We start from the raw sequence: 72,089 nt of genomic DNA on the forward strand, positions 1-72,089 counted from the left end.
ATCAGTATCATATATGTATAGCTGAGCAAACTTTGGTTGTTTTCCAATTGGTGGCAGAAGACTACCAATTTGATGACATGATTGGCCTTGAACTCTTAAATTTGGTGGTCCATGTCCATTGTTATATTTATTGTCAATTTTTGCTCCAGGAGATGTGAATGCAAACATCATGTTGTATGTTCTAATGTGTTGTTGATAACTTCGACTTTGTTTAGAATCAGATTGAAACAGAAGTTGTTGAAGCTCATTAGGGGGGTCTTTTAACATTGGCAATTGAACTTTTCCATTACCACAACACAGTTGAAAGTTGGGATTAATATTTCGATGAGTTTTGTCAATATGTTCTTGATACCACATATGACCTTTGCAATGCTGACAAATATAGATTGGATCCCCTATATCTGCATACAACTTGCAAATGAATACCTTAGTTAGTTTATATTATCATAGATAATTGCAAAAATATATTACAATAATTGTTTTTAGAAGCCTTATCTTTCTTTGTGATTCATAGTTCATATCATACTCTTCATGACTGTTTGCAAAATAAGTATCAATAGAATACAATTGTACTCATACTAAAATAATTATAGTATTTGACAAAGTATATCAATATTCATTTCCTTATTATAACTTACTTTTACCTTGTACATGGGAATTACATGAATCTGACTTATCTCGGTCTAACTCTAGTTCATCAATATCTTCCAACTACACTGATTGAGTTGGCATATTGGAATCATTGGTTGTTGTGACCATATTAATAGTGGCTTCAAACCTTCGAAGAAGATTTTGTTGCTTTCTTCTACTTCCAACAATATCTCTTTGCTCATTGACGAAAGTAGGTTATGGACCTTTGATTGGTAATTCCTTATGAGACCTTTCTTCATTCAAAAAACAACTTGTTACATCAGCTAATGGTGTTCTAAGTATTAGAATTTTCACCCGAGTGTTGTATTATTATATTTCATGAATGTCATCTTTATTGAGATAATATATTGAATTATAAATATCAATGTATTATTATAGTTGTAATCAATAACTCTATTTTGGGGCGCTTATTCATTGTCAATATTCTGATAGTAACATTATTATGTTGCATAGTAATGTCAATTGATGGTAGTAGTCATTAATAATGATCTTTAATAAAGCAAATGTTTATTATAAGGCATAAACGAAAAGTGTAGTAGTCATTATATATATCTTTTTCATCTAAAGTCATTACTAAATATTACTTCAAAACATATAGCACTAATTTCATAATTTAAGAATATTGTTACTTGTAAAAAATGAAAAGATCTAAATTATAATAATAACAATCACGTTATATTAGCATTCTTTGAAATTGTCTTCTTCAATTTTGCACACCCAAAACTATTAATGGTGTTTCAGAACATTCATGCTTAGAATTTCTCAAAACAAGACCAGGAATGAGTTACCATAGAACTTACAATATGGTTCACAAAGATAAAAAGGTTTTCAAAAATATTTTAACAGATTTTTGCTGGCCACCTTAATACATTTATAATTTCTCCTTTTGATACTCTTGATTGGTTTTGTAGTCACTATAGCTGATAACTGAGCTAAAGGAATGTCCTCTAGAAAATCGAACTCCATGATACTTGATGGAATGTCTTGAACATCATCAATGCTAGCACAAACATCCTTAGTAGGCGTCATACATAAAACTATATCAGGTTCATCATCAACTATGGAAGAAAGGCACATCTGCAATGATGAACATCAATCATGATCATGTAACAGATTCAAGGCATCAGTTATATTAGTATGCAAACTCAACTAAAATTACACTTACCAATGAACTATCAATATCAGCTGTTAAGTCACATGTAACATTACCAATACATTCAACAAGTTCAATTGCCTAGCAACATATATATATATATATATATATATATATATATATATAATTAATTAATTAATTAATTTCAAATATTGTATAACATTTTATTTCACAACCAGTACGACCAAATTTGAAATACTTACTAAAGAAGTCCCGCTAGAAGTTGGTAAATCACAAACACTGACATTACTACATTTACCAATAACCATTGCCTACATAATTGATTTACTATTAAAATTTAGAAACACAAACCATCACTGTTCTCATTAATAAACAAAATTAAATTAAAGTATACTCACTGAGGAATTGCAAATATCAGGAACTATGTCAGATGGACCACTAACCATACATTCACCAACTTGGCTTGCCTACAAAGTGTTATAAACAAAATCAATTAGTAATAAAACTATGATTCATATTTCAGGTTATGACTACAAACAATTCCATTACTACCTCCTCCTGTCCAAGTAGTGCTTTAACGTGATCAATAATTTCCACGTCAGTAGAAACTCTCATAACTGAAGCAGGTCGGTTCTTTCCTTCTAGCTTAACCTTAAAAGCCCAAGTACATCCTAAAATAACATCTAGATCCTCTGGAAAACACTTAGGATCGTCTTCACCATGCTAATATAAACCAAGTACAACGAAATAAAATATTACTAAGTTGTTTACAATAATGTTTTTCTGTAAAATAAGTTAAGTTCTCAAAGTTCATCATTTCTTCTACCTTGATCATTTTCTTTCTCAAATCAACAACAAATACACCAATTAAATTCATGCAATCTTGGTCCCAAAGCATGAAATTGGCTACCTTTTTCCCATCAGTAACTTGAATTTCAAGCTTGTATCTATAAAAGTCATTTAAATTAGAATTAACACTATGACATAAGGCCTAACATATAAATTTAACATTTACTAACCTGATTCTTGGATAATCGTTAAAAGCATCACAACTGAGACACTTAAAAGAACCAACTTCATGAGTTCTTTTCGTACATACGTTACACACCAAATAATTTCATCCATCATTTCCTAAGTTAAATTTAAGTGTACGTGCAACAGTAACACAATAAATCTCCTATATGAATAAAAAAGGTAAATAATATGATGAACAATTAGAAAATGGACTTAAAAGAAATTTACAAAGATGAGAACTACCTCTAATACAATGATAATCTTTGAAATACTTTTAACAACAGTTTTATACATAAACCTATCAACATGACTAATCTACGAAGAGCCACTATACTGACTTCCCTCCTCAAAACTTTCACTGCCAGAGGTTCTACTCATTACACATTAGTTAGTGTTTATGAAAACAACTTTTAATGATTAATGAATAATAAATGGCTAACATATAAACATACTCTGCAAATTGCTTCTTAAAATCAATCAGCTCAGGTATGTCATCTCCCGTTATCAGTTTTGAACCATTCCAAGAATTAGACCGTGACACTGGCCATGGACCTATACAAAATTAATTACATTAGATTAAATAATAATGATAATCTAAAATTATTAATGACGTTATTCAAACCTGATGCAGCCTTTATCTTGGCCTGAGTAAGAATAATAGCAAGATTAGATGTTTCACTACGTGTCCTCCAATAAGTCAATAATTTCTCGCAATATGAATCCCACAATGTGCAATAGATTATAACACCACTGCATTAATGAGATAACAACACTACATTACAAAATAATAATAAACTTATTAAAACACTACTATAAATATAAAAGAGCATACATAATGAAACCAACCTCAAATCCTTGAGGTCAAAGACAACATTTTTCGAATGTACTTTCTCCTCTACATTGTCCACCACACCAATGACATCTAACATGCAAAAAAAAAGTTTATTTCAAAATATAGGACACATACATGACGATACAACAATAAACTTACCAACCAACAAATCAACACAATACTTTCCATCAATGATATCCTTTATACTTTTGAACTTCCAAAGCTTTCTAGGTATGCTTGCAATGGGTTGTGGTCGTATAGACGTTGCTCCTATAAACAACAACTTAAATGGATGCTCACAAACTCTATATTGAGCTCTGTTCTTCGACAGTTTAAAGTTATGCATTATGTAACTTTCACCCTCTTTTAGCTTGTCTTCCCAAACACCCATATCTTCCTTCTTAATCATTGCAACAATAAGATCACATTGAAGAACAAATTAACATATATATAGTTAAATATAGTTGTCATCTTATAAAATAAAATATAGAACATGCTAAAATATGCTACTTTACATTACTTTTTGATCCATTAGAACCATTTCCATATTTCGTTTGGAATCCCATGAGTCAACATACCACAAATCTACGATTCTGATAGCAAGTTTGAACGTTTCTCTTCTTCCATCAATATCCTTGATCATATCAAATTTTTTTGCCATCTAATACATTACAATAAAATAGGTGTTAAGTGTAATATCCCGTCAGGATATTACGGATTTTAAATAAAAAGTAAAGAAATATTACGTTAGCTTCATTTATTAAAACATCATTTCCCAAAATCGTGGGAAATTTAAAACTTTATTAAATCTATGAATAGTATAGAATTCCATAATTTATAAAACTCAAAATAATATAAAACATCCATATTGTTTACAATTTATTTTAAAGCCATAAATAATAAAAACTCCCAAGCTATCCCCGCTCCGTCGCCAAGCCTCACCGAATCCACCTGCAACATCATCTGCTCCCGTGTACCGCGTACACAATCATTGTCAAACACAAGCAGATAGGGTGAGCTAACAGAATAAACCATATATTTATATATTTCACACACACACACACACACACACACATATATATATATATATATATAAGACACTCATATACATATATAACACATCATTCACATTAGGGAAAGTTCCTTTCGTTAATGCCATACCACATGGCCACCACCATGTGAATCGTGTTCTACATCTTCTAGTGATTACCCCAAGGTGACTTGCTGAATACCTATCAGCCACAACCGATAGAGCACGTGCGATAAACCATTGCTACGGATCATACACCGTAACGTCAGGTGGAGTTCCCAAATACGAACATAGTTCGCAACGTCCCAAGACTACCAAACTCGTCAGCTATTTGCTGAGGAGGGCAATCCATCTGGACCCATCCGTACTAGCCACAACCAACACATTCACACCGGCAACACTCGCTAACCCAGCTCAACTCAAGGGTTCCTCGTGTTTATCCGTCATCCCGAGCTCAACTCGAGGGATGCCATTCCGAGATCAACTCGAGGAATGCCACGTGTTTAACCCCTATCCCGAGCTCAACTCAAGGGATACGTTCCGAGCTCAACTCAAGGAACACCAACAAACTCACCTTTAAAGCATCACTAAAAGCCTTGTAGATCACGCCTGCAGAATCAGCAACCCAAAGTTGCAGTAGCAAAATCACCTGGCGGGGGGACACATACCGCTAGGCATTGCCCACTTCCAAATCGCCTAGCGGGGAACACATACCGCCGGGCACAAACGTGCCTCTGATGCCCATGCCTACAGTGATCGCTTGGTAAGACACTCATCACCGTCAGACGCCACGTGCTTTCCAGAGCCTCTACCAGATCTTTTCCGATTGGTGGGATCACATTTTCCGCTAGGCGCCATACGTTTCAAGCTTCTCTGGTTTTCCTTTATCACTTGGCAGCGCACCCCAAGCCGGTAGGCAACACACCCCAAGTCACTAGGCGTCACACCAGTAACGTCACTGCTACTGGTTTTTGGCACTTTGAAGCAAGTTCCAAAGAACCCCAAACACTATACATACAATCCATAACATGAAATATGCTTATCCAGTCATAATCATATGACTGGATCATAGTCCAACACAATGTTGAACAACCAAATAATATACAAAAGCAGGAAGAATATATAACTATTGCCCCAAAATATCACATGGACAATAAAACAATAAATCATAATAATAAAGTTAATAATAAACACAACAACAATAATAATAAAAATAAAAATAAAACAAAACAACATTAATAATAATAATAATAATGAAAACAATAATAAAATAAAATAAAATGAAACAATAATACTAATAACTTAAAACAATAATAGCAAAGTAATAATAATAATAATAACAATATAAAGCAATAATAATAAAATAGTAATAATAATAATAAAATCATAAATAAAATAAAAAATATAATAATAACAATAATAATAAAATAATAGTAAAATAAAATAAAATAAAAATAATAATAGGAATAATAATAATAATAATAAATAATAATAATAAAAAAATAAAATATTAATAATAATAATTGTAAATTAAATAATAATAATAATAGTAATAATAATAAAAATAATAATCGTAATAACTAATAATAATAATAATATATAAATAATAATAATAATAAAAATAATCATTATAATAATAATAGTAATAATAATAATAATAATAATAATAATAATAAAATAAAATAATAATAACAAAATATTAATAATAATACTAAATAAAATAATAATAATAACAATAATAATAATAATAGTAATAAAAATAAAATAAAAAATAATAATAATAATATATAAATAATAATAATAATAGTAAAAAAATAATAATTATAATAATAATAATATATAAATAATAATAATAATAGTAAAAATAGTAATAATAATAATAAAATAAAATAATATTAATAATAATAGTAAATAAAATAATAATAATAATAGTAATAATAATAAAAATAATAATAAAAAAATAAGAATAATAACGAATAATAATATATAAATAATAATAATAATTATTATTATTATAATAATAATAATAACTAGTAATAACAATATATAAATAATAATAATAATAATAATAATAAAAATAATTATAATAATAATAGTAATAATTATAATAATAAAATTAATAAGAATAATACAATAATAATAATAATAACTAATAATAATAATATATAAATAATAATAATAATGATAATTATAATAATTGTGCCACATTTAGGAGAAAAACTCTAAATATCTCGGCAAATCATAAAAAAAAAAAAAGAATTATAATAATCATAATAGTGATGGAGTCACATAGAGTATTCAATACAATGGAAACCACAAGCATACATATACCCTCTCTAAAATCACATAAAATTTTGATTCAGGAGAAGACTTTCATGCATCAATATATAATGCAATTGCATACAATATCATTCTAAAAGGAAATGGCAGCTCCCCTAACCTGGTTTCCTTAACTTATTTGGAATTGTTGTGAGTTCCCCCTTAATCACCAATGATCTTCTCTCAAAAGCAAAATTGACAAAAAGAAAACCTAATTTAATTATTTACCAAGGTTTGAACCCATGACTACTCAATCATCATTCAAGTGCATAACCAATTCAACCAATCATGTTTCATGACAATTAATATAATTCTATGATTATATTATCACTCAACATGGTCTAGCATATTATAAAAAAAACAATAATAATTAAATAATTAACACAAATGGCATACCTAAGATTTGAACTCAAACTCTCTCACATAATTAAGTACTTTCAACCACTTGAGTTAGTACTTTTCCACATCATATCAATCAATATTTAATGTCATAAAGGCTCTCACTACCCGCATTTATTAATTAATTATTTACTTAATTAATATTCACGGATCTTACATTAAGTTTTAACCAACGACTTCAAAATAAATAAACGAAAAATAAAACAACAAACACAAAATCAAGTTACGGAAACCAACTAACAAAGGACAAATCATCTTCAACAAAATAAAGCGCAAAAAAATAAATAAATAAAAACTTTCATCAACAAATAATGTGCATATACCTGAAAAAGACTGTCAATAAATACTAAACAAAAGGATCACAATAATGAACAAAAAAAAATACTACAAAAAACAAAAAAACTTCTTTTCAACAACATCTGAACGTCTTCTAAAAACGTTGAACAAAAAATATCTGAAAAAAAAAGGAAACTTCTATAAAAATCTTTTAAAACATACTACAACACGGGTAAAACAGGTTAAACTAAAAAAGAAGGTATAAAAACAAAACCTTTCATGATCGACGACATACAAAAAGGTTCAACATAACAATAACAAACAATGAGGAAGAAGAAAAATCATGGATAAAGAAGAAAGATGCATGAAGAACAATAAATAGGAAATAAAAAATATTTAACTTTTAATCAAAAATAAAAAAAAAGTATCAACAACAACGATCAACGGAGAAAAAGTAGTTAAGAAGTTAATAAAATGAACTTATGGAGAATAAGCAGGAACGAAGAAGAAGGATGAACAAAAAAGAAAAGTTACCTGGAGAAGAAGGACTCAACTAACTTGGCTTTGAGAAGAAGGATTTTTGAATTTGACAGCAAATGTCTATCAAACCATTTAACAACCTGCACTGCGAAAACAGTACAACAGCAAAATGATAAAAATACCATTCCTCTAACACACGTGTCAATGAAGGAAAATGTCTAGTTCAGTAACTTCATTATACTAACATTTTCTTATATATAAACTAAGATCAAGTTTAAATTTAGAAAGTACTATAAACTAAGATCAACAACTTATAAACTTATAAACTACTTGGAAATAGTTTAAAAAGTACTATAAACTAAGATCAACAACTTATATGAGTCGTTCTAACATCAAGTTTAAATTTATTTAATATTCATTAGATCAACTCATTTAAATGAAATGAATTTTTCAAACATAAAAACATTTAAAACTAATAAAAATCAATTAGAAACAATAAAAATTTCAATTATTTCAAAAGGTATAAAATTATAATTACATTTAGTAATTAGTTTATCGAACACTTTTAAAGTAAAAAGCTAGTTTATCAGCTTGGAGCTATTAATTATAACTTAAAAGTTTATTTGCTTTTGCCAAACAAAATCTTATAAAATCAAACATGATCGTAATTTAATCAATCGATCAATTTCTAACTTTACTACAAAAAGAAAGGGTATGGCTTATTAAATGTGCTTAACTAGTGGATGAATCTTATAGTCTTGGTGTATAGTATACATATACTTATGTTGACTATTGTAAGTAGTTTAAGACTCATTTTGAACGAAATTGTGTTTTGTGAGAGAAATTTTCTCTAGATTACAGAGTAGAACTTTGAATTTTTATCTGTGAATTTTTAAATGAATCTTTCTCCATTATCAATTATTCATAATTGTGGTGCCTTCATCTTCTTATTTTCTTTTGCGTTCTTTTACCTTTTTATTGTTTTAATAGAAATTATCATACAAAATCCCCCTAAACATTAGTTATATGTTCATCATTTGGTCATCAAAGCTTAAATACAACATTTTTGTGTTAGACCTAACATTATCAAAAACATCTTTTGTTTTAGTGGTGCAATTAGTACTATGAACGAGGAAATGGGTAAATAATTTTTATCCATCTCAATTGTGATGAAAAAATATATATTTCTTTTGAAACTTAGATTTATTTTTAGTTAAGTTATATATTAGATATTCAAATTAGTTTAATTCCTATAATTAATTTTGATTCATATTTTGCTATTTGATTTTTTTAATCGTTTAACTTGTGTCGTGTTCTACTCTCATTTGGTTTAGCATGTTCCTTGATTTGGTGTTTTTTTATTTGTCTTTTAATTTTTATTTTTTTTTTTTGTTTTAGAGTGTCACCTTTTAACTTGTTGACGAGGTCTTTTTTGTTATTCTTTTTAAATCGTGCTAATTATTTTAGTTCTGTGTCAGTTTGTTGTTTTTCTAACCTTTTTGTAGGCATATAACTATACTTGAAAATAATAATTTTCCAAAACTTGTTTTAAAAATACAAAGATTAGAAAGAAAAATTTATGATCATAGAAGACTTGAACATAAGGAGAAAAAAACATAAAATTGATGGACTAAAACTAGTTCCTTTAAATATTCTAAATTAGTGTCATTATTCTAACTTGTGTAATTAAGGATATCAAAAAATTTCATACCCTAGTTATTGGTGCAAAGACCAACAATGGATAAGAAATTGATATTATAAATAGATATATATATAGATAATGAGTATAAATATTTTTTTATATCTGTCTGTTAACAGGATATGTACGTGTATCATAATATCCATATTCGTGGATATATGTACCCGATATACTCTAATTTAAATTAAAAATAAATAAAAAACATGATTAAAACATTACTCAATGATTTTGAATGAGTTATATTTTATCAATTGATTTCAAAAAATCTCTATTTTCTTATAAACTATCATTCAATACTATTTAAATGAGTTATTTGTATTTTATTTGAAATCTATGAATATTATACATTGTATTTTTATTTGGATTTATGATTAAAATATTTAGTTAAATATTAAATTTCTCTTTTATAAATATTTTAATATATCCGTGATATTAAAAACTCAATATATATATATATATATATATATATATATATATATAAAACTTTTTAAACTAATTTATGCTAAAACTCAATACATTCAGTTTAGTGTAACAACTAAAAGAACACCTTAAAACTAAAAATATAATAAACCAAATCTGAGAGATAGTTAAACAGTACCACGTCACAATTTATTTAACTTTAGAATAGACTAACACTACATGAATTAAATAAATAAATTAATAAAGATTCTTAAAAATATAATAACATTAATAACATGTTGCTGAAAGCAAAAGCAAAAGCCAAAGAAAATAAATGAATAAGTAAAATAAAAAATAGAGAGAGAAGTTACCACCTACTAAAACCACTTTTATCACCACGTGCATGAGCATGTTCATTGGTAGTCCACGTGTAAAGCCACCGACCATCGATATATTTTCGTATCAAACGCTTCAAATTCAAAACTGGATAAGGTTGCGATAACTGTAATTCAAACTTGAATTCAAATTTGAGCACCAAAAACGAACGTGTACGTACTACATAAATACTTCTATGGTGATTACCAACGGTTACTTTGCTCACTCCAAAATTGTACCACTGAAGCATATTCACTGAGTTAACAAATACCAAAGAAGCAGGAAGCTCATCATTTTGACTTTCAGAAACAAACCCAAGTTGTTAAATCATTTCTTTTCCTCGCGATTTGGTTTAAATTTGCAAAAATTGGAGTTCGTTTCGGAATTTTTGTTCAAAACTGAGAGTAATGGAGATGGATTTTCATGGCATGAAGAGGAAGAGACTGCAGGCTCTGTGCAAGAAACATGGCATTCCTGCAAATTTGAAGAACAGCGAAATGGCAGACAGACTCTTCTTGCTTTTCAAGGTTCATATCATTCTACCCTTTTCTTAATTTTTTTAATTACAAATAGAATTTCTTCAAATAATTTAATTGGAGAATAATCCCAAATATACTTAGTTTTGTTAGGAAGAAAGCACACACATAGGAACTGAAGAAGGTTACAGGAAAATATTTTGTACTATTGATCCAAAATCGTATTAGAAAAAATTCCACGTACTCTCTGTACTATACAAACTTAAGAGGTGTCTTTTATGTTATACAAATATATTAATACCCCTTTCTACCAACTTTAATTTTTTGAATTACAAACACTAATAAACTGAGGGAAATTACGACTAAGTTTTATCCATTTTCTATTTTGTTTAGGAACATGGTGTTAGGGACTGGTTTTTAATTGTTTATTTGCTTATTGGGTTGGTTATTGAATTCTTGGTTTGTGGAATTTGGTTTTGTTTCGGACACAGGAAAAAGAAATAGAAGATCCTGTAGGTTCTGGTAATGCTAGAACTGAGAAAGACACCACCCTTCATTGTGTTAGTAGCAAAAATGTGGAAATGATTGATTTGGTGACTCCTAGCCCTGGTTCAAAGGAAAGGAGTGTTTTTTCTGCCAAGAATTTGAAAGGTTCAGAGATTGAAAGGTTGGAATTTGAAACAAATTTGTCTCTGGAAATAACAAGGGAAGAGTTTGGAATTTGTGGGGCTGGAGAAGACATGCAAAGTAGACTCGAGGAAGAGCATCATAACAGTCAGGGAGGTTTACATTTAGCACCTGTAGCAGTTGCTTTGGTGGAATTCAACGACCAGTTGTCGGAGGGAGAAGTTGAGAAGTTGGGTGAGAACAATAATCTTATTGGAGATATTTGTGAATATGAAAAGGGAAAAGCTGAAGCTGCCGAACAAGGTGTTCATAATAGCCTTAAAGGATCAAACATGAAAGATGTGAATGCTTTACATTCTTCTAAAGAGGAATCTGCTCCCCCTATGGTGGAAGAAGATGAAGCTACAGAACAAGGAGACTGCATTAGCCCTCAAAGATCAAGCATGAAAGATATGAAGGAATCTGGTTACCTTGTGGTGGAAAAGGATGAAGCTGTAGAACAAGGCGATCACAGTAGCCCTCAAGGATCAAGCATGAAAGATGTGAAGATTTATCATGTTTCTCAAGAGGAATCTGGTTACCCTGTGGTGGAAAAGGATGAAGCTGTAGAACAAGGCGATCACAGTAGCCCTCAAGGATCAAGCATGAAGGATGTGAAGATTTCACATGTTTCTCAAGAGGAATTTGGTTACCCTGTGGTGGAAAAGGATGAAGCTGTTGAACAAGGCGACCAGAGTAGCCCACCAGGATCAAACATGAAAGATGTGAATGCTTTATATGCTTCTATAGAAGAATCTGGCTTCCCTATGGTGGAAGAAGATGAAGCTATACATCAAGAAGGCGACTGCATTAGCTCTCAAGGATCAAGCATGAAAGATGGGAAGGTTTTACACCAAGAGGAATCTGGTTACCCTGTGATGGAAAAGGATGAAGATGTAGAACAAGGAGACCACAATAGCCCTCCAGGCTCGAACCCGAAAGATGTAAATGTTTTACATGCTTCTGAAGAGGAATATGGTTTCCCTATGGTGGAAGAAGATGATGCTTTAAAACAAGGTGACCAGAATAGCTCTCAAGGACCTAGCATGAAAGATGTGAATATTTTACTAGTTTCTCAGAAGGAATCTGATTGTCCTATTGCGGAAGATGTAGCTGTAGAGCAAGGTGACAACAATAGTCCTCAAGGACCAAACATCAAAGATGTGAATATTTTTTATCAGGAAGAATCTCTTTATCCTGTGGTGGAAGATGTAGCTATAGAACAAGGTGACCACAATAGCCCTCAAGGACCAAACATCAAAGATGTGAATATTTTAGATGTTTACCAGGAAGAATCTGTTTACCCTGTGATGGAAGAAGATGTAGCTGTAGAACAAGGCAACCACAATAGCCCTCAAGGACCAAACATAAAAGATGTGAATATTTTACATGTTTATCAGGAAGAATATGTTTACCCTGAAGTGGAAGAAGATGTAGCTGTAGAACAAGGTGACCAAAATATCCCTCAAGGACCAAACATGAAAGAAGTGAATGTTTTACATGTTTGTCTAGAGGAATCTGGTTACCCTATGGTGGAAGAAGAGGAAGTTGTAGAACAAGGCGACCACAATAGCCCTCAAGGATCAAACCTAAAAGATGTTAGTGTTATGCATGTTTCCCAAGAGGACTTTGGTTACCCTACGGTAGAAGAAGTGCAGAAATCTGAAGGCAATAACTACGATCTCACAAACACTGGATCAGAAGTTGATGGCAAGGATACTGATGGAAAGACCAATTTAACTGCAGAACATTCAGTTGGTACAAAAGATCAATTTCAGAGAACTTATCCAGAAAATGAAGTCAAGTCTAGTGACGTTAATATTCACCAAGGTATAGTGCAGTTTTTATTTTCAAATTTATTCGTTATGTCTTTAAGTATGATTGGTTCATAATCTTCTATAGCTGGCTTTCTGAATCATCTGTCTGCAAATGCAGAAACGTGTGAAGAGGAGTTGACATCACCACAAAATACAGGTTCCATTGCAAATCTAGGGGAATGCTCTAGATTTTCTCCCTGTAACCTAGAAGCCTCCTTAGTTGAGAGCTTTCAGTCTGAAACATATTCTGAACAGAGTCCACTTGGAGATATAGGAACTTGTAACATGAAAGAAAGCATGCAAAGTTCCAACATGGAGAAAGTTGAATACACTCAGGAAGCTTTGCACACAACAGCCAATGTGAATCTTTTAGGCAAAGCTATAGAGGAAGGTAATATGCACATAACTGAAGGAAAAGTTATTGGGTTGTTTTACAACTCTGATGTTCATGATGATGCTATTCTAAATGGAAGATCTGAAGTTGATACCAGGTGCCTTGACATTTCTATACGTACCATCACTAATGATGATGGGAAGACCAATGTGACCATTGAACAATTTACGGATGAGCTCCAATCTTCGACTTTTGAAGATTCGGATGGGACACCAGTTCAGTTCCTACCAAATGATGCATTAAGTGAAGTGAAGACAGATTTTAATGTTCATGAAATGGTTGTTTCAGGTACAGTGAATTGTTTTATTTTAAAGTTTATTTATAATGATGCTTCATCAAAATTCTCCCTTGATTTTCAAGTAATTAATTTATAATCTCTCTAATCGTGATGTTCTAGGCATTGTGTTTGAAAATGTTGATATGTCTGAAGGAAAGTTTGTATCTTCAAGAAAAATAAGTTTAAGCCCAGCTTCAGATACAATGACTGGTTTTTCTCCCAAGCAGCTAAATAATTCAGAGACTAAAGTGTTGCAGTCCGAAACAGCAAGAGTTGATGTTGGAATTGGTGATGTGGAGGAGAACATGCAGATGGATCTCAACAAGGAGCTAGTTGATGAAATTGGAGAGTATTTATTGGAGGGAGAAATTGACAAGTCAGGTCTGATTGGTGATTCTGAGGAAGTTGATAATGGAATTTGTGATATGGAAGAGAACATTCAAATTATTGTCAATGAAATGCAAGTTGAAGAAAGTGAACAAGTTATACGTGCAACACCTAGTGCAATGGTCTTGAACAATGTGGAAGTTGGAGAACAGTTGTTGGAGGGAGAAGTTGAGAAATCAGGTCTGAATGCTGATTCAGAGGAAGGCATTGGATTTTTGCCCAATAACCTTGTGCCTTCAGCAACAAAAGGCTTTGAGGATGAAACATATTTTGATCGAAGTGCACTTGGAGATGTTGTGGACACTTTCAAAATGGAAGAAAGCATGCCAAGTGATCAGATGGAGAAAGAATTCAGTGAGGAGGTTCTGCATATGACAAATGATTCGGTGCAGGAAGAAGTTACTAGGTTGATTAATAACTCTGATGATCATGAATATGTTGGTGTGACTGGTCCAGAAGATGGCAAAAATCAGCTTAATATGAAGAGGGACTTGGAAAGCATTGAAAAGTATTTGCTCAATGATTTCCACACTTTTGAAGATGCAAGTGATCAAAATTCAGATGAGAATGCTCCAACTATGCCTCACGATGGTGAAATGAAGTTATGCACTTTTAACCATCAGCAAATGTCTGCATCAGGTATGAGTTTTGGTTAAAGCAATGCAATATCTGTTCAAGAGTTTACCTGTACAAACGAAGTAACTATTTATATAAACCTTTATTTGTAGGCACTTTCTCTGGAGATGAAATGGGAACACCACCAAAGTGTAATATCCCTAAGCTCCGTGAATCATTTATGAAGAAAGAGTTGAAGATTATATCGAGTTTGCCTGTGAAACGTGCAAGGGATATTCTTGGAGCTAGTGACATGAAAGAGAACACTAAAATTTCCAAGAAGGAGCAAGTTGGCACGATCATATCAAGGAGTGCATTTCCTAATAAGAGGAAACCTTTACAATATCTTCAACAGAATTGAACTTCATATCCCTTGCAATATTGATTTCTTTAGCAGTTTAGTGATAGTGTTTCAATAATTTGATGGTTACATATTTTTCTCGATGACCAACATGTTTTAAAGTATATATGATGCGAAAAGACAATGCTACTTTATGGTAATTGTTGTGTCAAGTGTGTGTTTTCATGCTTGAATTGAATAGCTTTGTTTTTTTTAGAAACATTGTGTTTCATGTAGCCCTTTATCTAACATGGCATTGAAATTGTTACATGGCACTAGTTGAAACGTGTCATATCGAGATGTGTATGATATTTAACTTGTAACACAGTTTGGAACTGCATGATCTTTCATTGGATTTTTCGCTTGATTTTCATCATTTGGTTTGTATTTTAAGTTGATTTAGGCTATGGTTCATGTGCAGTTTTTTACTTCTCTTTTTAGATATTGTTATACTTTGGTTTTAGGAGATAATAACACGTAACTTTATATCAATTTTTATACTAATTCATTATTATTTTTTGGGTTAAATATGTTTTTGGTTCCTTAATTTTCAGTGAATTTTGGAATTAGTCCATTTCGAAATTTTGGACCAATTTAGTACTTCATCGTTCGAAATATGTGGATTTAGTTCTTTTAGTCAAATTTTGTTAAGTTCATTTGACATTTTAAGCGTGTTTCATAATAGTATTTAACTTAACATTAAAGCAAAAATGTGTCAAACAGTATAAACAATTCAAATACGTTTTTAAGATGTGTATGAAAAATTAGATTAATCTAACAAAATTTGATTAAAAGGACAAAACCACGTATTTTGAAGATGAATGACTAAATTGGTTCAAAATCTCAAAATAGATAAATTCCACAATTCACTACAGATTAAGAGACCAAAGACATATTTAACCCTTATTTTTTCGACATTAGTAATATTATGTTTAATATTTTTCTATACATTTTAGTTTTAATTTGCCCACCTACATTAATTAATAATATTCGCGTTTTAATATTAAATCTCATATTTAAACAAAAATTTTAATGTTAATATTAATTCTTTACACAGTTTTTCGAAAAATAAATTATAAAAAACATACTTTTCTTCATTTTATGATTTTTTTAAAAAAAAAAAAGCAAAAATCAACCAAATTCTGATCTCATTAGCAAACAATGAACCCTAGAAGTTGGCTCCCTGGCTATTGAATTTAGACCATACATGATGGAGCGTGTTATTTGGTAAATAAAAGTCCCAATATATTATTACCTATCTAATTATTTTGCAACAGTGCCATCGGAGAAACCAATTCACATACATTTGAATTTCATTGTCCAACTCCAACCACATAAAACTAGACCAGCTCACAAAATGCTACGTGAATTGTTATCTTGGTTTGGCTTCTCTACACTTTTACCATTCTCTAACTTTAATATCTATTCATTATACACAGCCAATCCAAAATCACACATGGCAATTTCTCATTGGATAAAATAGATATTGAATCATATTTTATGAGATGCTTCATCTGTTGGTAGGGTTTCCAAAACAAACCGTTACATATCCATAAGTGATATGAAAAGCAGCATGTGGACAAAATGGATGCAGGAAACCAATAGAAATTGAGTAATAGATCTCCAAAAGATAACAAACCCTTTCTTCTTCTTTATCCTATATATATCATACGCCTCTCCCATCAACAACACCCATTCACTTTACTAACCTTTTTCACTTCTTCATTCTACAACATATAGCAATGGCCGCTTCCACCATGGCTCTCTCTTCACCGTCACTGGGGTGTGTGTTCCCTGAACTGTTGGCCCGGAACGGTGTGAAGTTCGGGGAGGCGGTGTGGTTCAAGGCTGGGTCTCAGATATTCAGTGAGGGTGGGCTTGACTACTTGGGCAACCCAAGCCTGATCCATGCACAGAGCATCCTTGCCATCTGGGCCACACAGGTCATCTTGATGGGTGCAGTGGAGGGTTATCGCATTGCCGGTGGGCCTTTGGGTGAGGTCACTGACCCAATCTACCCGGGTGGGAGCTTCGACCCATTGGGCCTTGCTGAAGACCCAGAGGCTTTTGCTGAGTTGAAGGTGAAAGAGTTGAAGAATGGGAGATTGGCCATGTTCTCCATGTTTGGTTTCTTCGTTCAAGCCATTGTCACTGGCAAGGGTCCTTTGGAGAACCTCGTTGATCACCTTGCCGACCCCGTCAACAACAATGCCTGGGCCTATGCCACAAACTTTGTCCCCGGAAAGTGAGAAAAAAATGACTTGAGATCGATAATTTCATTGTTATTGGTGACATACATTTGATACATTTGAAACAATGTGAATTATACATTGTGTAGTTTTATAATATTGTTTATGCACTTTATTGATCACACATGATGCATTATATATCAATTAAAAGCTTTAATTGAATTAATAATGTATGATGTTCTACATCCATCATATAGAATCATATAGAAGGTGAAAATGTTCTGATAATGAGTTTGAAATCCTAGTTTACAAGTAGTTATAGATTTATTATATTATTTGATATTTTCTTTATCGGACATATTAATTAATTCTAGTTATTGTAATTTCATAACATACGAGAAATTTATATGACCTAATCTAGCGTGTCACATATAATAGGAATCAACAATATAAGTAAAAGACCCAATCGATATCCATTAATAATCACATTCGTATAATTTTTAGTTTAAACTTAATATTCCTCTCCTTTTATATATATATATATATATATATATATATATATATATATATATATATATATATATATATATATATATATATATATATATATAGGGCCCTAACACCGTTGATAAGTGTCTAGAATACATAAAATTTCATACAAACTTGACATTTATCATGCTTTAATTGATCATATTTTGTAAGAAAACAACTCATTTTAGTTTATAATTACATAATGAAGTTCTAAAAGAAGAAAAATAAGAAATTGATGATTTTTTATGATTTTGCAGCAATATCTCAAAGAATTAAAAATGATGTAGCTAAGCCTCAAAATTCACGGCTGAGCTCCAGTAAGGCGGTCAAGGAAGAATATAGAATATGACTTTTAGAGTTGAACCACAATGAAATGGTGCTCAACACTTAAGGTGGTGCATGGCTAAGCCTAGAGAGATGTGCTCAACACTTAAGGCAGTGCATCACTGAGCCACAAGAGAATGTGCTCAACACTTAAGGCGGTGCATGTCTTAGCCACGAAAGAATGTGCTCAACACTTAAGGCGGTGCATGACTGAGCCATAAGAAAATATGCTCACCATTTAAGGCAGTGCATGGCTGAGCGCTAAAAGTTGGGCTGAGCACCGCCAAAAAATTCCTATAAATAAAGAGCTTGGGTCCTCATTTCAAGCATTGAGTGGAAGCTCCACAATGTAGGAATATGGTAGAATAGGGTCTGTGAGGCACAAGGGAGGTTCTCTTAGTGTAGATCTTATGTGTAGATGTTGATGAAATTGCATTGTAATATTCTATGAGTAGCTAAACTCCCTCGTGTCCAGGTTTGATGTAATCAATCTGATCTATTCACTTCTACTTCTTCGGTATTTATCTTTGCTTTCATTCAATTGCTTGTGGTTTGATTTATGCTTAATGATGATTTGATCACTTATATATTTAATTGGTTTGGATTTTGAGTTGGGAAACCGGTCTCAAACTGTAGTCCAATCAAATCATCATACATGTACTGGATTCCCCATGACATACCAGAGTGGATGCTGGAGGAGAGAGTCTTGCACATTAAAGCAAGGACTCATTCTACTAGGAGTTGAGGAATCACACTAGGGTTTGGAGTCTTTAGGTTCTAGTGTATCAAGGATGAACCTAGATCTACATAGAAATAGTACTCCCAAAACATTGAATGATTTGCATAGTAAGTAAACAAGATGGTAGTGGTGTAGTAGAAAAAGATGAGATGAAATCAATTCATTCCCTACTCCACTCAATCTATCTAATTACTATTATTTTTATTTACTTGTACTATGTATCAATCAAAAAACCCAAAAATCAAACTATCAATATGCTTGCTAAATCCATGTGGATACGACACTTGTTGATACTACTACATGCCAAAAGTTGCTAAAGCTTGGGTCTACTTCTTACATGAAAAATCTGAAGCATTTGTTATGTTCAAAACATTCAAAACTTATGTTGAAAAAGAAGTTGGTGTGTATATCACTTGCTTGAGGAGAAATAAAGGTGGTGAATTTTCCTTAAAAGAGTTTGAAATTTTTTTAATGGTCAAGGAATTTCCAGGCCATTATCTACGACCTATACTCCTAAGCAAAATGGAGTCGCTGAAAGGGAAAAAAAGATGATCTTGAATTTCGTAAGAACGGTAATGAACGAAAGGCATGTTACAAAATTATTTTGGCCTGAAGTAGTCAGATGGGGCGTACATGTATAAAATAGAAGTCCAACTTCAGTAGAAGATCATAAAACCCTAGAAGAAACATGGAGCAGTGTCAAGCCAAAAGTTGACTATTTTCGCATCTTTGGATGCGTAACTTGTAAGACCCGAGAAAGTTTAAATAATTAAATAATTAATTATTTAATAAATGCGAGTAGTAGAAGTCTTTATGTCATTTAATGTTAATTTTTGTGATGTGGAAAAGTACTAGCTCAAGCAAATTTACTTTGACCATCTAGCAAAGCTTGGTCGAAATTCCAATAGTTCTAGGCAACTTCATGGTAGTTGCAAGGAGACTTGTTCACTTTCTAGAAGACTTATTCTTAAGCCAAACTTTAAAATTCATATGTCTTACCACACACATCTATTTGCAAATCCCTATGGTATACATATATATATATATATATATATATATATATATATATATATATATATATATATATATATATATATATATATATGTGTGTGTGTGTGTGTGTGTGTGTGTGTGTGTGTGTGTGTGTGTGTGTGTGTGTGTCTAGAACAACATGTAAACATTTGAGCTCAATCCAACGATAAATAAAATTGGACTCTCACCTTGGATGTTTAATTGGAAATCCTAACAGTCAAAATAAAGATAAATGTCTTATGAACGTTCTGTTAATATTTAATCCTGATCCAACGATTAAGGAAACAGGAATAAATACTTTACCAAGGTAACCTAGAACTAGAAAGTATGTGCAAACCTAACTTTTTACAATAAACTATGGGAATTAATGCTCCTTTCATACACCTCAAATTCGAAATCCCATCGGTCATTGTGAAGAACTATGTTTTAAGAATGCTCTATAAAAGTTACAACCTAATCCAATGGTTAACGAAGCCTTAATCTCAATGCTACTTAGACACTCAAAAATAGCATAAAAAAATCACCATTTACTTTGTACAAATTCCTTCCTCATAATTTATCAATTTACTTATGAAATCATAAAATTACTTCATACTACATATTTAAACAAGAAAGTTAAATATAATTAACATAAAATAGAATGCGTTACACTTGGAGCCTTGAAAACCCAATATTGCATAAACCATTCAGTTCAAAACGCCAAAAAAACCCAATGAAGGAAGGAAACAAGTTGCATTTAAGTTTAAATGAAGAAAAACTCGCCTTCGTTCACATCGTCATCGTTGTCGCACCTACTGGGTCACTAGGAAGAGAAAGTACGAAAAAATAATGACAAAGGATTATAGCGAAACAAAAGTCGAAACACGACAGATATTGGGGAAACAAACATCCAAAGACGACGAAGCTAGGACTGCCAATGTCAAATAGGATTTTGACGTTTGATATGAAATGGGTGATGTGGAAAGCGTTTTTTTTATGTTAGTGCCTTTTCTTAGGAATTATTATGATATCTTAAGAAAGTGTGGGAGGAGGATAACAACTTTGTATGCTTGCTAGCAATATCATCAACATGAGTAGTTAAACTCTCTGGTATTGAGGTTGGATGTAATCTATTTTGGTTCTCTATGTTGTTACTGTTCTATCTATAATATTGTTGTTATTCATTGTTAATGATTTGGTTTGTGCTTTTATGCTTGGATGAATTGATCACTCATATTATTTAATTGGTTTGGATTGAGTTGAAAATTTGGTCTTGAATCTAAGGTCCAACCATCTAATCCGTTTAGATGCTAGGAAGAGATTTAAATGTTTTAGTTGAATAAAGTCTTGTACTTAAAGAAGGGTTCATGCATCAATGCTTAAGGGATCAATGTTGTGCTTGAGATCCTTAGGTTCCAAACTCAAGGAATTGATTCAGATTTATCTTAGAATTTTCAGTAACAATGAATGATTACTCTATTATTTGATCAATTAGTAAAATTGCAGTTGATGAAGATAGATGAACTCCAATCTTAATACACATTTATCTGTTGATTACTTTCAGTCTTTTACTGTTTGTTTAAGTCACTCACAAGATTACCATCAAAATTGTGTATAGCAAATTAAAACAAAGTTAGATTACTTGAATATATGTACAAGTCTTTGTGGATACAACACTTGTGTGTACTACATCTTATCTAGTGCACTTGCTGAGATTAGAACAAAGAGGTCAACAATAGTCCTCTTAACCCAACTACGTTAATTTGTTTTTTTTTACGTGCTAAACGAGATTTCAAGCTAGTGTTTGAGTTATTTACATTGTTTGACTTGTTCCAACTCAAATGTCAGCCTGAAATGTAGTTTAACACAAAAGAAAAATTTAACGTCATTGGGTTAAGAAACTAAATTTATCCATTTTTAAAGTTTGAGGACAAAAAATTATAGAATTTTAAGACAAAAAAGGATTTCAAATTCGCAACCATGTTTATAGGCTACAAAGATCTTTAACTGTAAATTTTAGAATATGAGAGTCGACTAAGTCACCACTAGATTGATTTTATTTCAATATTTCATTGATGTTGGCTTACCCACATTACTAGAATCAATGCTAGATAATAAACACCATCATTTTAAGTAAAGATGACAACTACACAAAGTAGTATAAATTTGAATTTCACAATTTTATTTCTATTCTAAAAACTTATTCCCGTTCTAAATATTAGTTTAAGTATAACTGCACTCGTATTTCTTTTACTATTTTAAATATTAATTAAATAATTTTTCATAAAAATAAAAATCACAACAAATAAAACATGATATTTAATAAATAAAAATTATTCAATATAAGTCTTAGAAATGAATTATGAAAATTAAGGATTAAAACAATATTAATATAATTTTTTAATATTACTCAACAAATAAAATATGTTTTAACATTTATGAGTATAAGAATGATAACGATTATATATATATATATATATATATATATGCATAAATTTTTAATTTAAATTGAAACAAATTTTAACAATAATTGCTAAAAACCGATTTACCCCCACATAATTTTAACATATATAATTCTAACATCTTAATGTTTAGGAATATAAAAGTGACGCTACGAGAAAATTGGCGTCCATTTTTTGTTTTTGTCCTTGCATTGCTAATAGTTTATTATCTTATGTTTAAAAGCTTTGAAGTTAACTACTTTCTTTCAAATTATCAACTCCTTGACTAGCTAGCTAGTTGCGAAAGTATTTTTCCAATATTTAATATGGAGTCACAATTATGCGCAAGTGCTTTCACTTTGATACCTATTACTTATTCAATCCAAACTATCCAAAAAAAGTCGTACGTGGCAATATCTAAGAGGCATGTGACGATATATGGTAGATATGTCATCCAACCTAAGGAGTACGAGAAGAAGCATGTGGACATTAAATATCCTTCAAATCCAAACCAATAGAAACTCAAATACAGATCCCCTACGATTTTAAGATAACAACGCCTTTTCTCGATTAAACTATATATATTGCTCCTCTGACCTTTCTCAAATACAACAACCACCATCACTAACCATTCTCACTTACAAACCTTTTTCAGTTCTTCATTCTACAACACTGCAATGGCCGCTTCCACCATGGCTCTCTCTTCACCGTCACTGGCTGGCCAAGCCATCAAGCTCTCCCCTTCCACCTCGGAGCTCTCCGGTGGAAGGATTTCCATGAGGAAGACGGCCTCCAAGTCGGTTTCTTCCGAAAGCCCATGGTACGGCCCAGACCGTGTCAAGTACTTGGGCCCATTCTCTGGCGAGGCCCCTTCGTACTTGACAGGGGAATTCCCAGGTGACTATGGGTGGGATACCGCCGGACTTTCTGCTGACCCGGAGACATTTGCGAAAAATCGTGAACTGGAAGTCATCCACTCTCGATGGGCGATGTTGGGGGCATTGGGGTGTGTGTTCCCTGAACTGTTGGCCCGAAACGGTGTGAAGTTTGGGGAGGCGGTGTGGTTCAAGGCTGGGTCTCAGATTTTCAGTGAGGGTGGGCTTGACTACTTGGGCAACCCAAGCCTGATCCATGCACAGAGCATCCTTGCCATCTGGGCCACACAGGTCATCTTGATGGGTGCAGTGGAGGGTTACCGCATTGCCGGTGGGCCTTTGGGTGAGGTCACTGACCCAATCTACCCGGGTGGGAGCTTCGACCCATTGGGCCTTGCTGAAGACCCAGAGGCTTTTGCTGAGTTGAAGGTGAAAGAGTTAAAGAATGGGAGATTGGCCATGTTCTCCATGTTTGGTTTCTTCGTTCAAGCCATTGTCACTGGCAAGGGTCCTTTGGAGAACCTCGCCGATCACCTTGCCGACCCTGTCAACAACAATGCCTGGGCCTACGCCACCAACTTTGTCCCCGGAAAGTGAGAGAACCTGTAGTGACACAGAAGATCAAGAAAGAACTTGTGAATTTTATGTTATTTAGTGTAATATGCATTGCGTCTTTATAGAGTGGATGTGAATTATATTATTATAAATTGTATGTCTCTCTATTGTTTGTGTACTTCACTAACCAAACTATCTAAACTTTGAACATTAGAAAATGAGTTAGGCTCTAAAATCTAAAGCAGTAAAAACTAAAATGTCATGCTTTAGAGTTGGTTGATTAATAGGTTGTTGTGGCTGAAGGGAGGTTATGAATGCATATCAACTGGTATCAGCGGTCAAGTTCCTTCCTGAACACACTCTCCTTCGGCAATAGTGGAAGAAATGGAAGAAAGCTTAGAAAAATGCATTTCTCAAATACATTCTGTATCAGAGTCTTTCCACTACATTTTTGCAGAATTGGTTTTGTTAATTAGTTAGTTGAGTTAGTTAACCAACTTTAAATAACCAAATATCATTCCATTATACATCATTGCATTCAAACACAAGCAGCTGTCACCTTTCAGAATTATAATCTTGTCCTAAAAGAGTACATAATAACTTATTCACTGGAATTCTTAGTTGAAAAGAGCAAGCAAGTTCTGAGCGTACACTTGAAGCACCATATCTGCTTTCTAACATTTCAGTAGACAATAAAACAAAGGCAAAACAAAGCAATCATCAATAAAGTTTTCAAAGTATAGCAAACTGCTTCATTTTCTGAATCTATTCTTCCATAATCAACAATCATATTAAAACTCTTTAAACTGTAAACCAACCACATAACAGTCAGCTTTCAAGGGTTACACAGGCCAATCCCAAACATTTAACATCAGTTAAATTGCAACAGCATGAATCACAAACTTTGTTGTAAGTTGGGGTCACCAAAAGTCAATATTTTCTACTGCATTCACACAGAGAGGGGCTAGGCTTTGCAGCAAGATATGCTCTTTGAAGAGCCAAATCTTGTTCCTTCGTCCACCCTTTCCCTATTTCATCGCCATTGCGCTTTCTCTTTTCTCCATTTCTCCCCTTCTTTCTTTCTCCGCCAAAACCCTCATTACAAACAACACAATTTTCTTCTATTTTAACTCCAACGTTCACTCTATTTCCACCCTTCTTTCTTCCCCCACAAGCACTCTCATCTGAAACGACACCATTTCTGATGGTTTCAACTTTGACCCTCATCCCTTTCCCCCCCTTCTTTTCTCCCCCACCAATCCCTTCATCTGAAACGACACGATTTCGTTGCGTGTTAACACCATCCCTATTCTCTCTCTCCCTCTTCCTCCACCAAACCCCTCATTTCTTTCTCTCTTTCTTCCTCCTCCAAACCCCTCATTAACCAACACGCTTTGGGATTTTCTTTATGCACAAAAGAGAAATCTTACCTAGCCGCCGTGAACGCAATGCTCTGCCACAAATCCTTCTCTCTGGTGCTCCAAATGCATTGGAAGGTTCTGAAACAAGACAACAAATAATCCACGCACGCGAATGGGGATTAAAATGCTCGACAAGGGTGTTTCTTCCATCAACCCATCAAATTTCTACCAGCACCTCATCACAGGCTCCGAAAATAGGCTCCGAAAAATTTGATCCGAAACAGGGGTGGGTTAAGTTTCTTTCGAAAAAATTTTTTAGAATTGATTGTGGAAGGGTATTGGGAGAAATTTGATCGGGTGCAGAAAGAAACACTCCTTCGTGGTGCAGTGGAGGATTTCCGCATTGCCAGTGGGCCTTGTTAATGACCCAGAGGCCTTTATTAATCTGAAACTTAAATGACAAATCTTGGAGATTTCTTGCTGCACCACATTCTGAAATCCAGGTCAGGATATCGAATTCTGAAACTTAAATAATATATATATATATATATATATATATATATATATATATATATATATATATATATATATATATATATTAATTATTAATATTGTGAATTGCTTAATATAATTTAATGTATTTTTTTAAGTATTATTTTTATTATAAAGAAAACATACTATGAAATTTATTATTAGTGAAATTCATTTTAGAATATTTTTTTATATGATTCGAATATAAAATTTTGTATAAAACATTGAGAAAGTTTCATTTGGACCAGCAGTATTGGCATTTTGTTAACATAAAATTAATAATGTACTGATTTATTAAATGACTTCAAATAATATACAAATATTGGAAGGGTTTAATTATTTTAATTAAAAAAAATATCGAGGCATATATGTTCAATCATTCAAACATAGTTGTGAAAGTTGGGATGAGAATGGAGAGAATTTTTTAGCAATAAAACTTGGAAAAGTAATCACAATAGTAAAGAGAACTGAAATGATTATGTCTTAATTAAAGAAAGCTTAAACTTCAATAATTGAAACAATCTCAATGGTGAGAGTCTTTAAAAACAAAGATTGCAAACATGGTTATCAATTTAATACTATTTTATTCATGGATCATTCTTCATTCTCGTAAAGACCTCCGTGATTGAGAAAAAGTTTTATACTTAAAATGATGGATTATAATTACAATACAATAAATTATACTTACTCATTTATATAAGGGACTAAATATATTTATTTCTCCTTTCCCAAACAATTGGTGATGTGTGTTTGGGGATGTCAATCATCTTATTGTCATTATGAATGAGTAGGGATTCATGAACTCATACACATCACTTAACCCCGCATTCTTAGTCACACCAAACATATACCTAAATGCAAAATATTTATTTAATATATATATATATATATATATATATATATATATATATAACTAGATAAAATAATTAAATATAAAGAATGGTTAAGAGACTTGTTAGGTTTTTAGTGAATAATTTAATAGTTCTGCAGTAAAATAATATTCCTAGTTTTATGGGATTCTTTTTCTGTTTCTTGACAAGTCTTTTGTTAGTGGTTAAAAGCAGTATACATTTTTCACTTTTCAGTTTTTGTCATGTATAGTTATTTAATAGTCATGAATAATTCAATAAAATAGAGTGCTTTCTTCTAGTATTTTTTTTCTCTACTATGTTACTTTACAAGACTTACATCATCTATGACTGAGTAATTGTAATATTCAATTCTTGGTTCTTCGTCACAAGTTTTAACACATCTTGCATGTACATGTAAAATTGGATCTCACTATTCCTCTCAAATACAATAAAATCTCATGGAACCATCATCGACTCTTCGCATTTGATGTTAGCAAGTTGGTGTAATACACCGATCAGATTGTCCACAAGTAGAGAAGGCTTCTTTGTGGATTTAGGATTTTCCTTTCAATAAAACTGTTGTTACATGAAAAACAATTTAAGCAACTTTGAACTTAAATAACATGGAAACATAACAATAAAGTGGTGTAGGTTACAAAATCCGTACTAGGGAGTCTACAATAGAACCAACCAAATGTTTAGACCAAGCGAGGAAAGATTGAATAGACACAAACATGTGACACTGTACATACACGAGGCACGACATTAACCTGACATGTCATATTTTTTTTTAAAGAAAAATCGAAAAAAAAAATTAAATAAATAAATTGAAAATACTACAAAGTAACATATGACATGTAGGGACACGACGTTAAAGTCAATATAACAAAAATAACTGAATTAGATCATTTTTAAAAATTAGAAAACTAAATTGAACCAAATAAAAATTAGAGGTCTTATTGAATTTTTCATATGAATTAGAAGACCAAAATATAATTTTAGCCTAATTAATAATATTTGGAACGAGAAAGGAACCTAAGAACAGGAGAGAGCGAGAACAAGAACGATAATGAGAGCGAGAGCAAGAGCGAGAGACCATGATATATTCATGTTATCAAGGTATAGGTTTCGATTATCCTAAAATCGGAGCCTATAATAATGCAAATAATTTTAAAATATCACTTTTTTTTTAATCAAAGCTTATAAGACAAATTTAAATAATATTTTGCATTAGTGATTTTATCATATAAAAACTATTTTTAAATTAAATAAATTTATTTCATTTGTATCATGATAATGAAAATATGATTATCTCCATCTTCTGGGAGGAAACATTATATAATTTTGAGGGAAATCTTTATGGATCCTTTCTTTTAAGTAAACTTGTGATTTTTTTACCGTCTTCCATTGACACTCTTCCAAGGGTTATATTGATACATCACAAGTGCATTCCTCTTGTTCAGCAAGCGTGAGGTTGCTAATATTTTTATTTTAGTAAAGAAATATATGATTTTATTAAACAAAACAAGTACACGATATACATAGAAAAAAAAAAACGTGTAATAACTTATTTTTATAAGTATAGAAGAGAGAGTTTAAGAAAAACACAAAATAAAATTTTATTACTTTTATAAGTATATCATGTATTTTTATTAGTATAATATAAAATAAATTGATTATTCATTTATCTAAGTACTTTATCTCTTTAAATTTAGAAAATTACTTTGTATAGGTTTTCGAGTTATTTTTCTATTTTTTCTTTCTTCAAAGCACACATGTTAGAAGAAAGATAAGTCTAGGATAATCAAAAACCAACCAGTTTATTCTTTTTTTTCTTTTATGTAAGTTTTTCCCTTTCTTAAAATACCGAGTTCCCTAATTTTGTTTTCTTATGTATATGTAGGCTGTTACTTGCATGTGAGGTTTGAGAAGAAAGGATGAGTCTTTACTGGTTTAGATTTATAATGATGTGGATAATTTTTTTAATCCAGTTTCTTGCAATTAAGTTAGAACTTCATTAAATCTTCTCTTTTTTTTAACCATTTTAATTTTGTTAACTTGAACTAAAGTGATTAGAAACCGATGTTAGATAACTAAGGATATTTGTTCTTAGCTTTATGTGATTTTTTTTCATTGTTGGTGATGTTGAATGTAATGTTTTTTTTAGGACTGGGAAATTTTAATCAATTAAACTAACACATTTATTTTAAATTGAAATTGAAGTAAATAATTAAACTAACATTTCATTTCAAATGCTTGCTTTGAAATCAGTTCATTTTACTCGACCATGTAAAATTTTTGAGTTTTTATTTTCTAGCATAATTCACATTGATACCTATTTCTTATTCGATCCAAACTATCCAAAAAAATCCTACGTGGCAATGTCTAAGAGGTATTTTATGATTGTGGTAGAGATCTCATCCAAGTAAGTAGTACGAGAAGAAGAATGTGGCCATTAAGTATCCTTCAAATCCAAGCCAATAGAAACTCAAATGCAGATCTTCTAAGATGTTAAGATAACAACCCATGTTCTCGATTAAACTATATATATTGCTCCTCTACCCTTCCTCAAATACAACAACTACACCATCACTAACCATTTTCACTTACAAACCTTTCTCAGTTCTTCATTCTACAACACTGCAATGGGCGCTTCCACCATGGCTCTCTCTTCACCGTCACTGGCTGGTCAAGCCATCAAGCTCTCCCCTTCCACCCCGGAGCTCTCCGGTGGAAGGATTTCCATGAGGAAGACGACCTCCAAGTCGGTTTCTTCTGGAAGCCCATGGTACGGCCCAGACCGTGTCAAGTATTTGGGTCCGTTCTCCGGTGAGGCCCCTTCTTACCTGACCGGGGAATTCCCAGGTGACTACGGATGGGACACCGCTGGACTTTCTGCTGACCCAGAGACATTTGCAAAAAACCGTGAACTGGAAGTCATCCACTCTCGATGGGCGATGTTGGGGGCATTGGGGTGTGTGTTCCCTGAACTGTTGGCCCGGAACGGTGTGAAGTTTGGGGAGGCGGTGTGGTTCAAGGCTGGGTCTCAGATATTCAGTGAGGGTGGGCTTGACTACTTGGGCAACCCAAGCCTAATCCATGCACAGAGCATCCTTGCCATCTGGGCCACACAAGTCATCTTGATGGGTGCAGTGGAGGGTTACCGCATTGCCGGTGGGCCTTTGGGTGAGGTCACTGACCCAATCTACCCGGGTGGGAGCTTTGACCCATTGGGCCTTGCTGAAGACCCAGAGGCTTTTGCTGAGTTGAAGGTGAAAGAGTTGAAGAATGGGAGATTGGCCATGTTCTCCATGTTTGGTTTCTTCGTTCAAGCCATTGTCACTGGCAAGGGTCCTTTGGAGAACCTCGCTGATCACCTTGCCGACCCCGTCAACAACAACGCCTGGGCCTATGCCACTAACTTTGTCCCCGGAAAGTAAGAGAACTTACAGTGACACAGAAGAACAAGAAAGAACTTGTGAATTTTATGCTATTTTGTGAAATATATGCATTGTGTCTTTCTAGAGTGAATGTGAATTATATCATTATAAATTACATGTCTCTATTGTTTGTGTGCTTTATTAACCAAACTAACTAAAACTTAAAGCGAGTTAGGTTATAAAATCTAAAGGAGTAAAACTAAAATCTCATGTTTTGAACCTTGTATCCTTAAGGTTCTGTTCGCTTGAGAAGATGAATTTAGGGGAGAGTATGAAGATGGATTTATGTGAATTTATGTAGATGAATATGTGTGTTTTTTTGAGTGGATTTAGAGGGTAAAGTGAATTTGAAGATGAATTTTGTGAAAGTTAATGAGTGATGTGATAGATTAAAAACGAAGTTATAATAAATAAAATTTAAAAATTACCAAACTACCCTTTTAATAAAAATAAAATTAAATAATTTTTAAATAAATAAAAAATATTAAATTTTAATAATATTTTAATTTTTATTATTAATTATTAATTATTATATACACATATTATTAATGAGAAGCACGTACATGAGAGTAAAAGAAAATATGTGTAAGAGGGTAAATTGGTAAAATGAAACTTTATTCATCCAAATCCGTTCATCAGTGAGAAGATGAAGTTTTTATTAGATTTAGAAAATCTTTCCACTCAAATCACTATGTTTCACCACATTCGAACACAAATTTAATTAAAAGTGCATCGTTTCAAATGAACTGATTATTCAAATCATTCAAGCGAACATAGCCTAAAAGACAAATACTAATATTAATAATTTTAAAAATTAAATTTCACTCCATTTATTTTCTTAAGCCGAACATTATCTATTTTTGTCTATTTCTTAATTTCTTCTCTCTTTTTTATTTAGGTTAAATTATATCTTTAGTCCCCATTTTCGTAGCAAAATTTGAATTTGGTCCCTCAATTCTTTATTATCTCAATTTGGTCCCTATTTTAGGAAATTTGATGCAAGCAAGTCCTTTCCGTTAGTGGTGTAGTAACAGTGTTAAATGGGGTGCCATGTGTCAGCTTCTGCATTTTTTTATTTTTTAAAAAAATTAAAAATTTGCCACGTGTCATGCTGACATCGTGCCACATGGCATTGACAGTGCCACGTGTCACTATTATGGCAGGTGTCATTTTCACATTCTCGATTTGGTCCCTATATTTTAATTTTTGTCTCAATTTAGTCCCAACTTTTGTAAAAATTATGCAATTTTGTCCCCTCCAAATTGAAACAAAAATTATAAAATGTTATACAAATATTTTTATTAAATTTGATTTTTTTATTCAAATTGATATTTTTATTATATATTTTCAATAAAACTAAGTTTATTTAAATTTGTTTCACATTCAATTTTACTTAAAATTGTTTTCCAATTTTAAATTTATTTGTTTTTTATTGTTACATAAACTAGTTAATTTTTCTTAAATTATATAATTGTTATTTTTATACCAACTAAAACATTTGTATAGAAATTATTGAATTTTACACATTTTAAAAATATGCAATTATTTAAAATATGAATTCAAATAAAAACCAATATTAAAGTATGATGTAATAAAATATCAATATAATTTATGAATTTTTTTTTGTTATTAGCATTATTTTCTATTAAAAACTTTAAAACAATTTTAAATAAAGTTTAATGTAAAATATAAATTAAAATAAACTTAATCTTGTTAAAAATATTTACTTGAAATATCAATTTGATAGAAATATTTGTGCACATTTATATAAAAATTAAATTTGGTTTCAATTTAGAGAGGGACAAAATTGCACAATTTTTACGAAAATTGGGACTAAATTGAGACAAAAATTAAAATACTGGGACCAAATTGAGAATAGAAAAATGACACATGGCATAATAGTAACACGTGGCACTATCACTGCCACGTAGCACGATGTCAGCTTGACACGTGGCAAATTTTAATTTTTTAAAAAAAAAATTAAAAAAATAAAAAAAATTCAAAAAATCCAAGAACTGACAAGTGACATCCCATTTACACCGTTACTACACCACTAACGGAAAAGACTTAATTGCATCAAATTTTCCAAAATAGGAATCAGATTGAGATAAAAAAGAATTGAGGACCAACTTCGAATTTTACTACGAAAATGGGATGAAAAGTATAATTTAACCTTTTATTTATTATTTATTTACTTCCATTGTTTTGCTCACCATCAAACACACTTTGAGTCCTTTACAAAAGCTGTGTCAGAAGTTCGAGAACAGGAGAGTTTGTATTTCGTTTGGCGCAATCAATTACAACAGAAAAAGGCCAAGATGTTCGGTGGCAGTACTGCATATAGAATTATTTACTTCTTCACCAAAAGAAAGTTTTTTTTCCTTTATGACAGTTTGCAAACAGTGACCCATTCAGCTTTCACGAGATTGGAAACTGGTAATCAGTTCACGTGACATTCTTTTGCAAGTTATTTTGGCTGACAAGTAAAACCAGTGAAAACATTTTAATCAGTTCATTTTGCAGGAACAAAAAGTCTCACCAGTCTGGCTGGTGATAATTTCTAAGCGTGTCACATCAGCAAAAAATGTGATTTTGATACTTCAACTACCTAATCAATTTCCAGCTATCAAGTGGCTAGTGTCCAAAAAGAAATTCAATATTTTCATTCTACTAAATAGGAAATGTGGTAAAAATTAAAACTTTACATTTACTACTGCTGTCATATATGACTCTTTTTTTTTCTCATCTGTTTTAATCTGTGATATGAACTAAGCTAAACATTTTCTTAACTCTTCCTCTCATACATTCATGCCCCATAGAAAGAATTTGGCAAAAAACGAGTTTTAAGGCAAAACAAATAAATCAAGACCAGCTTATTGCACAAATCTAGACTTAGCTTTGCATTATTTTCAAGATACTATGTGAAAATGGAAATACTATACAATGTAGACGTTTTATTCACTTGGTGCAACAGTCTCAAAACCAAGCATAGATCCCACTTTTTATAGGGGATTTCAAACATGAGAACACATGATTACAAATATGAGATGACTTATTCAGGAAGAAGTTATAAATTACATCTCACCTGTGATTTCAAACTAATTTCGATAATGCACATGTATAAAAAGAATAATGAAACCTTTCAAAACATGTTGTATCTACAAACACCCGCCACAAATAACTTTGTTTTTCGGTGGCAGCTCTCACCAACAGATAGATAGTACTGCATTCAGAAACTTGTCTTTGACCAAAAATTTATGCATGTTGCAGGACTAATCTGTGTAAAACACCAAACCATGTCTTCCATCTTTTGTTACCTCAGTCACACTTCAATCCACAAATTTCAAGAACAATATCATTTTTGGCCAAAAATGGGTTTATCCTCACCCAGAGTAGTGTTAAGATTGAAGCCAGAAGAATGGCCCAGACCAAGATGATGGTAGGAACACCTTCCTGTTTTCCCATGACACCCTTGAGGAAAGGGTAAAGATGGACAATGACCCAAAGGGCAAAAAATAGCCTTCCAAACAAAGGACCCCATGAATCATAGCCATTGTTTATAGCATCTGACACACCAACAATGACTCCAATTATGTTTATGATTAGTAGGGTCAAGGGAGGGATCAACAAGGATGTCCACTTGAAGATGTAGAGTTCAGCAAAATCTCCATCATCTGCAGCTTTGGATGTGACAGTGAAGTTTGTGTTAACTCCTGCAAGAACTTTGAGCAGACCCTGAAAGAGAGCAAACAGATGTGAGGAGGCACCACCAATAACCCAGAACTGCTCATTCCTCCACCAGTCATGTATACCAACACCTCCCCATTGCATTTCCAGGATACCAGTTGCAGCTATAGAGATGAACAGGGCCATGAAAATGATACTGGCATAGTTACTTATCTGAGAACAATAAAATAAAGCATTAGTCCAAAACTGCATCACATTCTATTTCAATGTTTAAAACAATTCTTCAATTTGGTGTGAGCACTATACATAACTATGCAAAAGTTACTCTTATGTTTATGTATCCCTACCTAGGACATAAATTGTACTCAGTTTGAGGAATGTAATTAAAAGTTGAAAAAATTAATCCTACCTCAGGGACAATGAATTTGCCAGTGAGTAGACAGACAGCTGGTAATGCACAGTAGGCGATTAAGGGAATTGAAGTCAGAGGATAAACAACCGAGTTTATGTAAGAGAATCGTTCCAGCGACTTCAAGCCACCACCATAACCATACCATATAGGACAATGCCTACTGAAAAAGATCTCAACAGATCCAAGAGCCCATCGAAGAACTTGATGCAGACGATCTGAGAGATTTATAGGAGCTGAACCCTTGAAAGCAGGCCTTTTGGGCATGCAGTACACAGATCTCCAACCATGGCAATGCATCTTGAAACCTGTTAAAATATCTTCTGTAACTGACCCATATATCCACCCAACCTGAAAAACAAATGTTGCAGAGGTCTAAATACATGTAAACCATGGCTTAAAAGAGCTTCAAATCTGAAACAGGTAGCATACCTCTTTCCCCCATTCTGTCTTATCCTCATAACCACAACTAATTACATGGATGGCTTCTTTCAATAGTGTGGCAGAACTTGCTGCTTTTGGAATACCACCATCTTCCATGAGTGTTGAAGCTATGAAAACAGATGATTGCCCATATTTCTTCTCAAACTTTTGTTGAGACATTAATAAGGACTTCTCGTTGTCAATTCCTGTGATAAGGGTTTCAGGAGGAACACCAAATGCCATTACAAGACTAGTTAGTTGCTTCATAAGAATGCAAATACAATAAAAGTATATATTGTAATACCAGAGCAGAGTTCAACTAAGTACATCTCAGAACTAGTTAGAGACTAAGAATGCATCTGAATGTTTCTGAATGAAAAACAAGGCCAACTTGAGGCATTTCATACCTTCAATTCCCTCTTCAATATTTTCTAGTGCAGGCATTTGCTTAGTGTCATCCTTATTCTTTGTCATCTTTTTCATACTTGACTTTGATTTAATCTTTTTCTTCCTAGATCCACAACACAGACAGCAGCACCATTTAGGCCAACAGTTACATGTCTTCCTTGGTGGTTTCTTGGTAGCAGGGGCATCATATCCATAAAATGCCTGCCTCCTGAAGACACACCCAGTTCCCACATATATAGGTCCTTGGATGCCATCCAAACCTTTCATATTGATCTATACATATTTAACAAATGTTAGCTTTTCCTTCAGAGCAGACTAAAAGATATATGTATATATTTGTGTATAGTAATATATATGTTCAAACAACAACAGCAGATTCTTACTTACATCAAAGAATACAACATTGCGATTTGAGTATCTATCGTTACGATCAATCCCATCAAATCTTTGGGGAAACTGTACATAGCATATTTTTTTCCCTGATGTAGGATCCATCATGAAGCACATGGCTTCACGAAGGGCCTTACTGTTATTTATGTAGTGATCACAATCAACATTCAGTAGATAAGGAGCATTTGTGATTATTGCTGAGACTCTCACCTTCACAATCAACCAACAAAGCAACAGAAAAAATGTTAGAAGCAACAGAAGAAAACTTAGAAAGCTTTCAGTTTTATAGTGATAAAAGGGACTCTACCAAAGCATTCATAGCTCCAGCTTTTTTGTGGTGCTCATATCCAGGTCTTTTCTCACGTGACACGTACACAAGTCGAGGTAATTCGTTTCCGTCAATATCACGAACACCATTTTGTCCAAGGAAAACCTGAAGTAGAATACCAACATAGTTCAGGTTATAGAAACATGCCGTGTGGTGGATACAACATTTTCAATCTACACAAGAAACCAAAATAGCATCTTAACATTGTACTCACTTGTATCATTCCAGGGTGATCTCTGACATTGTTTCCAGGCCATGGAGTACCATCCTGCATTGTCCAACCATCCTCAGGAACCTTCTGTGCCATTGCCACCAATGCATTAATCCTCACTTTGAACTCTTCATACTCCCTCTGTGTCAACACATGAGAAAAACAAATGGAACCAATTATTGATTGAAGCCAAATCGAAGAGATGAAAGATGATAAACATAAATAAAGGACAAAACTTAGATACAATTCTTCAGGTGTTTTCACATTTTATTCAATGAATTGGAATTCATCTCAGTAACTTTATTAATCTTTAATGCTAACCTTTACTATGTATAGTTTCTAGTAGAACTTTAATTTTGATTGTAAAACACCAAAAGTAAAGATACATCTAAGTTTTGTCCTAAAGTAAAACTCAAACATGATTAAAGAGAAGCCGAAGAAAAATAACTAAACTCTCCACTGGCATAAACTATGTTTCTCAGTTTGTCATATTTCATGCAAACAAAATTGAAACCTTAAGTTTATGGCTTTTCCTTTGGATCAGAAAATGACATGATAGGAACAATTTCAAACCTTAATGGCACGACGTTCTCTTATAAATGCTGCATCCACTTTATCCTTCAAGTAGTCAACCTTCTGTGCAAAATACCATTCTGGAGCCCGCGGTTCAATGCTGAACTTCTTACAGAATGGAACCCATTTCCTTGCAAACTCAGAAGTCTCGGAGAGTGCTTCAAATGTAAGCATTGCAGCACCATCATCAGAGACATAACATGCAACCTTCTCCACTGGATAATCCACAGCAAGGATGGACAGAACTGTGTTTGCAGTTATAAGTGGAGGCTCTTTCATAGGATCCACTGTACTGACAAACACATCTATATCAGCCAACTGAGATGGTTTTCCTTCTTTCTCGTACCTGTGAAGTTGTAAATATTAAGGAATTAACAAATATTGTCTTATATCACACACAAATATAAGGAAAGGCAGAAAAAGACCAAATACCTCAGAGATAAACGATCAAGGTATGTTTCCCGCATAATCGGGCTCCATTTTGGGAACTGATCAAAAATCCATGACACAGCAAACCAGATTTCACAGATTACTGATGTGAGCCACAATGCATATGCATCATTGACTGGATGGAGAATTCTATAGTGAAAAAAGAGGCCAAGAATTGCAATCCGGAGTACTATTATGATTCTGTATGGATTTATCCTGCTTGAACTAATTGGCAGCTTTCTCCAAAGGGGTTGTCTGCCTTCATCCATTCTGTGAACAGGAATTCAGATTAAGTAATCATAAATTTAGCAGAAAGGAAAGTAAATAAATATAGCAAGAAAATATGAATGCAACTGGTGTATTTTCAGTTGCTATTCAATCTAGACAGGAAAAAAAATGGATGCTATTGCACGTAGTTGCTGGAATTGGTTGTTAGAAAGAAAAGAGACGTTGTAAATTGTATATTGCTGTATTTATGAAAGAAACAAGCAAGGTAATACATAAACAAGGGGCACCGAACTGCTATAAGAGAAAGCAGATTACTTAGTTTGTCTAACATTGGTGGATGGAGGAATGAACAAAATTGTGTTCTTATACTCAAAATAGAAAAATAAATTTAGTTACTTGGTGGATTAAATCATTATTACATCTTCAAACATAGTGGAATAGAAGTACAAGTTGTGCTCAACTTTTTCTACTATTTCAGGATGTTTGGTAAAGCAATTCATTTGTAACGTAAAATTTTCTCTTGCAATACTTGTTTTCAGACACTTACTAAAACCAACTTATATTCAGTATTTTAATATGAAGATGTTAAGCTGGTAAAATATTTGTTATTTATAATGAAGATAGATGACTGTTTATTTGATTATTGGATGGGAAAGTTGACAATTAATGAATTACTTCACAAGTGCAAGAAATAGAGTGAGTTTAGAAATATAGCTCTAAAATATTTTTATAAGTTACTATTAGACCCTAGTCATATGTTAGAGTAAACGTGCATAATAATCTAACAAATAAATTATTCTATTTAACTACTTTTTTACCTAAATATCTATTTGGAGGATAAGAACAAAATTCTAGTTACTCCCCATTTACATATTACCACATGACTATATGGCCAAATGTGGGTTTAACTTTTTACCAAGTATTAATGTGGTAAAGTTATATCTATATATTGTTATTGTTAATTAAGTTCCATGAATATCTGCAAGAGATAAGATAAAAAAATCAACTTTACCCCATCCTCATATAATTCAGCTGTTCTAAGAGGGATGCATCAAATGTTGTTTTTACATGTTATATAGTACAAACCACAAAGAAAGCCATAAAATATTAATTTTACAAAAATAAAAATTAAATTTTCATCTCATCTAAATAGGTTGTCAGGATTTTTGTTGGAAGAATGTGAGTGAGGAGTATTGATTCAGTAAGTAATTATTAAATCCCATTTTCTTAATCATATTTATTTAAATTGTCATAAATATAGAAAAAATATTCAAAAGCAAAGATTAAAAATAATTCTATTTTTCTTATTACTTGCCAACATTTTCAGTTCAACATTTAGCTATCTGTTTGCAAGAGCCAAAATAAGTTGGACATGCTCCCAAATTGAAGCAGCCAATTTTGGCTTTAAATAAGTTGAAATACATTAAGAGTTAAAGTTGACAAATGAGAACCACAAATAAAACCAGCAAGTTTTATGAATAACTTTCAAGGAATGGATTATAAGAATAGGAATTAGACAGTAACACCTACTTTGGCAAGTCAGGATCATCCAGCTCATCACTATCCTTGCCCCCTTCATGCCTAACCACCTGAAGTTTTTCACCTTGCTTTTTCTTCCAATCCTCCATCCTTTCCTTCCATGCAACACTTCCATATCCATAAACTGCTATGTCCTTTTTAGGATCCATAGGTCTAGGTTGAACTGCAACAACAACAACATTAATTGTCACATTAAATAACGACAGGGCCACCTAGAAGCTGCACAGTCTCACAATGTGCACATGCAACCCTATACAAAAAAAATGTTACTGCCAATTGGATAATAGCTTGGTGTGGTTAACTACTTTAAGTACACCCTCATATTTCATCTGGGTAATTTATATAACAGGTACTGTTGGTTGGTGGTGGTGGCGGCGGTGGTGTTGTTCTCTGATCAGAATAGAAGTTTACCTAAAATTAGTATGATAAATTATTAAATGTCAATGCAAAATTACCTTGGTAAAATTCCAATTCTGATTGGAGAACAACACCAATGGAATTACATGCAAGTTTTGCACCTTAAATAGTTGCTACTATGTTTTGTCTGATAAAATTACTTACCAGGCACAGATGAATCAGGAAAAGGCATAGGGTAAATCCTTTTCCCTCTAGCCATGAATGGAGGAAGAATAAGTGCATGTTTATCAGCAGAAATTCCCACATCCTTAATTGAAAAACCAATTATTATGACAAATAGGATCAAAAAATAGTATAGTAAAATTCAGAAAAAAAAAAAAGAGACACAAGTGATGAAAATGAACTGACTTCTTGACCATATGTCAGTAGAGGGATCTCAGAAGCTACAGAAGCTGCATCAAACTCTGATGGAGTGTGGACTGAACCATTGACTGAACCATAGTTAAGGCGAGTAGAGAACATGGCCTCAGACATTTGAGAATGATCTCGCCTAAGATTGCCTCCAATATCAAACTCGCTTTCCAAATCATCAGTGTCATCCTCTTCTTCATCACCCAAAACTCTAGCACTACCTGATATCAGTTGCAGTGTTAGCCAAATCTAGCATCAGATTATGGTAACAACACACTGTATGTTGTTGGTTAAAATTCATTGAAAACTATGAAACACATTAAATAAGTGCGACCGACACAAATTATATAATTCTAATAATTTCAGTCAATAATAAAAAAACATTAGAGTCATGCCATAATCGTTCTTCAACATAACAAAGACAAAAATAAGGTGAGAAAGAAACATAAACACAGACACAAAAAGATCAGAGTTAAAGTTGGTTGAAGCTTCTTCACCTTTGATGCGCTTATATCTTGTTTTACACTGAGGACAAACTTGGTTACCCTCTCTTCTTTCATACTCATAGCAAGGTCTGCATACAGGGAATGCACATTCATTGCAAGCAACAAATGGCTCCCCATTCACTGTAACCTCTAACTCATCCCCACAGATCTGACAAATTTGACCACTTAATTCTGTGACAGCAGTCACCTGCAAACAACAGAGATGATGCTAACATTGATCAGATCAGGAAAATTGGATGGTAATGTACTTTATAAGAAGATGGAAGTCCGTTTCTTTATTTCTAAATAGGTTAAGATGGCCTTTTTTTACTTAAAATAAGCAGCATCAAAGTTTATGACTTCCATGCAAAAAATCCAAAAGCTCTGAAATTGATAAACCATGGCAAGAAAAAATAAGGAGAAGCAGGAGAGAACAAGTTGAATGAACTCAATTTGTTCAAACTTAGATTGGTGAAAAAAGTGTTTTTCTTTTCCTTTCCAGTTTCTTTCACCCTGAAGCTGGGGAAAAACTAAGTGAAAAGAGTTTGGATGGGAAAATTTTCCACAATTATCACAAAAACAAAATTGAAGTCCCCATCCCCAAGAGAGAGAACTAGCTTATTTATTTCAGCTTGAAACTCTCATTGTGCTTAAAAGAAGACAACTTGGAAAACCATTTCTAAAAGAAAAAATTTACATAAGGAACCAAATACCCTTAGGAATGAAATGAAGGACTCAAAATGGAAAGACAACCCAATTGGGTCAAAAAATGAGCATGGAAATCCAAAAAAGAAAAGACCCCCAATGGGGAATTTGCTTCTTCAAACTCTTGACGTGGCTTTGCGAGATGAGTTGAAGAATAAGGACAAAACTGAGAAAAAAAAAAGATTCTGCTTTGAAGGCCATGTGAGTTCAAAATCTTCAGAGAAACTGAGAAATCAGAGAAATAGAGACCACTCACTCTTGCAGTCTCATCAGCATTGATAAGAACAAACTCATTCCTGTTATGAGACCCTGCAATCAGTCTCCCTTTGGTGTCCATAGAACTGTTAACTCACTCAACACCAAAATCCTCAGATACCAAATACTCCACTCACAAACCTCCCTTCTTAGTCTCTTCCAAGTTCATAGTGAAAGAAAGAAGCAAATATAGAAAGGCTATCAAACTAAGAGTGAAACCGAAGAAAGCTGCTTCCTTTGGAGGGCATAGTTCATGAAATGATTCTTTTCTTGGGCAACCCGGTTTTGTATCAGATGGGGTGCCAGGTTGCTACCAGTACTACAAACTACTCTCTCTCATTGGTGAAAGGCACAAGCTTTGAACATTATAAGCAAACACATCACAAAAGGGTTACATAAAGTGACAAGAAATGTGAGTGTAGAAGAAAGAAAGAGAGAGGAGGAAAAGGGGAAAGAGAATCTATCAAAGCAAGCACGGGTTGGAAATTCAACGGAGATGAGATGAGACAGGGTCAGAGACAAAGAGAGACAATGTGGGAGTGTGTTGCTTTGTACGCGTATGTATATGTGTTTGTGCTTGTGCAATGCGCAGTAATAGTAGTGGTTGGATCCATAATTATTTTCCCTAATAATACACTAGTTTGCTATGTAGATTATAAGTTATGCTTTTGTTTTGCCTATGAATTATTAAGCAATGTTAGCTGTAAGTGTCTGTGTATTGTGTAAGTCTGCATTAATTGGTCTATAATTTTGTGGGAGTAACTTTGAGAATAAATAATTTTTAATTGTTTTCATTTAGATGTATATCTGAATTACTTTAAATTTTATATTCATATTGAAATCTGTTTTTTTTAATGAAATAAAAAATAAGGGTTTTTTTTAACACTTTAGTAGGAGTTCGTTATCATAAAAGAATAGATAAAATACATTTTAATTTGGTCAAAATAACTATTTTAATTCTCATATATTTTATGATTAATAAATTTAACCTCTTGAATTTTATAAAGAAAAAACAATATTCTTTAATTATAAAAATATTAGAATCGAAATCATCGCTTTTAAAATGCAAGGACTAGAGCTAATTTGAATAGAAAATGAGAGATTAAATTATGTTTTTAAAAGTGTGTTAATAATTATTTAAAAGTGTGTTAAATATGATGTTTAAAATGATTATGTAAAAGATAAATGATAGATATAAAATGATATAAGACTAAATTTCTTTGTCGAATAATAATTCTACAGAAAAATTAAATCGTAAATATATTCTAATTATATTTTAAAACAAAAGAAAATTACGTGAAATTTAAATAGGAAATTATACGTTATTAAAAGGACGTAAAAAAAACACAAACTTTTCTTGCAAGCCAAAGCCGAGGAGCGGAGAGAAAAGTCACGTGAGGTTAATACTTAAAAAGGAAGAGTCACGTGAGGTTCGTGCGAGTGCGAGTACGAGATAATGCACAAAATATCGCCATACAAAGAATTAAACTATGATTCGAATTTTGAAACATCATCATATAATAATAAGAGTAAATTCTCGTGACTGAGAAATAGCCAAAATATCTTCCCTCGAGTTTATTTTTGAAGTTTCAAAATTTACTTTGTACTTTGTTTTCTTCTTTTGAAGTTGCATTGAAGATGGGTAAGAAAAAACACTCAAGCAAATAATTACTCACGAGAGTGCATGAATATGGATATAATTTTCAATGCATATGTTGAGTTACCAAATATTTCAAAACAGCCAAAAAGTTAATTAATATTAGAAAAGTGAATTATTTTAGAAACTTCACGTAATACTTAATTGTAGTAATGATAACGAGTTTTGAAAATCTATACATTTTGGATTAAAAAAATATAAGCATATGTCAAAAATAGAATAAAAGAGTTTATTGTGCAAAAAAAAAAATCAACAACTTTCTTAATATGTTAGAAACTCTACGTTATCTTCATGGATCATTGTACATATTGAAGTAGAAAGTTGCAATAGAAAATGAAGTTTTGTTCCTGAAATATTATTAGATAGTATATTTCTGATAATAATGGCAATTCCATCACATCAAGCATTAGAGTAGTAGGAAAATTACATGTTTTCAATTATTTTCTATGATCCTTATTCCTTAGTTATATAAGCGAAAAGAAATTTATTTTACCTCATTGATGTGTGTGGAGTTTCAGTACTGAGAAAACAAGATAAACGGTGGAATTTGATTAAAAGGACTAAATTTATGTATTTTAAAAGATAAAAGACTAGATTGGTCTAAAGTTTCGAAATTGACTAATTCCAAAATTTACTGAAATATAAGAAACTAAAAACATATTTAACCCTTTAAAATTTAACTACCAAGGTTTTAGTTATCAAAGAAAATTTGTTACTAAATGTTAGCTACCAAAATTTTTGCTACCAAAGAAATTTGTTTCTAAATTATTAATTTATGATCAATTTAGCGACTAGTTATAATTGTTTATTGATAATAGTGACTATTTTAGTAACCAACATTTTTTTTATTTTGTAAAAATTGCTATATAAATTAGTCATTATATTGATTAACAATTTTTTGTCACTAAAATTGATTATTAATGAGATATTTTCTTTTAATGAATCAAATTTTGGAAAAATAATTAATGACAAAGTTGTTAATATTCCATTATAGTGTTAAAAAAACATTTGGTTTTTTTAATATTATAACTATAATTTTATTTCACTTAAAAATTGATTAAATGTAAATTAGAATTTTAAAATATATAAGATGGTATGAAATATTCATTTAATTTGACTATTCAACAAAGATACATTTGCAAAATGATATATTATAATTAAATAGTATGGCGAAAACTAGTAAGCAATGTATATCTATTATGCAGCTATTCTCTAACTTAAATCATATTTGTAAAGTATAAAGCAAATAAAATATATAACTTTAAATAAAGAATAAGGAATTAATCATATAAGTTTTAAAATATTAGCAAATAAAATATACAAATTTTTTTTCTTATTATAAAATTAGCAATGATTAAATACATTTTCTCAAATTAAAAAATGGCATGCATTCAAAGAAAGAATACACACAAATATGTTATTTGTTTTAATCAAAGAATACAAAAATAGGCTATTTGTTTTCACCAAAGAATATACACAAATTTGGTATTTCTTTTTACCAAAGAAAATCTAAGTTTTATTCCAAAGAAAATATATAAAGAAAAATTTTTAAAAGAATATTAAAAAAATTGAAAAAACTTTTCTCTTTGTTAAGTCATGTCTTTTGAAGAAGAAAAAAGGTATTTTCACAAATAAATTACTAATACATCAATCTTATGACATGAATGTGATTTATTTTACTAATATCAATATTGTTTTTAGGTCTAAAAGTATTGATAAGTTAAAATGGATACGAACAATTAGATAACTCAAATTTAATATTTTAAAATTTAGATTTAATTACTCATATGATACATACGAGTAATTAAATCTAAAGTTTATATTTGACCATTTAATTTATAAGGTTAATCAGATTTAGATAGTTTGAATTACAAGTTAATTAGGTTAAGTTTTTTAAATTGTGAATTTATATAAAATTAAATTTTAAATAAAAAATATTCTTGTTTTGAATAAACGACATAAATGTGGTGAATTTGTAATTAAAAAAATGACATGTATAATAATTCTAACGATGATCGTTATAATGAACTATAAGATTATATAACTTAATATTAAATTTTAACAAACTAGAATCATATTAAAAATAAATTTTAAAATTTAAATTATATTTGTGAATTTCTAAAATTCTATAAAATTTCAACTTGCTATCTTAATCTGACCACAATTATCCATTTTATTCAATTTTATTTATTTAGTCACTAAAGAAAAATAATTTTTAATAAAGGTTATTTTTGGCATTTTTGGCGCTTTTAACCTCCACTAAAGACATTATCCGCAGTTTGGTTTTTCCCTAGAAACTAGAAAAGTCAGCGTCGTTAACGGATTACCGGAAGTTTTCAACAACCCCTGGTAAAACAGTATTTACCGGCGGTTCTGGAACTCTTGCTATTTACCGGCGATTCTAGAACCCCCGCTACTTACTAGCGGTTCTGGAACCCCCGCTACTTATCGACGGTTCTAGAACCTCTGCTACTTACCAGTGGTTTTGGAACCTTCGTTACTTTCTGGAAGTTTTCCAAACCTCTGTTGGTTTTCAATTTCAATCAATATCAACGTTTTTAAATCCCTAGTGGTATTTTTTCACTCCTACAATGCAATCCATTATTTATAGATGACTTTTGCTTGGTGTTTTAAATCCCTTTAATTTTATTTGTTTCACTTTTTTAATCCACATAATTCCTGAAACATATCAAATAATAAACAAAAATTCTAAAATTTTGATATTTGTTTATAAGTAGATATTATATATAAAACAAGAAAGTTTGTTTGTTCAAGGTAAACAATAAAATTTAAATGTTCAAACTAGTGGAATATTACAATATCTTTGTTTCTTCATAAAAGTAAAATAGTAAAAGTCTAATATAGAATTCTTTGACTATTATTCTTGATCTTGATCTGAATCATTTGTTTCTTCATTAGGAACACTCCTTTGATCAGACACCTAACATAAAAAAAAACATAATCAGTAACATTCATTACAATATAAAATATATATTAATATACTAAAGATTTAAATATTACCGGTGATGTATGAAACATAGGAAAGTCTTGAGGCAATTCTCCTTGATAGTTTTGTACAAAGAAAGTCACCATTGCCTTCATTTCATTGACTTGTGATGTTAATGAAGAAACCTATTTTGAAATACAATTAATCAAACTAATCAAACTATTTTAAATATATATATATATATATATATATATATATATATATATATATATATATATATATATATATATATATATATATATATAAGGTTACTGCCCAAGGCTACCCAAACTTGTCCTAAATTTTGACTATGTTATCATAATTGTAGGAAATGAGATTTGTCATGAAATTGTGAAAGGTATGATGGGCAAGCAATCTATATTTATCATATGTAATGAATATGAGATACATTTTTGAGGTATTCAATGAAAATATAGCTATGAAATTCTACATACCATCAATCTATATTTGTTCACAATTTAGTTATTACTAATGATGATGTGTGTTGGGTGCTGTGATTTTAAATTGCAATTGTGCTACTATTTCTAAAACTACCAAAAAATTGTAAGCAGATATGATTATGACAACAATATCATATTGCAATTTGTTGCAGTACTAAAGATAAATGCAGAGTATGATAAAAGCATGAGAATTTTTATTGGATAACAATATAAATGTTGATTTGTAAGTGCAATCTATTTAAATTCTTACTAATTATTTGGTGCAGCTGTGATGATAAATAAAAGTCTGCAGTTTTCATTCAGATGAAATAATACATTAACCATTAGATATGTAACAATTTGAACTCCTTTTTATGAAATGTGACCTAAAGTGTATCAATGAGGTTAGTTTTCTAAAGTAATCGAGTTTGAAATAAACTAAAACCCATAAGTTAACAATTGATTAGAACTTAACAGAGTAGTTCTGCAACAATTATGGAAAAGTATAAAGCTATAAGGATTTCTGTTCATCTTGGATACGATCAGAAGTTTTTTATTCAATGGGATTAGTCTACAGAATGAATTGACAACTATTACCATCACTTTTCAAACAATGCCTAATTATTTCACTAGTATCTCACTCATCAGGTCTGATCCCTTTTTATTAGAATCACACTTGCCTAATTATTTTTTTTTTTATTTCAGAGCTTTTAATATGGATAGTTATTTCCTAATCTCTTTTTTAATGTACTATAGCTTTCAACAGTATATTTGCAAACTTCATCTTCAGTTTGTTTCTAATAGTTATGGATTACATATTGGACTACAAACTTCAGGTGATACCTATGTCAATTATAGCATGATCAAGTCAATGACCAAAATTTGTTATGTTAAATGCAATGTTGAAATGGAATTTGGTAGGACAGACCTTGAACTACAAGAGGATGTCTAAACATAACAACAAGCCAATTAGCTTCATTTTATTTTGTTGATATATGATCGAGTGAATATATATATATATATATATATATATATATATATATATATATATATATATAAATAAAAATCAGGGTAAAGAATTTATCATCACCTAAAATACACCACATTTTTAATCTATATATGTTAATCTTCGATTTAATTGTAGAAGGTACAATTAAACAAATCTTCAATTCAAGTATACTAATAACATTTATTAGTTTTATTAATTTCTCTAAATACATTCACGTTAATCACCACATTTCTCTAATAATAATGATTTGGACAATACGGAATGATATGTAGGATTGAAAATAAAACAAGAATAAAAACGTATAAAAAATTTTCATAATCTTTATAGATTTATATATTGTTACAGGTTATAGGAAAACAAGTGTTCACTGCCTTTGCCATCATGGGTGGTGACTGTGGCAGTGGTGATTGTTCGGTGATCTCCTAGCTCTCAAAGGTTGTGAGAACCCTCACAAAAAATCCCATATTTTTTAGGGATCTTAGGCAACTACAATTTGAAGCTAATATAATTTGGCAAAATAGACTATGTTTGTGTCCCAACCTTTTCCAAATAATCAAAGGTGGCTGAAGCCAAGCCAGTCAAACAGATTTGTTAACATTCAGTTTAAGTAGTTCATCAGAACCATACTCCAATACCCCTATATCACTTAAGAGTTCACACTAAAGGTAAATACATTTCTTTCTTCAATCTTTCAAAGTGTTTCACATTCCAAAAAGGATAATATATTAGATGTAGTGATTAATGATTAAGAAGATTCATTGAACACTTATAAATGAAAAAAAAAAGTAAAAAAAGTTATAAAAAAATACTATGGATGTTATGAGGGTAAAATGGTAGTATGTGCATCACTACTCTAAAATTAAAGTCATGGAATACCTACTTGGTATCATTTGTCAGGTCATTCATCTTGAATAGCTTATTGTCATAGATACTGGTGCTTTTTATTTGGTCTTGTCTAGACAATTTTCCCAGTGCCATAACATTAGTAGTGCTAGCCAACATCTCTAAGATTAGATCTACCTCGTTCTCATAACCAAACTTGTATCCTACATCTGATATATGTTTGGCATAAAAAGAAAAACCATGTACAGTAACTGTAGACATCATCATTTGCTCATCATACCAACTCTTTATGGCTTCTTCAAAAAGTTTCATCGGAGGCTCCATCATACCCTGCACATTATTGTCATATTAAGGTGTCGGTACAATATAAATGAAGAAAAGTACATTTTAAAACACTTACACATTGTTTTGGTTGGTGATCACGAAATAATAAGTCAGCTTCAGAAATTAGATCGGTCAACTCACTAGTAAGTTTAAGAACTTGAATAACATTCTGTTGTTCTTGGTCGGCATCCTGTCATAAGTCCTTTCGACATGTACGAAGTTCCCTCCACAATTCTTGTACCATATCCATTAGTATCGATGGACTAGAGTCAAAAGACTTTGAGTTTGATGTAGAATCAACATGACTGCACGCATCTATGACATTACTCACAATTGTGGTTTTTGTATTCCCATCTCTGAAAATTTGCACAATTGATTTTGTAAAAGAAGATTCTAGAATTTCAGGATTTGCAAATGGATAAGAATTTGGTGGCAATTTGTCTGAGGATTGACAAAAAGTGAAAGTGGTCGGTGTCAGCTCATTATCAAGAGAAGATACTTTTACTGAACCAGACATTGGTCCAGTCATTGGCTTTATTCCACTTTGAATTGCTGCCTCAGGAACGAATATTGATCCATGTAAACAGGATGCATAAAATGATTTATATGTTTCATTTAAGCATGCATCTTAAGCAGTTTCTCTTTCCAAAATTGAACTAACCGGTTTGGAAAATGATGTACTTGGATAGGCTTGATTCATTTGAAACTTAAAGAGATACTCATTGTTGTTTTCAAGGGAATGTCTCTTGTAAACTTCCTCATGAATGCCAAACACTAGGTGAAAATATAGATGCTCTTGCGACTATATTATGATGGTTCTGATGAAGTTGGAAGTGAATGGAGATGTCTTTTGCGACTATCTCTCCAAACACTAGGTGAAAATATAGATGCTCTTGCTTTGAGTTTCAAAGCCAATGTCTTTAAACTAGAGCTGTCAAATCCAGTTGCATTCTCTATCATTAGGCTAGTCAATTTAGGAAAGCTTAAGGTCTTGCTCTAAATTTCTAAGCTTCAATCATTGTATTCAAAGAAGGATCATCAACGCTACTTTTGGTATAGATTATAGACAATCAACTGTCTTTATTCTGATGAAAAAAATGTAGGATTGAAAATATATAACTAAATCTAAAAAGGAAAATATGGTTGTAAAGATTTATGTTAAAAACATCAAACACGCAAAGGAAAAACTGAAAATAATAACTTGCGAGCAATAGTTTTCAAAATGTCAGGCATATGCTTTAACTAAAAAAGAAAATAATAACTTTATAGGCTTTATAGATTAGTGTATCTATGTATAGTTTTCTCTTCCAATTAACAAAAAATAGGCATGTATAAAAAACAGTACCAAGATCAAGAAAATAAAGAATGAATCAATAACATGAAAATGAGTAAGTTTAACAATATAAATGCTAGAAGAAATAAAAATAGCATCTTGGATGGTATTTTTTGTAGCCTAACACAAATGAGAGCCAAGATTTCAAATCATTGGAAATGTAAATAGAAGGATACTATGGAAACACAACAACTTTAACTGTCATAATACATGGAAAACAATGGGAATCTAAAATTATATGCAAGAATTTTTCAGCTTCAAATCTTACTGTCAAACAAACAACCTCTCACTCAAGTAGCATCAGGAATCAACTTCTATTCATCCATTACTAATATCAGTGGGTTTGTGACTCGTGTCATTTCTCTGGAAAATACAGAAAATGAATTCCTAGTGCAAGTAGTTTTAAATTAGGAGCAATTGGATGCTTGAGTCATTGAGTGGATAATGATTAACACTACTCTTTGCAAATTTTAAACTAGAAACGTATGTTTTTCAAATTTTATGAAATTTTAAACACAACTATAAACTAACGTGCGACTTATAAAAATCTGATTTCAGCGAATAAAGATGGAAAAGGAAAAAAAAAAGAAGGCAGAGTGTGTGAATTGAGATGAACAAATCTAAAAGCAGAAAATTTGAGGTGAGCAAAGAGAAGTACCTAAACAGAAGTAGGAATCACAGGAATCACATTCTGGTTGCAATGCACGATTAGTGTTGCTACTTGACATTGGCAAAATAAGAAGTGAGTTAGGGTAAGAGTAAACAAAATTGAAAGAAGAAAACGAAATTGAAATTGAATGTAAGGAGATGAAATCGAAAGAGAAATACCGATTGAGGGAGATAAAATTGGAAGCGAGAAAAGTTCTTCTTTACCTGAGAACGTTGTGCAGGTACAAAGGAGAACGTGAAGAAGGGTGTTTTTCTTCCCTAGGATAAACACACTCACGATGAAAAACTGGTCAATCTAATTAAAAATTTTAAAAAAATCTAAAAGAGGGAAAATAAAAAGTCTCTCCAAATTTTTGAGGATTCTTAAAAAAACCACTGACACTTAATAGGGATTTCTAAAACCTCTGGTATCTCTACTATTTACCATAGGTTATTACAACCTCAACTAATAAACATCTACAATAATAAATTATTTTTGTAGTGAGTATTACTCGTTTATTCAATCCAACCCGACCATATGCTCAATATATTTAGGATTTCTTCATGTTTGGTCATATATGAATTTTTTGCTCAACTACTCTTCTTAAGTGGTGTATTTTAATTATATCATTAGTGTGAAAATTTTACTATTAGTAACTATTGAGTTAATTATAAATTGTATTTATTATTGTTATTACAAGAGTGAGCTAATTAATTATGAGCAGTGAAGTTTGAATAAGATTAATTATGATAATTTGACTACTTAATACATTTTACGAATAAAATCATTAACAAAAATTATCATCTTTTTAAAATAAATTTTCTATTTTTTTTATATAGACATCTCCAAATTCACCTCCTTTAGGAGTCTCTAGGGTTGTTTCCGCAACTCCATGGACCAACACATTTGCACTACATGAGGCTTCCCCGATCAACTTCAATGTTACCACCACCACCCTATTATGTTCTGATTTGTTCCCTTTCTCAACATTCAATAGAGAGAAAGAGATAGAGACGGAGGAACACAACGATTATAATATTGACATGTAAATACCTTATAACGCGGAGGGCAATTGGAACTCAAGTTGCTCTCTTTAATCTAGAAAAAAACCAAGTTAGGGTTTCAGAAAAAGGGATTTTCAACCTGCAAAGAACTAAAGAGACTCAGAAGGAGAAAACGATTCAAGGATTCAATGCAACAACAAATACAAAATAATGTAAAATAAAACATACTACAAGTTTTAATTTCTCACTAGATTCACTCGTTAACCGCAAGTGACTCTGATTCGTAAAAACTAACAATGGTAGGTGAACAATAGAGAGGAAACGTCAAAAAGGCAATGAGAACCAAAAACGACCACAGGAGATGAGCAATCTGAGTTTCAATTGAAGAAGGAGCAAATGAGTGAAGAAATTGAGAAAAAAAATGCAACACCAACAAAAGTCAGTTTTAAAATTTTAGATTTTTTAATATTTTTTTATGTAAAATTCGTATGTAAATTCAGTATGAAAATGATGTCTTCATTTACATGCGGATTTTACATATGGAAAGACGAAAAAAACTAGTTTGTTGTTACATACGAAAAAAATTCGTATGTAATAAAAGTTTACATACGAAAAAAAAATTGTATGTAAAATATGTATGTAAGACTTAATTTATCTATAAATTTTAATCTGTATGTAATTATCTGTAGATAATTTTGACTTTTTTTTGTTGTGTAAGATGAAATATGATAATCACTTTTGATTTGTGAGAGTAATTTTATGTTTGGAATATAGTTGTTGTTCCTTGTAGACTTTACTACTTTGTAATATGTATTATATGAATGAGAATTGTTGGAAGTGATATTTGGTATAAATCTATATAATTTGTGTGTGAAACTCTAAAGTGGTCTTAATACGACATAATATGTTAGTAAAAAAGGGAAAATGGGGATAATTATCTTTGTCATTGCAAGTGACTATTATAATGTCCGAAATATTTTGAACCATATTCATTTAATTGGAATTGAATTAGATGGGATATATTGTATGTTTAGTAGTTAAATTGTATAATGTGCAAGTTGGTCAATTTAAGCAAGATGCATAGAGTTATCAGCCAATCATTTTATCCACTAAGCAAAATTCATTTATTTGAAAATATGAGAGGTTTAGTTGTTGGACAATCATTTAATAAATTAAATGAAAATTAGATAACTTTTTCGTTGGACTAGCAAACTAGTGGCTCAGACAATGTTTTCTAAATTTTAAATAATATGTTTTAAAATGTTTCTAAACACTAAAATTGTTTATATTTCACTAAATTGTTGTATTTATCATATTATTACACGCAAGCAGATGTTATGACATGTGAGAAGGCTCTATATGGATGAGCTTGTGCAAGAAAATGATAATAACCAAATTTTAATACCTTGATGTCAATAAGATTAAGTTACAAATTTTGATACATTAATATTGTAAAAAATGAAATAACACAAGAAGAAAATGATGAATTGTGTTTTAAAATTTTTACAGTTTTTCATTTGTGTCATCTATGCAGACAATATTAGATGACACATATATGAAATTAAGTAGTGTATAAAGCGATTTCACAAGTTTGGTTTTATGTTTTTCCTTCCTTCTTTAGTTAGTTGAAGCAATCATAACATGCAATTTAAAAGTTTAAAGGAAAGAAAAGATATTTAGTATTTTTATACTAGTTCATCTTATCATACAAACTATTTTAAATGATTAATCAATCAATCAAGTTTCATTAGGTAGACTCATGCTATGAAGTACAAAGAAATATTTTTTTCCAAGCCACTTCCAGCTTAAACAAGTATTTTTTTTTCAAGCCATTTCTGGTTCAACATGAGTATTCCTTTAGTTCCCAATCACTCTTGACTGACTCTGTTCAAGTATTCTTTTCTCAAGTCACTTTTAACTTATATAAACACAATGTTTCAATGATCGACAAATCACAATTTCAGCTCACTAGAGAGTGTAGTGCCTTTTGATGTATACAATAATTAGGCTATTTTAACTAGTTTGCTAAAATGAACACACATAATGTTCTTACAAAATTTTAGGATACAAAAATTTTCAACAAAGTTTTGGCACTTGTAAAATGATCATTATGATTTTTGTCTTCTTCTTCTTCTTCTTTTAACACGGTCTGTGTATATAAGATTGAGAATATATGATTATTGTAAACATTTTTTCTAGTCATTGAGTAGCTTTTAACTGACTTGAACGTCTTCTTCTTCTTTCTACGTCTTTCAAGCTTTGATGTAGAGAAGCATTGCACCCAATGCAACATCAAATTCTCTTATCCTCTTTATGGAACTTTTTTTATAGCTTGCAATACTTATCTCCTTAAGTTACATAATTTTTTTACTTTTTTGAGTGATAAAACAATACATCGTACTGGATAAATAGTTTGTTTAGAGTTGACGTGCATGTATTAGATAAAGTTGATTAACATTTCAATTTTTACTCGAATGTCCAAAGATATTTGAATATATCTTTGAACTTGGTGGTTAATTTCTTGGCGATAAATGATGAAGACATTTCCTAGATATTCAAACTTAAGTTTTAGAATATGATTCCATGTGTGTTAGCTTGAAGTCCTAGTTTCCAATTATTATACGACTGGCCTTCAATTACTTATCAAACAATGTGAGATTTGACATAATACTCCATCATCTATCGTACAAACACATATACTCTTGATTAGATCAGGATCTTTCATACGTAACAACTTCATGTTTTCCAAGCTATATTTGTTGTGTTTAAGTACTTAATAAAAACATTTATAACGTTGTACTTTTACTCTTACAAATTTAAATATATTTAAACAAGTTTATCTTATAACCATTTTCAAAGTTAAAAATTTAAAAGAGAAAAAATAAATAAATCTGATTTATAAGTTAAAAATAGTTTATGCATAGCTTTAAAATTATAAATTTAGAAAAGAATATAAGAATAATTTTACAAATTAACTTTATCTATAACGAAGTTTAATTTATGAAGAAAATAGTTTTAATTTTTCTTATTATTTTTTTTTTCATTTTTAAAAGTGTTTAGAGAAAAATTCGTTCAAATAGACTTCATATACATGTTTAAACAATTTTTCCTAAAAACTTCTAGAAAAAAATATATATAAAGAAAGAAGAAGTTTTTTTATAGAATAAAATTAACATATACACAAATTAAGATAAAAGTTTAAAAAAATGATAAAGAATTTATACAAATTACACTATATATAAGCTAAGTTTCACTTATATATGGTAGAAAAGACAATTTAATAATAAGAACAACAATTGCTCAAAGACTCTAATGTGAAGATGGCTTTTCCCTCACTATTTATCTTCCAAAATCTTTTTAAGTTTAACTATATTAATGTATTCCTTAAAAAAAAAAACAGTCTTGTACATACATAAATTTTCACCCTTTAAGGAACTAAATCAAAATTAAATATGAAATTCCCAAACCAAAGATGCTCTAAGTACAATTAAGCTAGCTAGAATATATAAAGTAGGTACAAGATTCCATTCCATGTATAATAATGCATGCCATGACATTCTTGATTTGGGAAAACTTCACAATCCTCGCCATGTAAATGAGAAGCTAGGGAAAAAATGTCTTAAAGGAGAAATAAATAATATATATACTTATATAATTAATTAATTAATTAATTAATTAATTCTAATATCAAACAAACTATAGTTGTTGTGTCATTAATAAATTAAATCAAGTGCGAAGGAAAATATTATTGTTCAATGTTTGGATGCAACTATACTGCTGCCGACAGTTTCTTGTGGTCCACGTTCACAGATTTAAACATTATCTGCAATTTTTTTTTGCATTCATTTCAAACTCATAACTAAAAAATAAGATTAGAAAATTATAAGAAGGGTTACAACGTCCATGTTGATAACAAAAAGATCTCATTCATTTAGTTATTTATTTCAACCTAACCCTTTAAATATAATATGTACAGTTTGGACAGATTTTAACATTTTTAATACTTGACTATACTTATTTATACATAAAGCTAACCCTTTAAATATATAATTTGTACAGTTTTGGACATGTTTTAACATTTTTTTATCACTACAACATTTATTCCGACAGACATCAGGATTAAACGCGGGGAACATTCTAATTAATTTATTTTACTGAAGATTGTAAATTCAATGAAATAGAAATATGTTGCTGTAGGCTGTTAAAAAACAAGAAGAAAAAATATATGTTTTTTTTATAACAGAATATTTCTAATATTCATCAAGGTGGTTGGTGGGATAAGGAAGTTTGGTTTGAGTTTTATGAATAACAAGAATAAGAGCGTTGACAAACGTTGTACTCTTTTCATTTAGAAAAGTACTCACAACATGTTTTTCACTAATAATATTCAAATTTAGGTTAAACTGTCATTTTTGCCATTGTTTGGTTTTAAGGTAGAATTTTTAGCTTAATCCAAATTTATTTAAAATAACTCATTAATGTGGCCATATTAAAATACATACATTATATACCGATTGGAGTAACACAATAAATTTAATAAACAACAAATTTGTTAAATAAGTTTTAAATGACTCTGTAATCTTAAGAAATAAACTTTAAACGTAATTTAATTTTACAAAATTAATTTATAAAATAAATTTTTCACTCATTTATATAATAAAAAATTGTTTTATCTTTAATTGATGTGTTGATGTGTGATATAATTTATGTGTGATATCAAAATATATGACTTACACAATATTATCTTTTAATGAAATTCGGCTAATATTAATATATAGCTAAAAATGATGGCTTGTGAAAGGGAATGAACAACGGATACAAAGAAGAGCAATTTTGTTTTATTCTTTTTTGATGACAAACTATTCCTAAAAGATTTTGGTATACGTTCCACTCTGGACCCAACTTGTTTGACTGAAAAGGGTTCAGAAACTGAAGCATTTCTGATTACATGCCACAATAACAAGAACAAGAAAATCATATAACACATTTGGTGAGTGGTAGTTCACAGAGAGGCAGAAAGAAAAGTATATTTGCAAAGGAAGAAGAAGAATCTGTGTGGGGGAAATTTGAAAGATATTTTGAGCAACATGTGTACCTAGATGCATCACATGGTGATGCTTCTTCCTTTTAGGGTTTTTCTAGAAAAGCACAAAGCAAGTGGACCAATTTGTTTGGATTCTTATTTTATGCCTCAGCAAGCTGTTACCATCCATTAATTTATTGAATACAAACGAATCAGACATTGTCACAGATCTCCCAAGAAGAAGAAGAAAAGATTATAAAGTTCTTTTAAACCATTCAAAGTCTCATTTCACCCTACATTATTTGCATTAAGTTGTATTCTTTGATGGCTAGGATTTTAGTTTGGTGGGTATGTTGTTGCTTAGACTAGACCTTCTACCAGCTAAATTTTGGACTGTATTTAACTACTAATTAATATGTGTGATCATGATGATAATATTTTTCTCTTCATAGCCTTTTCTTTTCTTCCCTACTTAATCTTAAATTTATAGCATTACTATAATGAGATTTTTACGTACAACATACTATATAAATTCTGTTAAATAGATAGTAAACCATGGGTTTGTTTCGTCATTTGTCTTTTCTAAAATTTTATAATTTGAATTAAATAGGATTCTTAACCTTTTGCCAAATTTACCATTTTTAAATTAATTATGTATCTTTCTCATGATTATGTAACTTGACTAAATCCTTTTTTTCTTTTTCTAATGTGGTGGACCTACACGTTTAGATTGTGGGGGTGAAAATGGTTAAGGGGGGAAAAATAGTAGGCCATGCAGAAAGAAAAAATAATGAAGAGAGAGAAAATGTGTCAGAAGTAACAAAGTTGAATAAAATGACAATGGCCTTGGAATTAATACTGTGCATGCAATTAAAGTAGAACATGGTTTGACTTTCATCGATTCAATTAAATTTCATTGTTTTGAAATTTAATACCTTAAGTTGATTTTCATCTGCAAAAATTTCCATGAACAATAACAAATCGGGCTAGTACTAAATGATGAGAGATACAGTTGTCAATTTCACCAAAGTCTAATGAAATCGTAAAAATAATTCATGGAAGTGATATTTTCTCAAACGTTTAGTATCCTGAGGTTAATTCATTGATATTTCTTAAAGTATTTTTAAATAAGAATGCAAATAAATATGTCTTAAAAACTATATATACACATGAAAAAAAGTTAGTAATTGTTCTGATTATTTTCACTCGCATGAAAAATATTCAAATTCACACACGTCAATATGGACAGGATAAAATTAAGTTTTAAATTGGTTGAATTACACTTAGTTGGGTCAAATTCAAATTAAGTTAAGTTAATTAGGTTGATTTTAAGACCTGTTGTGATAGATCAAATCTAAGTAAAGTAAAGTCAAATCAAATCCATGTTATATCGAGTTAGGTTCCATGTAATTTGGGACAGATAAGCCTAGGAAAAAGTCAAGTTGAGTCAATGTCTTATTTGAGGCAAGTCAAGTCAGGCTAATTGAATCAAGTTAGATTGAACGCAAGTTGGGTCAGATCTAGGTTAGGTTAAGTGCGGGTCTAAGTTGGTATAAACAATGTTAGATTGGATCCATGTCAAGTTAGGTCAAGTGAAGACCATGCTAAGTTGGTAACATTGGACCAAAGTCAAGCCAAATTGGAACTTTGCCAAGCCAAGTTAGGCTAGACCCAAGTTGTGCCAAGTGGAGTCTGACCCACATTACATTGAGTCAACTTGGGTTTGGTTTGTGTTGAGTTGGATTGGACAAAGGATAGGTTGAGTCCATGTCTGGTCAATTCAAGGCTGAGATGGGTCATTGGACCTACTTCAAATTGAGTTACGTAAGGTCCAAGTGAAGTTAGGCCATAATTAGTAAAGGTAAGGTCAGATTAGACCCACATTATATGATCCAAAGCAAGTTGGACCCAAATCAGGATAACTCGGATTAGGTTGAATTAGATTGAGTTTGGCCAAAGTCAAGTTATGACTAAGTTAGGTCAAGCCAAGTTAGTCTACATTGGACTAACCCCATGTTGGACCTTGTCAGGCCTAACTTAAGTTAGGGTGATTTGGACCAGGTGAAGCTTGGTCGAGTATAGCCAAACTTAAGTTGAGTCTAGGTTAGGTTGAATTGTTTTGAGTTGAAGTCAGATCAAGTTGTATTTGACTGATATTAGGTTGAGTTTATGTCAAGAAAGATCTAATCAAGTTGAGTCTAAGTTGTGAAAGGTTTGGTCAGGTCAAATTAAGCTTAAACCAAACTAAGTAAACTTGAGCTAAGCTAGGTTAGACCTCAACCTCCCAATTAAATTATAAATAATAAAAATCAACTAAAAATAAACTTACCATCAATATAAATAATTTATGATTAATTTTAAATTTTAAATAATTTAAAAATTCATACTATTCTAAAAATATATTTAAAAATGAATAAAATATATTTTTAATATTATAATGATTCAAACTCACCACTTTCTACTAGGGATGTCAAAATAGACTATGGTTTGCGGGCTAGACTGCCATAGTCCTAAAACAGAGTGAATCGAGTTGCAATTTTCAATCTGCTAGCCCGTATTATATCGGCCCGCCCTTGGTCGTTTTTCTTTTTTTTAATTAAAAATTAAAATAAAATTAATTACAAATATTTAATTTTCTATATTATGTTTTTGTAAAAATGTAAATATGCAAGACTATTATTTTTTAAATAATTAACACTTACAAATTAAGTTTCAATTATTAATTATATAATAGAGTAATTTAATATGTAAATGTAATAATTATTTTAATTTATCCAATTAAAAATATAAATTAATCAATTTAAAACTTATAAAATATTTATATGGTTAAATATGTTTTAAAATTTATTCTAAGTATATATACAAATTAATTTTTTTTAAAAGAAGTGATAGGTCAGCCCGACAACTCATCCTGTCACAAGATGAGTTGCATTTTTTGGCCAATTTGTTGGTGTTGAACCGGTCCGCACCGACCTGTTTTTGACGGGTCAAGGGTATACCAAGACTAAACGAGTCAGTTTAGCACCCTTATTTTGTATGAAGTATTTAGACTGAGATTTTTTTTAGTGTACATAAAATAGTATTTATTTTATTATTGTGATGAGATTGACATGATAAAATTCACAATTGTGATAAAAATTATAGTGATCGAAAAAAGAAGGAAAAGGATAATATAAATGAAACTTAAAAATTAAATTTATATTTTATAACATTAATAATTGAAATAAATGATACACTAAAAAATCATTAAATAGTAATTAATTTTAGAAGCAAAATATAATTAGTCGCAAATAAATTTAAACTTCATATAGAAACTAAAAGTCATTGATAATTCATAAATTATCTATAATTTAAAGACAAATTTAAATTATAATTCATAAATTATTTATAATTTTTTATTTATTAGAAACTATTAATTTTAATTTATAAATTAATATTTAAATTAGTCACTATACTAATTATTTTTTTTATTTAATAATTTTTTTATAGTCACAACCTGATATCTAAATTGTAAAAAATAATATATATATATATATATATATATATATATATATATATATTGAATCTTATCATAAAAAACTTAATTAAATCCGTTTGAATTGGATTGAGTTAAAATAACTATTGGATTATCAACCGGATCAACATTCTCCACTAAAATATAATTATAAAAATATACAATATAATTTATATTCTAAAAAAAATTTAGAAATGTAAACAACTTAATTGATAAGTTTTTGACCTTTTGGCAGAAGTGCGTTTGCATGACCTTTACCATAATATATACTACTTAAGTTCTGTTCTACCTTTAACACATTAAAGTTAAAACAAAATAGAAATAGAATCTGAATTAAAAAATATATGTTTTGGTTCTATTAATAGGAAAAAACATACAACAATATCATCTTAGTTTATTTTGGTCACAAACTACAAACCCACTTAAAATATCAAAATCAATAGGTACTCTGGTTGAATAAACTAGTGAAAGGGACCATTAATTTGATCTTAAATATTGATGTAGGTTATACCCTCTCTAGTATACTCTTAAATGGAATATGAAGAATAAACTTTACTATTTATTAGGACGTAGGTTTAAGTTTAAGATATATTAAGAAAAGAAAGTTGAACTTATTTTTATAAAATCAATTCTATCTTTAGTTGATGTTGAATTTTCAACCTATTTTATTCCGTCGGGGCATAAATATCTTGTGAATAAGAATAATTTTTTACAAGTGATTAAAATTCAAAATAATGATTAATGAATATACATAATAAAGAATAAACTTTAATAATATATATATATATATATATATATATATATATATATATATATTAAAAAGTTAGTTTAAATTCAACATTGTTACAAAATGACTTTCACTTGTATACGTAAATTGACTTTCACTTGTATAAGTAAATTGACTTTTATTTATAATTGATGTACGATATCCGATGCTACTATTTTTAAATTCATATAAATTATAAATTTAAAAAGGAAGTATAATTGATGTAGAATTAACAAACTTACGAAACTAGTGTACCTTTTTCCTTTGAATTTTTTCTTCCTCTCCAAAATTTGGCTACATTGGATACTTTGGTTGTACTTTCTCTTAAAACGTTATATACTGATCAAATCGACTTCCATAATATGTAAAATAATAATGTCATCAACTAAAAAAATGTCTTTATTTCTTGTTAAGTAAAAAAAAAAAGGAAAAAAAAGAGAGAGATAGTATTAAACACAATATCTTCTTAATATTCCATATTAAGCTTGAAAATAATTAAAAGTGAGAATTAGATATGTAGCCGAATAGTAATTTCCAAAATCAGCAATTGATGTTTTACTTGAACTTCCAACCCAAGTGTCCATTAGGAAAAGCACTCATCAATATCTCTCGTCAATGATTCAATTATCCCTTAACTTCTTTGTAGCAAAAAGTTTTTTGTTTTTATCATACGCTATATGCATGTGTAAGTGTAATCATCATTAATAATAATAATTTAAAAAAGAGATGTAACAATTAACCTAATAGGATTGTTTGAAGTTCTCCTTAAATAGTCCAATGATTAATTGGCCACTTAAAAGATGAGAACAATGATGCCAATTGAAATTCACTACCTGCATGGAACTTCTTCACCGTGTGGAATAAAATCCTAATCATTTTCTCTCTCAATACTTTTGCACTTTTTTATAATGAAAATCATAAATGCAAAAGGAGAATAATTAAATCTGAGTAAAAAAAAAATGGGTATGTGTTGATTATGAAGTTTTTAATTTTGTTCATTTCTATCACTTTTTTCTCCATAGTTTAATGTTGTCCCATTGTTTTCTTTATCTAATATTACATTGTATGAATAATAGTTTCTTCGATGCATTTGAAGCCGAGAATTAGGTAAAATCAACCAAAAATGTTATCAGAATAAAGTACAAAATAAATAATGAGATTTTATATTTTAAATAAAAAACATGATTTTAATACAGTAATTGATATTGAAAGTTAAATTCATATAACCATAAATTTATAGACAAAATTGACAACACAATTTATCGGATATTAAATTTTATTCATATACATTAAAATAGTTAAATTTAACTATAAGCCGATCCTATATAATTTCTGTGTAATTTTTGAAGGAACATTCATATGGTTAACTATATGGTATTATTATTTTAACAAAATATTATTATTATGAAACAGAACATGAAATTCAGAACCGACAGTAGGCTAGGGTTTGTAGTGCGGGGCCCACTGCATTTCATCATCTGACTCGTGTTACGTCACTTCACTATACACTGAATCAATAACTCCCAACATATATTATTACCCTATTATTATTATTGCCAGAAGTAATATACTAACAGTAATAAATAATTATATTAAATTTGACTCATTTGCCACGTGGCTACTAAGAAGACACGTAAGCCTAGGGGTCCGTTTCTCAAAACGGAAAAGACATGACACGTAAGCTTATGGGCCCCGTATTCAATTATGAAGGAAGCAGAAAGTCTATAAAAAAGCGTGGCCCACATTAATGGGTGGGTGACAGCTTGGGGAGACCACTATTTTCGTCGGTAGAAAGCGAAATATCCCCAAAATACCCCTATTGCACCAACAATTTACTTTCATATTTTCTTTTATGTAAAAAAGAACTAAAATTATAAAAAAAATTAAACTAAAAGTTATTCGTGATTTCAATTATCACTTTATACCTTCATTCATTTCAAATAAAATAAACAAACGATGTAATCATATACTTTACTAAGTAGTCACATTTGCCATTATGAACTTGGATACATAAAATGGTGTAGGTGGTGGTGATGGAGACACGTGTGGAATTGTAGTCACACGAGGAGCAGTTCCTGTTCGACGTCGTTTTCGGAACAGCCAAAGTGCCACATTCGTTTTATTTATCGTCGTGAAACTGCGTTTTAGGTTTGCATCATCGTATTGTTGTGTGGTTTGCGCTGTCGGTAGGATTAAAACGCATTGCAGTTTGTATTTCTCGTGTGCAGCGCGATTTTTTCGTGCGAGATGAAAAAGCGCGCAACGATGTGGCGGGATGTTGAAACTACTCAAATTTTAATTCCCGGGCTTCCAAGGTGCAGTGAATATTTTTATTGCATTTTTTCCTATCAAATTTGTTAATTTACAATTTACTTATGAATTTCTTCTGTGATGGTAGTTTCCTTATGAATTGAGAAAGAGAGGTTTTACAGAAGAATCCATACAAACAGAATGGTGTTTCTTTTGAAATTTGTCAATAGGCATAAATTCTTATTCTAATAAATGTTGATTTTGATACTTGAAAGTATGAATCACTGTCAACTTAATTTATAAAGGGATTAAAACATTTATTTTTTTCTTGCAATAAATATTATTATTAAAATATAATATTTAAATGATTAATTTGATACTAAATTATATGTATTTAAAGGATCAATTCCAAGAATCAAATCTATTGAAAAAAAATGATTATTTTGTGAGTGACAAACCAAATATATAATTGGAATAAGTTTTAGAAAAGTTTTAAATAACTGATATATTTTATAAATTGATTTATGTTCTTAGTTTCATAGAAGATAACAATAAAATTTTAATATATATATATATATATATATATATATATATATATATATATATATATATATATATATATATATATATATATATATTTAGAAATTGTGTTTTGTCTTCACGAAAATTATGGAAAATGATGTGGAGGTTATATTATAGTTTATTTGAATTTCTTTTCACATGGTAAATATTTTACGTATCTTTTAGTAAGCACGATGTTTTACATGACTTTTACGGAAAGCAGAGATAAAATAGGTATATATTTAATTTATGAATGAAATACTATCTTTGAAATTAATTTAGGGATGAAAAACAAATTTACTCACATGATTTCAAAAATCAAACTATTAGGTAGAAAGCATACACTCTTAAGTCTTAGTTTTAATGAAACACGTACCTTAGATCATATAATGATTTCTAAAAGTTTTGACTCCAGTAATAGTGTAGACTCTGTTAAAAAATAACACACATTTCTTATATTTAAATTTGTGAGAAACAAAATAAATGTGGAATAATCACATAAAAAATTGATAATTGTTATGAATTAATGATTGTCCATCCATTTACTCATATGATTCATTACTCTTTATGGTAAATATTTGTATTAACTAAGTTGATTTGTTTCCTTTATGGATTACATATTGTATCTATAAATAGGACTCTTCCTATCAATAATAATATGAGTTGGATGAGTTGCTCCCTATTATCTCATTCTCTATTCTCTGTTATTTCTTCTCTATTATCTTCTCTGTTATTTGCTTTATTTCATAACACGTTATAAGCACGATGCTTCAACCAATTGAGGACTAGTGGAAGCTTTTTCTCTATGACGACATTGCTTTGTGTGTCTCAATGCAGGCTCTTTCTAATCCTTTCTCAAATTATAATTTTACCTTATATTCTTCCTTTTGCGATAAGAATTGTTTAACTTTATCAATTTTCATCTCCGTCTTATTATTTTTATTTTTATTATGACGGTGATTATTATGATTATTTTGATGATGATGATTATTATTATTAATATTATTATTTTATGTGTTAACTCTAAACACGCGAAACGTTGCAAAATTTGGATTTGTGACCTTTGATATTACAAGGAAGAATTCCTAATATTGGATTTTAAATTTTGAAATATATTTAGATGCAATGGATATTGGAATACCATTAAATAAAGAAATAAAGCATCTAAGCAACTAATTTGCTCATAACAAAAATATTGTGAAAAGAGATTTCACAAATATTGTATGCCTATGTATGGCTGGCTGGACAAAGCAATACAACTTTTGATGAAAAATCATGAGATCCGCCTAATCTCTGCTCCATTCCCAGAAGTGAATGCAGCAATCAATATTATGAATTTATTTCATGCCTTTGTATGGCTGAACAAAACAATGAGCTTTTGATAAAAAATCATGAAACTTATCCAAATTGGTTCTGCTCCATTCCCAGAAGTGAATGCAGCAACATTTTATTTATATTTTCATGATCAATCATGATCTTGATTTTGGACATGGTTATAAAGAAAATTTCAAAGACACATTTTGTCACCAGAAGTGGCACGATAATGTGAAAAAAAAGGAAAAGGAAAATGTGAAAATATTGACAAAAAGATGAAGGTATATATTATCATTACGATGGTAAAGGCCATTTGAGTTGTACTTATTGTACACCAGAGCATCTTACAAATAATGAGAAGAACATAGAAACACACTTTGCTTATGAAGATGGTGATTCTGCTTATGGCCATATGGATGCTACTCATCTTGATATTGTTATTTTCTTTGCTAAAGCAAATGAAAGCATTGATCACCTAATTGATTATGAGAGTGTTGAAAAAAAAAATCTCATATTGATATTTACGTTTATATGAAAAACGAATGTTTTGCACTAGTACCAAAAGATATGTGTCTTATTGATTGTGCAACAACTTATACAATTCTCAAGAGTAATAAATTTTTCTCTTGTTTGATAATGTGAGACATCGATGTTAGTATTATTTATAGTACTACAAATATATTTGAAGACTTTAGAAGAGCTATTATACTTCTACCAAGAAGTTGAATAGAAACTTATTAAGTTTCAATGATATTTGTCTAAATGGATATGATATTGAGACAAACAATGAAAAAGATATGAAATATTTTTATATCTCTATGATTGAGTTGAAAAAGAAAGTGTATTGGAGAAATTATCAACATTCTCTTATAGTTTGTACTACAAGTTTATTAGTACAATTTAAATGCATGTCATGGTAAACCAGAAGTTTACAAATCAAAATGATTGCCTTGTTTGACATGATCAGTTATTATGATGCGAAAAAAAAAGGTTGAAAAACTCATATGAACACGTTTGAAGCGTGGTAGACCTTTGGTTCCAAAGATAAAAACTCTTGAATGAGAAAGGGGGATAATATGCAAAATAACCTAATCGAAAAGGTTGAAATCTCAAAAGATTCATTTGACATAATTAATGGTTCGGTTCCAGAAGAACCTCAGGTACCTGAAATGGTTGAAAATGATGAGATCTCAATAAATTATGTCATGAATCATATAATATAGAACCAAAATGAAGTTAACATTGACGGAACTTTTACTTATAACATAGCGATGAATGCTATGAATGACAATGAGGATCAATAAGCAATGATCATTGAAGATTGTCGGCAAAGAAAAGATTGGCCAAAATGAAAATATGCAAAGAAGCATAATTATATTTGTTTGCTAAACGAAAGGTTTTTGAACGTATAGTTCGCACTCCTGAAGTTGTGAAACCCATTGGGTACATATGGATTTTTGCGCAAAAATCAAATTAAAAATGATGAAATTGTTAGATACAAAGCATAATTGGTTGCTCAAGGTTGTTCACAAAACCTTGTATTGATTAGTGAAAAAAACATGTTCACTAGTATTGGATGCAACAACATTGCAATATTCGATTATTCTAGTTGCACAACAAGGTTTGCATTTACATCTAATGAATGATGTTACAACCTATTCATACGGTTCTTTTGAAAATCATATTTATATGAAAATCCCTGAAGGATTTTATTTGCCCAACGAGACAAATTCTAAAGAGGGTTATTCAATAAAATTGAACATGCTCTTTTATTGATTAAAGAGATCAAGACGTGTGTGGCATAACCGTCTTTTTGAATACTTATTAAAAGAAGGATATAAAAATGATCCTATTTGTTCTTGTATTTATATGAAAAGATCCAAATAATGAATTTGCCATAATTATTGTTTATGTAGATGACATAAACATCGTTGGAATTCCTAATGAGCTCCCAAAGGCAATTGATTACTCAAAGAAATAATTTGAGATGAATGATCCTTGAAGGGCAAAGTCTTATTTGAAATTAGAAATTGAGTATTTAAATAAAGGTGTTTTTATACGTCAAGAAGCTTATATAATTAAGGTGCTTAAAATGTTCTAAATGGACAAGTCATGTCCATTATGCACTCCAATAGTTGTGAGGTTGTTAGATGTTGATAAAGACTCTTCTTAGACCTCAAGAAAATGATGAAGATCTTCTTGGTCTAGAAGCACCATATCTTAGTGTCATAGAAACACTAATGTATCTTGCTAATTATACTCGATCTAATATTGCATTTGTTATAAATTTGTTAAGCAAGATATAGTTCTTCAACTACAAGAAGAAAATGGTTTGGAGTAAAACATATACTTCGTTACTTTAAGGGTACTACGAATATGAGCTTATTCCATCCAAATGATTCAGATTCAGACCAATGGGTTATGGATATGCATGTTATTTTACATATTCTTACAATGTCACAATGGTTGATCACAAACAAGATGTTTGTTCACATGTGGTAGCACAATGGTTTCGTGATGGTATATGAAACAAACCATAGTAGCAATATCGTCTAATCATACAAAATTACGAGAAAAGTTGTGAATATGTTTGGTTAAGGCCTATAATGCAACATGTGCAAGAAACTTGTGACTATCCCAACAAAGATGGAATCAACAACCATATATGAAGATAATAGTGTATTGTTCAATTGAAAGGATGATATAAACATCCAAAAATTCATTCATCTGAAAATATGACAAGTCTATTTGGAAAGTTTTTGACAAAAAGAACTTTTGAGCAAATGACTCACAAATTCGGATTCTGTCACCTTAATGATGTAAGTTTACATGAGGGGGATAAATAAAATATGTGATGAACAATATTGTATTAAAGAATACAAAATGTTGTACTCTTTTTTCTTCACTAGGTTTTTTTTTATCCCAAAGGATTTTTCCTAGTAAGGTTTTAACGAGGCACATTCTTTATCAATGGACACTCAAGGGGGAGTGTTATGAATTAATGATTGTCCATTGATTTACTCATATGATTCATTACTCTTTATGGTAAATATTTGTATTAACTAAGTTGATTTGTTTCCTTTATGGATTACATATTGTATCTATAAATAGGACTCTTCCTATCAATAGTAATATACAGATGAGTTGGATGAGTTGCTCCCTATTATCTCATTCTCTATTCTCTGTTGTTTCTTCTCTATTATCTTCTCTGTTATTCGCTCTATTTCATAACAATAATAAAGTTCAACCAATTATACCTACGTCTCCATATTATTGCAAACCTTTTATTTAAAGCGAAAATTGGTAAAATAAGTGTTTACATAACATTTTCTCATAACCGAAATAAACCCAAAAAATTAAAATGTTATTTTCTTTCTCTCTTTTGCCTCTCTTTCGTTTTAGTTGGTGTTAGAATGAATAATAAATTCTTGCATGATGATATTTATACACAATGCAATGTAATCCTCATATTTTACTTTATAAATTTAAGCATTCTTAAAATTTATTGGTTTTTATCTATTTTGAAGAAGGAATACGCTCCTTACAATTTGTTATTTGGTTGACCAAGTTTAAAAGTCTCCCACTTGAAGATTAATTTCAATTTATTTTCACACCTCGATCAAGTTCAACAACCTTCTCTTGCATGTTATTCTAGTAGGCCAATTGAAGTTGTATACAATTTAAATTTGTTAATGGTTAACATGTTTGTCAAAATATTTGATGGCTTTTCATTTCCCAAAATTTTTATCAATGTTAACTCCTCATTCTCTAGCAAAGTTTGATGAAATGATAACGAAGACCAATGTGTTTTGTTCTATAATGAAATTTTGATATTTTTTGTCATATGTATCTCACACTTATTATTGCTATACAAAACACTATTTTGGATCAATTTCAACTTTGTTAACAAACCTTGAAGTCATATAAATTCTTTACTACACTTTGTTATTGCTACATATTCGACCTCTGTAGTGTATAAAGCAACAATATTTTGTATTTGTGACATCCAACTAATAACTGTAGTACCAATAGTGAAAATGTAAGTAGTGGTACTTCTTCGGTGATTAGTTTCACCTCCAAAATTTGCATCTATGTAGCCTTGTACTTTTAATTCTCATTTACTAAAGTACAAAAACACTTATTTAATGTGTCTTGTAGATACCTCAAAATTCATTTAATTGCTTTCCAATGAGTTTTACCAAAATTTGACATAAACCTGCTAACAAATCCCATTCCATAGACAATGTTTAGCCTCATATAGACCATCACTTACATCAAACTTCTAATAGTTAAATCATATGAAACCTTAGCCATGATATGATCTTATTCAGGAAAAAGTATGATCGTTTCTGAATTTGAATCCTCAAGAGGCACAACAAAATTAAATTAGAGAATAACGCGAAATAAGACATGGATAAGAGACACCACAATCTAGCAATTTGATAAGTCGAGTGAAGATTCGTCACAAAGATGTTGATCTTTGTTTCTAATCCAAGAACCAAGAGAATCTTCTCTTACAAAATGCTAATGCATATAACATGACTCAAAAGGGCCCACGTCAACTTTTGGTACCTCTATATACATACACAGAAGTTTAAGATAACCTAGAAATCCTAAAAGAAAGCCCAAATCCTAAAACACATAAATAACAATAAACGAAAATTGCAGACGCTGACTTTCGCCTAGCAAGGCCCACTGGCTCAACGAACACAAACTAGCTCACCCAACGAGATTCATTCCCTGAACAAATTTAACATTTTGTAAAATTAAAATAAAGTTACAATTTATTTAATTTCCTAAATTATTCTTCAATTGTGTTCATGTTCTTTAAGTTTCGTCTTTCATGGAACATTATAGGCTTCAAGGAGATGTGTTTTGATCTTTGACCTTGTCATAGATCCTTTGAATTGCAAATGTTCTTCCTCAAGTTCTTCTTATATATGTTCAGAAGATAATCTTCTATCATACCCTCCTTCTTGAAGAGAATTTATCCTCAAATTCGTATCACTTGAAATTTAAGAGATAGTCTTCTATCATACCCTCCTTCTTGAAGGCAATTTGTCCTCAAATTCGTATCACTTGAAGATTCCTTATAATTGGATAAATGAAAATGACTAGCCAAAGGTTTGTTAACTGGCTTGACATCTTTCAAGTTAATTTTTTGCAAAACATGATTGATGTATTCTTCTTGAGATAATTACAAAATTCATTTTCTCTTATCTCGTGTTATTTGAATTCCAATGATCTTCTTTGTTGGACCCAAGTCCTCCATGTTAAATTCTTTTGACAAATTCCTCTTCAAGTTTTTAATTTCACCAATATCTGAACCTGGTACTAACATATCATCTACATAAATTAACAAAATAATATAGCTCAATTTATATCTCTTGAAGAAAGAATAATAGTCAGTATTGAAGTTTTAGAAAATTTCCTTGCGCATGAAGCTTCCAAACTTCTTGCACCATTGTTGTGGTGCTTGTTTCAAATCATACAAGCTTTTCTTTAGTCTGCACACCATATTCTTTTTTCCTTATTCTAAGAAACCTTCGGGTTGATGCATACAAATCTTTTCATTAAAGTCTACAAGAAGAAATAGAATTTATACATAAAAAATGCTTAAGGTAGATCCCTTCACTAGAAATAATACTTAAGATTAACCTGATAGAATTGAGTTTCATAGCTAAAACAAAGAATTTTGTGTACTTAATTCTTTTCCTTTTGTTGAAATCTTTTGACAACTAGTCAGACTTTATATCTCTTGTAGTCATCATGGTCATCCTTTACTTGATACGCCCATTTATTTTGAAGTGTTTTTTTCTCAATAGGCAACTCTATTATTTTCCATGTCCGATTGGATACTAAAAGCTTAATATTATCTTTTATGACAAGCTCCCACTTACCAACATCTGAAATTTGACATGTTTCCTCATAATTTTTAGGTTTCCTAACATCAGTCAATAATATATAATTTAGGCATTTCATATTACATTTATGAGGTTGAGAAGATCTTCTCAAAACAAGAGTTGGATTATAAGATTTGGGTGTGTCAAGATGTTGATCATTGTTATTTTCAATTGATTTCTCTAGGCGAGGATTAATTATTGGAGTTTCTAGGACATCATCCATCTTTACATATACCGAACTACTCTTTTTCTAAGTTTCTATTGTATATGTTGTTATGTTGTCTCTCTTCTTGTAATTACTCTTTCATTGAATATCACATCTTTACTATTAATAATAGTTATGTTTTCATTATTCCATAAATGGTAGCCAAAGTCATCTTCACCATAAATAAATATTTTTTTCCTTATACTTTTTATTAACTTTATGTTATAATTTATAAATCAATAATAATAATAATAATAATAATAATAATAGTAAATAATTTGATGAAATTGTTGCTTGAAGTTTTTTACCTTAAGATTCAAATGGATATATGTTAGTAGACAAAAATGAACCCAACCCATTAAGAACCCAGCTCATTGGGTTGAACCTGTGATGAGTCGGGTTGGCTCACCAACCCGCCAATAAATTTTAAATATTTAATTAATATATATATATATATATATATATATGTTATATTATATATATATATATATATATATATATATATATATATTATATATATATATATATATTTGTATATTGTATATATATATATTATTATATATTATATATGTATATATTATATATATATATATATATTATATATATATATATATATATATATATATATATATATATATATATTTTTGTTGTAGATGGGAATAAAGAAGATGTTTCAAGAGATGAAAATGTTGTGGATTTATTTATTCAAGATTCTAATATTATAGTTTAATAAGTGACAATAATGATTTGATGTTAGATAGTAATTTATATTTTTGTGATTTTGGTTTGTATTTGAAGTTTAACATAATTTAGAATTTTATTTGGATTGTATTGAAGTTTATTTAGATTTTTAATCTGAATTATAATTTAGTTTTCTTGAGATTGAAGAAAAAAATTGTGTGTTATTTTTTTTTAATTAAGTGAGCCAGTGAGCCAACTGATTTAACCAGCCAACCCGTGGTGGGTCGGATCGGATTCTAATTTTGTTGGCTCGCTAATATGTGAGTCGGGTTGGGTCGGATGACCCGTTTTGTCAACTCTATGTATATTGTTGGTTTTGAT

At 30.6% G+C, this 72,089-nt stretch overlaps 4 protein-coding genes across 4 annotated transcripts; 3 read left to right on the top strand and 1 right to left on the bottom strand.

Moving 5' to 3' along the window:
• Window positions 1-10,594: 10,594 nt before the first annotated feature.
• Window positions 10,595-15,776, top strand: LOC114181156. Its single transcript, XM_028067516.1, has 5 exons — window positions 10,595-11,115; window positions 11,556-13,560; window positions 13,666-14,229; window positions 14,339-15,244; window positions 15,334-15,776. Exons 1-5 carry the CDS (start codon window positions 10,996-10,998, stop codon window positions 15,579-15,581), a joined length of 3,843 nt encoding a protein of 1,280 aa, XP_027923317.1. The 5' UTR covers window positions 10,595-10,995; the 3' UTR covers window positions 15,582-15,776.
• Window positions 15,777-17,245: 1,469 nt separating this feature from the next.
• LOC114182483 (chlorophyll a-b binding protein 1D) lies at window positions 17,246-17,971 on the top strand. Its single transcript, XM_028069359.1, has one exon. The coding sequence runs from the start codon at window positions 17,303-17,305 to the stop codon at window positions 17,807-17,809; it is 507 nt and encodes a 168-aa protein (XP_027925160.1). The 5' UTR covers window positions 17,246-17,302; the 3' UTR covers window positions 17,810-17,971.
• A 5,368-nt stretch (window positions 17,972-23,339) lies between these two features.
• On the top strand, window positions 23,340-30,523 carry LOC114182484 (chlorophyll a-b binding protein of LHCII type 1-like). Its single transcript, XM_028069360.1, has 3 exons — window positions 23,340-24,263; window positions 27,463-27,469; window positions 30,007-30,523. Exons 1-3 carry the CDS (start codon window positions 23,473-23,475, stop codon window positions 30,406-30,408), a joined length of 1,200 nt encoding a protein of 399 aa, XP_027925161.1. The 5' UTR covers window positions 23,340-23,472; the 3' UTR covers window positions 30,409-30,523.
• Window positions 30,524-33,284: 2,761 nt separating this feature from the next.
• Window positions 33,285-41,789, bottom strand: LOC114182261 (cellulose synthase A catalytic subunit 2 [UDP-forming]-like). The gene is made up of 14 exons (XM_028069089.1): window positions 41,248-41,789; window positions 40,299-40,494; window positions 39,799-40,022; window positions 39,595-39,697; window positions 39,025-39,196; window positions 37,270-37,536; window positions 36,838-37,183; window positions 36,268-36,405; window positions 36,033-36,158; window positions 35,723-35,935; window positions 35,335-35,608; window positions 34,937-35,133; window positions 34,505-34,855; window positions 33,285-34,308 (listed from the first exon to the last, which is right to left on the bottom strand). The coding sequence occupies exons 1-14, from the start codon at window positions 41,326-41,328 to the stop codon at window positions 33,727-33,729; spliced, it is 3,270 nt and encodes a 1,089-aa protein (XP_027924890.1). The 5' UTR covers window positions 41,329-41,789; the 3' UTR covers window positions 33,285-33,726.
• Window positions 41,790-72,089: the final 30,300 nt, after the last annotated feature.

The sequence above is a fragment of the Vigna unguiculata genome, chromosome 4 (genome assembly GCF_004118075.2).
Source record: "Vigna unguiculata cultivar IT97K-499-35 chromosome 4, ASM411807v1, whole genome shotgun sequence".
Classification (NCBI taxonomy): Eukaryota; Viridiplantae; Streptophyta; class Magnoliopsida; order Fabales; family Fabaceae; genus Vigna; species Vigna unguiculata.

What these genes read in the sequence shown, in the direction of transcription:
- LOC114181156 (XM_028067516.1), top strand. Translation starts at nt 10,996, where the DNA reads ATGGAGATGGATTTTCATGGCATGAAGAGGAAGAGACTGCAGGCTCTG. An exon ending in GACTCTTCTTGCTTTTCAAG is followed by an intron (nt 11,116 to 11,555) that starts GTTCATATCATT and finishes TTTCGGACACAG; the next exon opens with GAAAAAGAAATAGAAGATCC. An exon ending in TGACGTTAATATTCACCAAG is followed by an intron (nt 13,561 to 13,665) that starts GTATAGTGCAGT and finishes CTGCAAATGCAG; the next exon opens with AAACGTGTGAAGAGGAGTTG.
- LOC114182483 (XM_028069359.1), top strand. Translation starts at nt 17,303, where the DNA reads ATGGCCGCTTCCACCATGGCTCTCTCTTCACCGTCACTGGGGTGTGTG.
- LOC114182484 (XM_028069360.1), top strand. Translation starts at nt 23,473, where the DNA reads ATGGCCGCTTCCACCATGGCTCTCTCTTCACCGTCACTGGCTGGCCAA.
- LOC114182261 (XM_028069089.1), bottom strand. Translation starts at nt 41,328, where the DNA reads ATGGACACCAAAGGGAGACTGATTGCAGGGTCTCATAACAGGAATGAG. An exon ending in CTTGATCGTTTATCTCTGAG is followed by an intron (nt 37,184 to 37,269) that starts GTATTTGGTCTT and finishes ACAACTTCACAG; the next exon opens with GTACGAGAAAGAAGGAAAAC. An exon ending in GCAAATTCATTGTCCCTGAG is followed by an intron (nt 34,309 to 34,504) that starts GTAGGATTAATT and finishes TATTGTTCTCAG; the next exon opens with ATAAGTAACTATGCCAGTAT.